Source organism: Panulirus ornatus, chromosome 58 (assembly GCF_036320965.1).
Source record: "Panulirus ornatus isolate Po-2019 chromosome 58, ASM3632096v1, whole genome shotgun sequence".
Lineage (NCBI taxonomy): Eukaryota > Metazoa > Arthropoda > Malacostraca > Decapoda > Palinuridae > Panulirus > Panulirus ornatus.
In genome coordinates this window covers 37107210-37169709 of record NC_092281.1, presented here as the reverse complement: position 1 = coordinate 37169709, position 62500 = coordinate 37107210, and the positions used below count along the sequence as shown (strand labels likewise).

The following is a 62500-nucleotide window of genomic DNA, read 5'->3' as shown; positions in this document are numbered from 1 at the left end:
GCAAGGCAGCAGGTTTGGATGGTATTGCAGTGGAATTTATTAAAAAAGGGGGTGACTGTATTGTTGACTGGTTGGTAAGGTTATTTAATGTATGTATGACTCATGGTGAGGTGCCTGAGGATTGGCGGAATGCGTGCATAGTGCCATTGTACAAAGGCAAAGGGGATAAGAGTGAGTGCTCAAATTACAGAGGTATAAGTTTGTTGAGTATTCCTGGTAAATTATATGGGAGGGTATTGATTGAGAGGGTGAAGGCATGTACAGAGCATCAGATTGGGGAAGAGCAGTGCGGTTTCAGAAGTGGTAGAGGATGTGTGGATCAGGTGTTTGCTTTGAAGAATGTATGTGAGAAATACTTAGAAAAGCAAATGGATTTGTATGTAGCATTTATGGATCTGGAGAAGGCATATGATAGAGTTGATAGAGATGATCTGTGGAAGGTATTAAGAATATATGGTGTGGGAGGCAAGTTGTCAGAAGCAGTGAAAAGTTTTTATCGAGGATGTAAGGCATGTGTACGTGTAGGAAGAGAGGAAAGTGATTGGTTCTCAGTGAATGTAGGTTTGCGGCAGGGGTGTGTGATGTCTCAATGGTTGTTTAATTTGTTTATGGATGGGGTTGTTAGGGAGGTAAATGCAAGAGTCCTGGAAAGAGGGGCAAGTATGAAGTCTGTTGGGGATGAGAGAGCTTGGGAAGTGAGTCAGTTGTTGTTCGCTGATGATACAGCGCTGGTGGCTGATTCATGTGAGAAACTGCAGAAGCTGGTGACTGAGTTTTGTAAAGTGTGTGGAAGAAGAAAGTTAAGAGTAAATGTGAATAAGAGCAAGGTTATTAGGTACAGTAGGGTTGAGGGTCAAGTCAATTGGGAGGTGAGTTTGAATGGAGAAAAACTGGAGGAAGTGAAGTGTTTTAGATATCTGGGAGTGGATCTGTCAGCGGATGGAAACATGGAAGCGGAAGTGGATCATAGGGTGGGGGAGGGGGCGAAAATTTTGGGAGCCTTGAAAAATATGTGGAAGTCGAGAACATTATCTCGGAAAGCAAAAATGGGTATGTTTGAAGGAATAGTGGTTCCAACAATGTTGTATGGTTGCGAGGCGTGGGCTATGGATAGAGTTGTGCGCAGGAGGATGGACGTGCTGGAAATGAGATGTTTGAGGAAAATGTGTGGTGTGAGGTGGTTTGATCGAGTAAGTAACGTAAGGGTAAGAGAGATGTGTGGAAATAAAAAGAGCGTGGTTGAGAGAGCAGAAGAGGGTGTTTTGAAATGGTTTGGGCACATGGAGAGAATGAGTGAGGAAAGATTGACCAAGAGGATATATGTGTCGGAGGTGGAGGGAACGAGGAGAAGAGGGAGACCAAATTGGAGGTGGAAAGATGGAGTGAAAAAGATTTTGTGTGATCGGGGCCTGAACATGCAGGAGGGTGAAAGGAGGGCAAGGAATAGAGTGAATTGGAGCGATGTGGTATACAGGGGTTGACGTGCTGTCAGTGGATTGAATCAAGGCATGTGAAGCGTCTGGGGTAAACCATGGAAAGCTGTGTAGGTATGTATATTTGCGTGTGTGGACGTGTGTATGTACATGTGTATGGGGGGGGGGGTTGGGCCATTTCTTTCGTCTGTTTCCTTGCGCTACCTCGCAAACGCGGGAGACAGCGACAAAGTATAAAAAAAAATATATATATATATATATATATATATATATATATATATATATATATATATATATATATATATATATATATATATATATATATATATATATATATGTATAATCCCTGGGGATAGGGGAGAAAGAATACTTCCCAAGTATTCCCTGCGTATTGTAGAAGGCGACTAAAAGGGAAGGGAGTGGGGGGGCTGGAAATCCTTCCCTCTCGTTTTTTCTTTTTTTTTTTTTTTTTAATTTTCTAAAGAGAAGGAACAGAGAGGATATTCCCGCAAAGGCTTAGTCCTCTGTTCTTAACGCTACCTCACTAACGCGGGAAATGGCGAATAGTATGAAAGAAAAAAAAAGATATATATAAAGTATGAATAAATGTGGCGGGGTGGCAACGAGAATGAATAAAAGCAGTAAGTATGAAGTATGTACATGTGTATATATGTATATGTATGTGTATGTATGAATATGTATAGGTTGAAATGCATAGGTATGTATATGGGCGTTTCTGCACGTGTATGTGTATACATGTGTATGTGGGAGGGTTGGCCCATTCTTTCGTGTGATTCCTTTCGCTGCCTCGCTAACGCGGGATACAACGAGAAATTATAAGTAAATAAAGTATACAAGTAATGGGAGTGTGTGTTTGTGGTAGTAGTGCGTGGGTGTGTTAAGCCTGGAAAGGAAGGCCAGTTAAAGTCCTTTTTTGTAGACTGGAGGTTTGAATAAGGGGTATAACGGGCCTATGTATAGTGAAATACGTGCTTGCCATTGGTTGGCAATGATCTACCAATGAGAGGACTGCATTTGATATACTTTGATAAGTTGTAAGGGTGAAATTCCTATGTATTGTTTGGATTAAGTATCAGTAATTTAGTAATGTCGTCTTCGGTGGCGCGAGCGCGTTTTATGCACTAGCAGACACAAACTCCCTCCCTATTGGCTGAAGAAAAGCCATAAGCTCCGCCCAGACTGCCTCACTTGTTCCAGATGAAGGTTGAAAGGCAATTTTATACAATTATCTCTATGTATATATGGAAAAAAGTTAAATATAATGGTGTCATAAGATAGAGCTTGCTCTGTTGTCTATGTTCCATGATATGCATCAAAGAAAAAATGCACATTTCACAAAAGCACACGATGATAGGCACAGAAGGTACAACTGCTACTTTTACGTCCATCTGACCCGGTATATATAAGAATGTTCCTACGTATACATCATCTTTTCTAGCCATTCGAGAAGGTTCTTGCTGCTCCTGTCTCGGCCACGTGTTAACCACGTGGTTGATGGAGGATTAACTGCCAGATCCCACGAAGAGAGAAGAAAGAAGACAGAAGACAGAAGACAGAAGACAGAAGAGAGAAGACCGAAGAAAGAAGTGGATTGTAACGTTGCCTCCCGCGTTGGTCCTTCCCGCGGGAGACCGTTACGGTGACGACGCCGGCAGGCTGTTCCCTCACCACCCTCGCTGCTCCCCACACCCACGCGTTGCCTCCAGTCCATCTTCACATCCCTTTTTTATTTTTTATCTTTTATCATCCATCATCCATCTCTCGACCGTTTGCTTGAGCAATCTCTACCCCAGCTTCCCCACCCCATTCTGGAAAACTCATTTTCCTGAGGAGTGGAGGCTGGAGTGGACCTGTTCTCACCTGACGGGGTGGAGACCCTCACACTATCTCTTACCTCTCCCCTACCTTGGACCGTCGAGCCTCCCTCACTCACGTTTTCTCGCACTAGGACACTGATGCCACCAACATGCCGCCCGACATACGTCTAAAATCCCTCATAACTGATTGTCTCCCTCCTTCTACGTTCGAACTCCTGTCCATCGTCTTTAAGACCACTGAGATCCATCCTACTAGGGTCATTCAATTCCCTTCGAACAAATACCAGTTTAAGATCTGCTTGGGCAAAGATAGTGATTTAGATAGAATCCTATCTAAGCCTCTCCTTGATGAACTAGCTAAAAAAACTACCAAATCGTTCAGGACCGCTGCCCCCTTCAAGCTAGATGTACTATTATTGCCTACAATGTTGATGAATCTATCTTGTCCCTCAGCCCTTCGGAGATTGTTGAAGTCATCAATGGCGAAAACAATGACGTTAATGTCATCAACGTCTATAAACCGAATAACTCCAGATCAATAAAGATACAATGTTCAAACCCGACCGAGGCCGATCGCCTGCTCTCCCAGGGAGTCCTGTTCCCCATGATCTCTGTGCCTGCAAAATCCCTGAAGAAAGATGAATATCTCGACGTACAACAATGTCTCAAATGTCTGAAATACGGACATGAGACTAAGAACTGTAAAGAATCCCACCAAACCTGTAGTCAATGTGCGGAAACTGGTCATGGTTTTCGTGAGTGTAAGGTTCAGGCAGCGAAGTGTGTCAACTGTAAAGGTGAACACGTTGCTGTATCTGGGCTGTGCCCACGTAAGAAGGAGCAACTCCGCGTAGTGCGTCAGGCACAAAAAACCAACTCACCTCCTTCCACAAACCCTCACCTCTACGCAACAGTTGCTGCTGCTGCTCCTCCCCCTGCCTCCCAAGCTTCTCCTATCCCAACTACTAATTCTTCAGACCTCCTCACCCTACAAGGTAGGATGCATGCGTGCTACCTAAAAGCGTTGTTCCTGAGCAGGGAAGATAAGTCGGAATTCATCAGAATTTTCGATTTGCTGCTTGTTCATAACAACCTACCCAATGTACGAACTCCACCTGAACTCCTCAGCTCCCGCGCCACCAACCATCCCTCACCGACCCCTGTCTCGTCCGCCACCCTGACCCCTAACGAAAACGTATCCCAGGAGACCCCCAGTAACACTTCCAACTCTCCCCCAACTACTCAACCTGTCACCCTCCCAACTTCCAATACCCCCTCCGCACCCCTTAACACAACTCCATCCACAACCCCCCAACCCAACACCAACAATCCTACTGTATCTCCAAATACCGATTCCTCTCCCACCCCCACCGTCCCAACTTCCACCACCACGACAGTTCCCCCTGAACCTCCACTCACCAATCCCCCCTCCCCCCTCCCCCTCCCCCTCCCCCTCCCCCTCCCCCTCCCCCTCCCCCTCCCTCCGTCCCGCGCCTAACCCTCCCAGAGGAGCCCCAGCACCTGACCTGCCGACACCCCAGACAACCCACCAACGGTCAACCTCGACCTTCAAATTGTCGACAATGACCCTCTCCCCTCCCCTCTCCCCTCTCCTGACCCCTCACCAGATAGATCCCGACCCAAGACTAGAAACATGATACACGTGAAACACTCAAACGGTGCGTCAACGGCCTTCATCGCCAACAGACACAGAAGGCCAATAAACTTCCATAAGTCGTAAAATGCTAAAAATCTTACAGATTAACGTGCGCAGCTATCACAATGGCTGTCATCTGATTGCCACTCTCCTTGAAGAGAAAAAACCCGATGTTGTGATACTTAACATCACATGTATCACCAACGGATACAAAATTAGACATTACGGGTATACATCACGACAGTCTCCAGACAGTAGACACGAGGGAGTCGCCATTCTCATACGCAACACCATCGAACACGAATACCTCGCCATCTCATGGCAATACGAACACTTTCTAGCAGTTAAGATAAATACAATACATGGCTTCATTATCTTCTCCACTACATGCTCTCGACCCAACACTACGATTCCACTCCATGATCTCTAAACAGTATTCAATCAAACACATATCCCAGTCTACCTTCTAGCTGACCTCAACGCCCAACACAGAACCTTCCACCACAACAGAAACAATTCTCATGGTGATGACTTATTCGCTTTATACTCTTACAAACATTTTAACTTCCTCGGACCTTACTTCCACACTGTCTTCACTGGCCAAGGAGGAAAAGGCAGACCTGACCTTGTCTTCTCCAACAGAGCCAGTAATTATCTTCAGAATTTGCCATCTCCAGGACCACTGTGTGGTTCCGACCACATCCCTATCTTTCTTCATCTCTCGTCTAACCCCATCCTCGTCCCATCACCCTCACACTACCACTACAAAAGAGCAGACTGGAAGAGCTTCAAAGACACTCTCTCCAACTGCACTTGCACCACAAACTACGAAAATCACCCAATAATACTAATAGACACAGAAATAGAACATATAAACGAAACAATCATACAGGCAACTGACATTTCTATCCCCAGATCTTCATTTACTTCAAGATACTCCTTTTTCCCTTCTTCCAAAACAACAAGACTCATCTCGTGCTACCGTCGACGCTTTGAGCAAAACAGACATCGGTTGAGCCTAGTACAGTGGGACCTCACATCACTACGAAACCACACACTCAACAGCCTTCTAGAAGACCACAATAGACACTGGAACTCTCTCATCAGTACAACAGAACAACACCGAATCACAACTCCTCAAGAGTTTTTGAGCAGAATCTGGAAACTCAAAGGAATACCAAAAACAGACTTTAATGGGCTAAATGACGACAACACTCTACACCATAACCCACAAGACATTGCCAACATTTTTCGAAAACACTGGGAAGGTATCTTTCACCCTCACCCCCCCTCACCCTCTGGTGTACGAAAACACTCAAATTGTCACACAACACATACAAAACAGACCCAGTCACTTCTACCCAGAACAGATCATACACCTCCAATCGCTTTCACACGACCACCTTCTCACAACTCCCATAAGATCGAGCGAGGTCAAATTCCACCTCCTCAGATCGCCCAAAGTAGCACCATGTAACTCAGGCACTGGTTACCAGCTACTTACACATCTCCCTGACACCACTATTAGAGCCATCACCTTCCTCTTCAACGCAGCACTAGCCTCTGGCTATTTTACCGCGGCCTTCAAAACTGCAACAACCACAATAATACATAAACCCAACAAGTCCAACAGAGACCCAATGAACTACAGACCCATCATTGTACTTGAGTCCATTGGGAAGACATTTGAAAGAATCTTAAACAACAGACTTAGACAACACCTTACAAACAACAACCTACTCTCACACAAACAGTTTGGCTTTCATCAACATCGCTCCACACAAGATGAATTCAACATCATAACGAACTACAAAAGAAACAACACGCGGACACACAAAATGACCGCACTCATCACAAAAGATGTTGAAAAAGCCTTTGACACCGTGTGGCACGATGGATTGAGGTATAAACTAAGCACCCAATTCCAACTCCCACGACCCACCATTAAACTTCTCTCTAACCATCTTAGCAACAGAAAAACCCGAATCAAATACAGAAACAATTATACAAACTACTTCTTCCTCAATGCCGGTATCCCTCAAGGCTCCGTGCTGGCCCTCACTCTTTATACACTCTACACAAATGATCTTCCCAATCCTATACACCTAGACTCCATCACTCTCCAATACGCAGATGATGTAACACAGCTAATCAGAGCCGCAACCCTCACACACTTAATCTGCAAAACACAACAGAAAATTGACCACGTTTCGCTTTGGGAGTTAGAATGGAGGATTAAATCAAATCCTGCCAAATCCAACATATCTTACTTTAATGTACGTCAGAGATACAACATAAGTAATGTCTACCTACACTCCCGTATACACCGTCATTTACCCATTCCCATCTCAAACACCAACACTGTGCTGGGCCTAAATTATGATGTACACCTGAGAATGAACCGACATATTCAGTCTAGATCGGCTATTGCGAGAGCGGAGCTCGCGAAATTGTATAGATTTAGAGAGGCGCAATTCAAAACCAAATTGCACCTCTACAAAGCATTAATACAACCACTTATCACTTGTGCCCCTTCAGCTCTTGAACTCGGAGCCAAATCCAACATCCGTGCACTCCAAATCATTCAGAACAAAGCTCTACGTTGGGTTTTTAACATCAAAGGGAACGAGTTCATCAGGAACACAGAACTTCACGAGAGAGCACGAATCCCTCCGCTAAACATCTATTGCAGTAAATTGTTTGAAAGACTAGTAGAGCGATTTCAAATACATCATACTCACTGGATTGATTACTTCAACAATCTCCGGGGAATAGATCACCCAGGTAACATGTTTAATATACAACCTGGACAACATCCAGTGTCAATATATCTAAAACTAAAAACCATTATAGATCTTGCTGTTAAGTCCGTGCGGGGAACGCCTTGGCAAAATCAGTGTCCATCGGCCAGAGATACGATCCATCTCTTATATCCCTTAAAAAAATAGAAATAAAATAAAAACGAAAATAGATAAAAAAAATACAAAAAATAAAATAAAATAAATTGATAAAGAAATGAATATTAAAAAAGATAACTAAAATAAAACCTTGCCCTCCACTCATCATCTCCGCCCTGCTTATCCTATTTTTCCTATGCAAGCTGGGTTAAGCCCTGGCTCTTTTCCTCCCTCTAAAGCTCACTTCCTCTAACAATTCTTGCTCTTTCCCCCCCTCTCTTCTCCCGCCTTTCCTTGGAAGGGACTTTTCATCATCATCATCATCAGATGGGAGGCAGGTTTGGGACGTGACTCAGGCCGAAGAGGAGAGAAAAGCTTGGGACAAGAGTCAAGCAGGAGGGGGGAGAGAGAGGCTTGGGACGAGAGTCAGGCAGGACAGGAGAGAGAGGCTTGGGACGAGAGTCAGGCAGGACAGGAGAGAGAGGCTTGGGACGAGAGTCAGGCAGGACAGGAGAGAGAGGCTTGGGACGAGAGTCAGGCAGGACAGGAGAGAGAGGCTTGGGACGAGAGTCAGGCTGGACAGGAGAGAGAGGCTTGGGACGAGAGTCAGGCTGGACAGGAGAGAGAGAGGCTTGGGACGAGAGTCAGGCTGGACAGGAGAGAGAGGCTTGGGACGAGAGTCAGGCAGGACAGGAGAGAGAGGCTTGGGACGAGAGTCAGGCAGGACAGGAGAGAGAGGCTTGGGACGAGAGTCAGGCTGGACAGGAGAGAGAGAGGCTTGGGACGAGAGTCAGGCTGGACAGGAGAGAGAGGCTTGGGACGAGAGTCAGGCAGGACAGGAGAGAGAGAGAGAGGCTTGGGACGAGAGTCAGGCTGGACAGGAGAGAGAGGCTTGGGACGTGAGTCAGGCAGGACAGGAGAGAGAGAGAGAGAGAGGCTTGGGACGGGAGTCAGGCTGGACAGGGGCTACTGTTAATCAGGATGTTTGAACACGTAAGAGCTGATCTGTTATTTGAACACGTTGTTGAATGGGTGTTGACGGACTCCCATACAACCCCTGCCAGTGTGACCTGAGGGGACACACTGGCCAGCATCGTCACACTGTTCACTAGAGTGTGTCGTAATGTGTCATAAGACTATACCCCAGAGTACTACAGATGGACGTACACGTTTTGTTGTAATAAATCTACAAAGGCCGCCTGATCTTCATTAAGTACCACAGACGAAGAAGGCCTGATTTCCTTCCTATCAACCCACGTGACCACAGACGACCGTCACATCTACTTCATATTTCTACGTCTGGTGTTGCCAGCAGTCATACAAGCCTACCTGACACAGTCTTGGCGCTCGCTCTAGTGGACGTTAAGGGCGGAAACTACGGCCAGCTACGTTCTCCATCACCCGTACCTCAATGCAGTGAAGATACGTCTTTATTGCATTGCTGACACTCTCCCGCTTGCAAGGACATCAAGACAGCGCCACCACCGTGCAGTGTTGTCATCACATCCAGACGTGTCAAGCAAGGTCAGCCATCCTGCCAACACCAACGTGGAGGTCATCTTGTCAACCGCTCCAGAGACGCGTCATCATCAGCCGTGGCGACATCCCAGACGTCAGCATCGCGTGGTCCAGCCCTTGTCGCTCACTCAACTTTCCTGCTAGCGAGTCGCTACTCTGCACACATCTTCACCTCGCTACACCCAGCGAGTCGCTACTCTGCACACATCTTCACCTCGCTACACCCAGCGAGTCGCTACTCTGCACACGTCTTCACCTCGCTACACCCAGCGAGTCGCTACTCTGCACACATCTTCACCTCGCTACACCCAGCGAGTCGCTACTCTGCACACGTCTTCACCTCGCTACACCCAGCGAGTCGCTACTCTGCACACATCTTCACCTCGCTACACCCAGCGAGTCGCTACTCTGCACACGTCTTCACCTCGCTACACCCAGCGAGTCGCTACTCTGCACACATCTTCACCTCGCTACACCCAGCGAGCCGCTAGTCTGCACACGTCTCCACCTCGCTAAGCTACACCCAAGACGTCTTCGTGAGCGAATCTCCCATTCAGATAAGAACTATGTCAAAATGGTTCAGTCTTTGAGATATGCTCCTTGTGTGTGTTACTAGTTCCTAATCTATAAATATAGACATATATATACTTTTGGGTAATATGAATATTCATCTTTGTAGTTTAGCAGATCAATCTAAGTTTTCAGTTATTCTTGCATATATTCTTTCTTATGTATTCATACATTGGTACTATTGTTTTTAGTGATGACTACTTTCACGTACAGAATCTTGTATTGATATGTTATATTGTTATGCCAGACTTTTCATTGCCTTTATTTCATTACAATATTTTCAAATGATATTCACGTTATGTATTTTGGATTAGGACAATAGTGTTAATTATATTTTGATTTTTTCGAAGGGATTATTACTTAAACACTTTAAGTCAGATTGTATTACATGTCCGAAGATATTCCATGCGGTAATCGTAAAGGTTCATATGTACTTAGGAATTTACCTAGAATCTCTTATTATAAACGGAACCAACCTTCTAAAATGGTGACGTCACACAAAGTTGTTTTGACAGATTCTGGTGACACAGATGACCCACAGAAACCTCCTTACACGTTACCACACCAACACCCACCTCCCCCTCCACATCACAAAAACTCAGGACAATCAATTCCTTCACAAAAACTGTTTTTACACTAAAACAAGCTAGGGAACCACACGAGTTATTTGATGGTAAACTGTCAAATTCTGATCGGTGGATTAGAAATGCAGAGGACATTGTTGAAGATAATGGTGATTCAGGAGACAGAGCGCTTATATCGGCTGCTAAAAATCTCATTGATTTCAACAAGCCTAACAATTAAGCTAGGGTTGTCTATGACTCAGATGACATTGGAAACTGTACATCTTGGGAGGAATTTAAAACGTTGTTTAAATTAGGTTGTGAGGAATCATTCTCAGATAGTTCACTTCACATCCTTTAACGTGCTCTCAACACAACATACTTGGATGATACGTCAGTCCCTGATCACTGGAGTACCTTACATGGAAGAATGAGATTAGTTAGGCGGCTTATGAATCCTCATCATGCATATCGGCCATCATGAATCCTGAAACTCATGTGCAAACACTCATGTGTTTATTACACATAACCTTCATTCTCAAGGACCTGACCTCCAGACGTAAGACGACGGTTACTTAATGAGAACATCGACCCATCATTGTGGGTCAGTAACAAAAGTGTTGAATTACACTCAAAAGAAAGGTGGATATTCCAACACCAAGACACTAGGGAGGGTGTCGGCTTCCCAAAGTGTGAGGAAACATTCTAGTGGTCAACACAATCATTCTTCTCACGGTCAAATACAGCGATTCAGTGATGACAAACACTCACATAAAGTGACGTGCTTCCGGTGTGGCCAACCAGGACATAAAGCGAATGTGTGTCCTTACACATGGGACTCATTCTCACGTGAGCCTCGACCAGAACAACAAACGCAGTCAACAACCCATGTCATCACAGCCTCGGTCGTCACAATTCTGCCGACCTAGTCATGATTTCCTCCAGTCAGACCTTCACCCGCTCGCGCCCAACACCACCAAGCAGGTGTTCATATCATAGGAACGCTAGACACACTTCAGCGGAATGCCGAGCATTAGCTAGGCAGACGTCACCTAACACAGGTTCATCATGTCATTATCAACAATGACAATCTCTCGCTCATGACAAGACTCCATCACATAAGGAACTCTTAAGACATTTTCGTTCTTCGCCATTTTCTCACAAGTTTCGATTTAGTGGGTTCTTTCCAGGATAAGACAATCACAATCTTTCTAGACAGCGGCGCGGAAGCAGATGTCATTCATTGTGATTTTATTCAACCATTAATGTGGCGCACTCAACTTGTTAAATACTCGGACTTTTACCCATCCCTTCAAAGTATCTCAAATGAAAATCTCGACGTAAGGGGCACTATTAAAATGAACATTCACATAGGCGACTCGGTCATTACCGTAACCCCTTTACATTGTTCGTGGAGTAACGTTTCCTGCTAACTTGTTACTAGGACGCCACTCTATGGCACAACATAAGATCTGTCCTATTTATCATGTTGTTTGTGTTGATAATACGTTCCTGCCGTTGTCAGAGAAGAGTTCTCACTCAGTCAGAGTCATTAATACATCTGCTCCCACGTCTTGCTTCACGGTAGACAATACGCGTCCTTTTTACTTTTCTACTCATCATTGCCCTGGTAAACTGAGAACCAACATGACTCTGCATAGTAACACATTAACGAAGGTTCCTCTCTCACTTTCTCGAACATAGATGAATGATCATGGACTCAGACATAGTCAGGGTGATCTCGCACTAAGAGTAGTTGCTGAACCTTCATCACTAACTGTCAAAGGACTATCGATGGATGCCTCTATTCATGAGACCGCAGATGGAGAGGTCACCATATACATTGCCAATACGGGACCCCACTCCTGTCCGTCTCCGCAGAGGGGCCAAGCTTGTGGAATTCTCCGTTTTGAAGTCCGGAATTCAAGACGAGGAATTGCATGAGTTTAACATCTGTCTAGTCTCACATTCCATTAACCCACCACCACCTACTCCTCCTACCCCTGACTCAGCAGTGCACGGCTCGAGTCAGCTCCCCACCATCACCCCTGACATGATATCCAAGGTAGGATTAACCAAACATGTTGACCAGTTAACAGACTTACTTAACCAGTATAGGTCTACTATTGCCTTATCAGGAGAACCACTCGGTAGAACTCATTTGGATGTTCACATTATTAACTTAGAGAAAAACACACACACGTCCCATTGACGTCCCAGCCTATCGATTGCCACACGCGCACAGAGACATAGCAAACAAACTTGTTCAGGACATGTTGAAAGATAAGGTTATAGAGGAATCACGATCACCATGGAATTTACCACTTCTGATCGTTCCGAAAAAGGACGGAACTTTTAGACCAGTCATAGATTTTAGAAAACTCAACAACAAGGTCACTTTGAAAGATGGTTTCCCATTACCAGTGGTATCAGAGCTTCTTCATAGCCTCGGTAACAATAAGGTATTTTCAACTTTGGATTTATTGAGCGGATTTTGGCAGATTCCCTTGTCAGAGGAAAGCCGTCCCCTGACTGTGTTCAGTACGCCAGATGGTCATTGGCAGTTCATATGCATCATGCACTTCGGTCTTCATTCCTCACCGGTGATCACCTTCTCAAGGTTAATGACTAACATTTGTCGTCACATGTTGGGCAAAGAAGTATTGGTTTATCTTGATGATATAATTGTCATGTCTCCAGATATTGCTGCTCATGTCAAAAGTCTTGAGAGAGTATTTCTACGACTTAAGGATGCAAACCTAAAATTCAAGTTATCCAAATGTTCCTTTTTACAAACAAGAATTAATTACTTAGGTCACACCGTTGATGAAAACGGTATTCAACCTAATGCAGATAAAGTAAACACAATTGTAGAACGGCCAGTCCCTTCCACAACAGACAAGGTCAAATCCTTCCTTGGTTTAGCAGGATATTATTGAAGATTTATGGCAATTTTCGCGTAGATCGCAAACCCACTAACTTCACTTTTGAAACAGGGAGTTACATTCCAGTGATCTACAGCACAAGACAATGCGTTTAACTTATACTCAGTAACTGAGTTAGAAGGCCTTGCAGCAGTTTGGGCACTCAACAGTTCAAAGAGTATATATATGGTTACCCTACCACAGTGTATACAGATCACAGAGCATTGTTAAGCATTTTTCAACAAGATCCTACAGGAAAGTTTCAGAAAAGGTTTTTAAGTATGCAAACATTTGACCCAGATTCTCGTTTTGCTTCGGGCTCATCCAATGCAGTTGCAGACGCGCTTTCCCGCAGAGTGGGTGCAGTCACTGTAGATAATAGCTTGGTAGATTTTGATGTAGAGAGGTTGAGACAGCATCAACGGGATGACCCAGTCTGGGGTCCTGTCATAGAATTCCTAGAGGGTATAAGATCTTCCTTGGATGCTAGAACAGTTGTCCCAGTCAGAGAATTGTATCTAGCACAGTGAGGGAGTCTTGTGCAGGGATGCGAAATTAGGAGTGCTCGCCCGTGTTGTTAAACAGACAATCATTCCAACAGCATTAGTACGGGATTTCTTGAAGTTAGCACATGATTCAACCCAGGCCGCACACCCAGGCGCAGATAGATGCTACAAGCAAACTCGTTTGAGGTATTTTTGGCCAAGATACATAAAAACATTACACATCATATTTGGAGGTGCCAAACCTGTAAGACACACAAGGGAAGTCCCACTACCCCGCAAACTGTGTTGAAATATCCTTTACCTTCATACCCATGGGAAAGAGTTCATATGGACATATTAGGAGGTTTCTTAGGTCCATGGCAGGCTACAGATACATTTTAGTAATTACTGATGCCTTCACGAGATATTGTGAATTAGTTCCAGTTCAAAATAAAGACGCAGCCACGGTCGCTGAGGCGTTCAAAAAACATATCTTAGACAGATATAATGCGCCGAAGATTTTAGTCACAGATAATGGTGGGGAATTTAATAACTCATTATTAGAAGAATTCTGTAAATTGTATAACATAAGTAAATGTAATATAATGGCACATCACCCAGCCTCGAATGGCCTGGTAGAAAGGTTGAACCGTAAGATCCTCCAATGTCTTCCCACCAACATTAATTTTGATCATGATGAATGGGATGAATACCTGTCTGATGTCTAATGTTCATTAAATGTAGCATATCATAAGTCAATTGGAGACTTACCCTTCCACGCCTTACATGGTTTTGATAAAGTGCTGCCGTATGACATAATAGCGTCCCCTCCTTCATGTCCAGCGGTCCAGAAATCAGTTGTAGCGGAAAAATATCGCACGACTCAATTGATTCATCAAAGGATCAAGGAAAATCTAGGTGAAGCCACTACAACCTTCACGAACCAGGTTGATAAATCGGCGAAACCATCAAAGGTACGTAGCTCCCGGACTCTTGGTAATGGTGCAAGAATTTAACTCCAGAAGTGAAGTTCCTAAACCTTACCCCAAATTTTCTGGTCCTTATAGAGTCTTAGCTCATTTAAAGGGACATAAGTTTACAGGTGGCATTCGTGAAGAACATGAGGACCACTTGAAAGTTGTATAGTATTCTGAACATGATCATCCCGGTCCCACACCAGTCAGTACTTCCCAACCCACGAACAATGTCAACCAACCAACTTCTACCACTGTTCAGTCTGTCCCCACACCAGGACCGACTACCCTCACATCACCACCACACAAACATCATTAAGACCTCGCCTTTAAAAAGCTGCTAAGTTTATCATTTTACAGGTTCTTCCTTCTCATGTCATTATGGTGTCTTCCTATATATGACACCATGGCAGTACCAGGCGCCCTTCTTACAACTCCCCGCCGGGTCCGCCTCGTGAGGGACACAGTTAAGTTGGGCCTGGAGGGTCTACCCTACACTTACCGTAATTTAGTAAAACTAATGGAGGCCGTACCTCGCTTACGGTCTACCTTACTCAAGTTTTACACAAGTGCGTCCATCAGAAACTCTAGTGTTGCTCCTCCTCCGACTTTGTTAAACCAGTGGACCTGGAAACTGAATAGTACCTGTGTGATTCTGTATGACATAATACAAGACACTGAATCTCCAGTAAATACTAATGCCAGGATGAACATGAAAAAGCAAAGGAGAAGCAAGAGAGGTCTGCTTAATTTTGTAGGTTCCCTCCAATCATATTTGTTTGGTATTGCTACTCAGGAAGAACTTAATTCAGTTAGGAATCAGGTTAGATCCTTACAATTTCAACAACTTCTTAACTACAGGTATATTGAGGCTAAAGCTAAGATCTTAAAACAACATTCTAAATATTTGAATGACAATGTTAACTGTTAATAACTTGACACAAAAGGTAGAATTACTGTCAAAATCTGTTAATACTATATATGCTATGGTGACTATTTCTACATATGGTGATAGTTAATATATCCAAATCACTTATTATGCGCATTATTTCACTGGCTTATTGGAGGATGTTAATAATCTGGTAAACCAAGTTGTCACAACATCATTTTTTCCCTTCTCGGAACTCACACGTATCATTAAACAAGCAATGACGAAATTCGGTTGCACCCCAGCTCTCCCTCTGCATCACGTGGCCAGTTATTACTCCTTACTAACGGTTGACGTGATCCTCGAAGCGGTCATTATCCACATACCATTCACTGACTCCAATACTTACAGCCTTGTGAACGTAATACCATTCCCTTTTAATTATACAGAAGAGTTGCAAAAGACTATCGTCCTTGCTGATAACATAAACTTTCTATTATAAAATATTTATTCCTCATTGATTGCACATCTCTCCATGGATGATTTAGCATTGTGCCATAAACCATTGCTTGAGAACTTGATTTGCACCTCCTCCCATCCCCCCCTCCTCACCCCATACCTTGGTTTTCCATAATTTACAAACAAATTCATGTGAGTGCCAACTACTTTTTGGGCGTCAACAAAATGTTCTTCGTTCTTGTTCCTTTAAGGAAATTGTTGTTAATGAACCTTGGATTGAAAGTATAGACCAGTATCACGTACTGTTTTTCCCAGACCCACAAAATGTTCTTATTCATTGCCCACCTAATCATCCCAAATCCTATTTATTTCTGGGTCACATTCAGTTAGGACAACAATATACTCTTATCAGTTCCAGTTTCAAATTATTCGGCACTCATGATCATTATTTGGGACGAATTGATAGAACTATCCCGAGTTTAGGACGAATCCCCCAAAACATCAACTTACCAATCATCGATGAAGTAAAGATCCAACATCTTCCATCTATGGTTCAGAACGATCTAGATTCTACAATAGATGTTCTGGCTTTTGAGTCCACGGGGAAAATGAAACACGAAATGTTCCCAAGTGCACTTCCGTGTAATAATCACATCATCAGGGGAGACACAAGAGAGAAATATAACAGTCAGTTGGTATATATCTAAGAGACGAAGCTAGGACGCCATTTGGTTCCATCTATAAAGTGCCTTGTGGAAACTGTGATAAATTTTATGCTGGTCAGACTGGTAAGGATTTTTCTGTTAGACTTAAGCAATACAAATATAGTATAAGAACGGGACAAGAATCAAATGCCTTGTTTAATCATGTTAAAAACTATGATCATTGTATTGACTGGAGTAACGCTATCTCAGTTATTAACTCTAACTCTGTTACCAAGAAAAATATCATTGAATCTTTTATAATCAAATACACAAAGAATTATAATCTTAATATTAGTGATGGTCTATACAAATTAGATAAGTTTATTGTTGATAAGTTTTGTAAAATGATAAGTTTATGAGCGCTCGTTGTATGTTTTGGACAATCACATGTTTACCAAATGGCGTCCTAGCTTCGTCTCTTCGATGTATATCAACTGACTGTTATATTTCTCTATTGTGTCTCCCCTGATATTGTGATTATTACACGAAAGTGCACTTAAGAACTTTTCATGTTTCATTTTCCCCGTGAACTCATAGGAATATATATATATATATATATATATATATATATATATATATATATATATATATATATATATATATATATATATATATATATATATATATATATATATATATATATGATAGAGTGGCAGATATAGGGTGTCTTGGTCGAGGTGGTGTGCAAAGTGAGAGGGTTAGGGAAAATGATTTGGTAAACAGAGAAGAGGTAGTAAAAGCTTTGCGGAAGATGAAAGCCGGCAAGGCAGCAGGTTTGGATGATTTTGCAGTGGAATTTATTAAAAAAAGGGGTGACTGTATTGTTGACTAGTTGCTAAGGTTATTTAATGTATATATGACTCATGGTGAGGTGCCTGAGGATTGGCGGAATGCGTGCATAGTGCCATTGTACAAAGGCAAAGGGGATAAGAGTGAGTGCTCTAATTACAGAGGTATAAGTTTGTTGAGTATTCCTGGTAAATTATATGGGAGGGTATTGATTGAGAGGGTGAAGGCATGTACAGAGCATCAGACTGGGGAAGAGCAGTGTGGTTTCAGAAGTGGTAGAAGATGTGTGGATCAGGTGTTTGCTTTGAAGAATGTATGTGAGAAATACTTAGAAAAGTAAATGGATTTGTATGTAGGATTTATGGATCTGGAGAAGGCATATGATAGAGTTGATAGAGATGCTCCGTGGAAGGTATCAAGAATATATGGTGTGGGAAGCAAGTTCTTAGAAGCAGTGAAAAGTTTTTATCGAGGATGTAAGGCATGTGTACGTGTCGGAAGAGAGGAAAGTGATTGGATCTCAGTGAATGTAGGTTTGCGGCAGGGGTGTGTGATGTCTCCATGGTTGTTTAATTTGTTTATGGATGGGGTTGTTAGGGAGGTGAATGCATGAGTTTTGGAAAGAGGGGCAAGTATGAAGTCTGTTGTGGATGAGAGAGCTTGGGAAGTGAGTCAGTTGTTGTTCGCTGATGATACAGCGCTGGTGGCTGATTCATGTGAGAAACTGCAGAAGCTGGTGACTGAGTTTGGTAAAGTGTGTGAAAGAAGAAAGTTAAGAGTAAATGTGAATAAGAGCAAGGTTATTAGGTACAGTAGAGTTGAGGGTCAAGTCAATTGGGAGGTAAGTTTGAATGGAGAAAAACTGGAGGAAGTAAAGTGTTTTAGATATCTGGGAGTGGATCTGGCAGCGGATGGAACCATGGAAGCGGAAGTGAATCATAGGGTGGGGGAGGGGGCGAAAATCCTGGGAGTATTGAAGAATGTGTGGAAGTCGAGAACATTATCTCGGAAGGCAAAGGTAGGTATGAACAGATTTATTATACAACTATATATAATTCATATTATATACATTACCACATTTCCTGCACTTTCCATCACAAATTTGCCGAGGTCATAACCTTGTAGTTACCATTACCTTACAACCTTAAAGATGGTGGTCTACAACACCTCTAGATTGATGGAGAAAACGAAAAGTTTAGTTTTACTATTAAGACCACAGAAATGCGGTAATTCCACTTCACTACCACTAACTACTAGTTATTTTACTTATTGATTTTTACGGCTAAGATTTTCATCCTCTGAGCGAAGCCATACAATAATCATCCTTATCTACTCTGAGCATTGGATAGCCTCCTGATGATCAAGATTGCTGTTTTGGTTGTCCGTTTCCCTTGTTACTGCTGCGCCTCACTGCACACCTTACATGAGTGCCTTCCACAATATTAGGGACAGCTGCTGGGCCTCACTGTAGCTACTTCTGGGACGGTTGCCAATCTTCCTCGTATTCTCTCATGACCACAGCGCCAAACCGACTCCCGCCATCAGGCCGAGACGCACAAACATTTCTGACAAAATTGAGACAAACGCTTTCGCGTCAGTTTTGACACCAAGTGAATTTATACGACAATTACGTTCAAGATGCTTGGTTTTTCGTTCATGGATTGAACAGAAGCAACCAACGATGGTTGCTACTGCCCAATCCATGAAGTCCCCCCCACCACGGAAAGGTAACCAAGCTTCGGGGGGGATGGGTGTTTACCCTGACGCCAACGGAGAAACTCAATTTTAGTGCAGAGATCTTTTCCTCGGTAAAGAAAGTGTAGCCGGACTCCGCCCTCATGAGGTTACTGCACGACAGCAAAGATCACCCTTTGGTAGGCTGTGCTATAGGCAGCACAGCTCCGTCAAAGATCTCACTCCATAAGTGAACTTATATAGATTCTTTTTTTAACATTTTGTCTTGTCCATAAGGAACTCATCAGTTCTTCTCCAGTGAAAGCAAAAAATCATCGAGAAATTCATTTGTCTTCTCAATATCAGGATCTTGTGGCTTTGTGTGGGGGCCGGGGCTGGTGGGCTGTGTGTCTGGCTGTGTCTGGAGAGCGGGGCTGGTGGTCTCTGTGACTGGTTGTGTCTGGGGACCGGGGCTTGTGGTCTCTGTGACTTGCTGTGTCTGGGAAGCGGGGCTGGTGGTCTCTGTGACTTGCTGTGTCTGGGAAGCGGGGCTGGTGGTCTCTGTGACTGGCTGTGTCTGGAGATCAGGGGAAGTCTTGGGTATAAATTTCAATATACTGTGAGCGATATCGTCTCTCAACCGATCCCTCTCGATCTTCTCTTGCACGGCCTTCATGATACGTTTGGGCGGCTTTCTCCATTTTCTTTGCATTTCAACCGGTGATCCTGCGCCATCGAGCCACATGATACCAGAATAGTATCGTTCCTGTTTCCCAACGGGTCCAATCTTGGTGTCACACATGATGCCGAGGGAACCCAAATGGCGGCCGATGTTTACGTTGGAAGCCACGGGCTCGTTATGTATCTTGCAGTAACTTTCATACCGTTGCTGCAGCTCTTTCCTGCTGATAAGGTACCGCTTCATAGTAATAGTCTTTCCCTTCATTTGAACGAAGGTATTCATGAAACTAACAAAGGAAGCCTTTCCTTTGTAATCCCGTTTGTAGTAACAGAAAGCCATTGAAGACGTGGATTGGGTCAGGCGAAGTTACACAGACTAACAAGATAGTCCCTTAATCAATGTTCCTGTATCAGCACTGAACTCGAAATACGTCAGAGCGACAATTTCAACCCAGGGCTGGAGGCCCATTTGATGATATTCTCACGTCTTGCTCAACCAAGTAACCTCGGTTAGACCTTGTTTATATTTAAATATAGTAAAGCTAATATAGTGAAGTTAGATGATTCTATTTAATGTATTTTGCAATGTAGTTTATATATTAATATATATACATAAAGGCAAGAAATGTCCAAAGTAAGATATTCATGAGGATGTAGTGAAGATGGCCTTGACCAAGATAAAGGCCACTGATATTGAAAACGAGATGACTGTGAGGATATAGTGAAGATAGATTTTCCTGAAGATAAAGTTCAGTGCTGTTGAAAGTGACTTTCTAAAATGATGTAGTGAAGATGACCTTTGGCCAAAAAATACGCTAGTGATATTGAAAGTATGATGATTATGGGGATGTAGTGAAGATGACTTTTTATCAAGATAGAGGCCAGTGATATTGATAATTAGATAAGTATAAGGATGTAGTGAAGATAGTCTTTGACCAAGATAAACGACATCGATGATGAAAACAAGATGACTGTGAAGATATATTGAAAATAACCTTAAACCACAGAAAATCCATTGATATTCAAAATGATTGTGATGATGTAGTGGAGATGGCGTTTAACTTTGACAAACTCCAGTGATGTTGAAAATAACATCTTAAGCAAAAATAAACTACAAACAATCAAATCAAATAATGAAATCTAAAGCTAGGGTAACCATCTAGAAACATATATATATATATATATATATATATATATATATATATATATATATATATATATATATATATATATATATATATATATATATATATATATATATATATATATATATATATATGTATATATATGTATATATATATATATATATATATATATATATATATATATATATATATATATATATATTTTCTTTTCTTTCAAACTATTCGCCATTTCCCGCATTAGCGAGGTAGCGTTAAGAACAGAGGACTGGGCCTTTGAGGGAATACCCTCACCTGGCCCAATTCTCTGTTCCTTCTTTTGGAAAAAAAAAAAAAAAAAGATAGGGGATAGGGGATTAAGAATACTTCCCACGTATTCCCTGCGTGTCGTAGAAGGCGACTAAAAGGGGAGGGAGCGGGGGGCTGGAAATATATATATATATATATATATATATATATATATATATATATGAATATATATATATATATATATATATATATATATATATATATATATATATATATATATATATATATATATATATATATATATATATATATATATATATATATATATATATATACATATATATATGTGTGTATGTGTGTGTGCCCAAATGTTCGTATGTATGTGTATGGTGTTTATTTGTGTATGGTGTACCTTTGTGTAGGGTGTTGTTGCTAACGGCTCGGACCTCACTTCCCTGACCGAGTTATTTGATCTGTTTTGAAGCAGATGTTGACCAGTCCTCCAGCATCCGAACCCTTATCAACGGCGTCAGGTCAAGACGTGGGGGCCAGCTGCGGGGTATGTCATCCCTTACGTTCGTTGCTGTCGTAGACAAAGGAACAAAGGAGTTTGAATTCACGCCATATGTGGGCCGGACCTTAGGCCTCCTTCAGCCAATCACGTCAAGATGAGGGAGTGACAATCAGTCTTTTGACATATCAAGGGCAATTGTGTCATTCTGACCTATCGTAGCCATAGGTGGCGGATCAAGGCGTGGCTAGCTGTTCCTGCCTTGCTGGTCCTTCAGATAAAAGGCTCAGACGATCGTCTGGGAGTCGATTCCTTCAACAGTCCCGAGCCCAGCAAGGTAATGTAGGCTCTCCCTGTCTCGAACCCCGCAGCCACCGCTGTCTTAGTTTGTAAGATGTTTACTGTGTCACGTCAGGTTTAGCTAAGTGTAACGATGATGTTTACTGTGTTACGTCAGGTTTAGCTAAGTTTAACGATGATGTTTACTGTGTCACGTCAGGTCTAAGTGTAATGATATTGAACAAATTGTCATAAAGGAAAGAGATCTCCTGGCTTGAAATCTTATCTGGAAAGTTAACTTATGTTCAATGTTAAACTCATGTTCAGTGTTAACGTAAATGATTCATGCCTGATTTATGTGTTCACCTTGTACATTTGAATTCTTTTATTATAAGTAATTCTAACTTTGATGTTTGTTTTAATCCCATAACGTTAAGATAGCGTTATCCTGAGTTGTGTAACATAACAAATCTAACGTCCTTGCAAAGACAAGGATCAGTATAGTATTTGTAACATATGCATGTTACTGGCGACCTTGCTCGAATAAGTATTGAGTTCGTAACATAGATTGGCGACCTCGCCGGGATATTTCTTGCCTTAACGGAATCTCCTTCCTTGATTCGTTAATCATGTCGTTGACCAGTGCTGACGCTGATCAGTGTAATGATTGAGGTCGTGAAACAGGCAGTGCTGAATGTGTAGACCTGGTCAGATTTATGTCAAGTATTTTTGCAAAAAGGGCGATTTATGCACGTAGTGGCTACGCTCCAAACTTGGTACGGAGAGACGTTCGAAGGGTTCAGATGGCAAAGGAAAGTCCGGTAATAATGTAATCCCACCTGAATCTGCTACCTTGCCAGTAACTCATAAAAGTCAAGGGAAATATTCCCAGAAAGTTAAAGTTTGCTTCCACTGTGGCAAGGCTGGGCACCAGGTGAGGGAGTGCTGGGCTCGGGTGAAGGAATCCAGAGACTCTACTTTTTGAATTTATATGTAGGCCCGTGAGTCTCTTCTCAACTTTAGGGCCACTTAGTAAAGTAGGTGAGGCTGTCCCTGCTCCTAGGAAAGTGAGGGATTGCGAAAGTGTTGATCAATCTGTAGTTAAAGATCCGTTCTGTGGGAACTGCAATGCGTTCTTGTCTGAGGGCTATGTGGTGTACGACGAAAAGTGACCGTATTACGGAATTCTGGTGCGCTGCAGTCCCTGATGTTGGATGGCTTGGTGCCGCGAGAAGAGTTTGGGGACCGAGTCTTACTAGATGGACTGTCCGGTCCCAAGGAAGCTCGACTAGTCGATGTGAGGGTAGAAACAGATCTCTTCACGGGTCATGCTTTTGTAGGGGTTGTAGATAAGTTGCCTGTCTTAGACGTGGACTTTGTGTTAGGCAGCGACCTAGCGAGTGGGAAGATGAACCCAGTGCCGGTGTTGCCTACGGGCCCGGTGAAGTCCACGGAGGCAGTGTAGCTTGATGAAGAGGTACCAGAGATAGTCCCCGACCACGATGATGCCAGGTCCATGACAGCTGGCACGGCAGGCCGTGTGCCTGAGGACATAGCCGTTGAAACGCAGAAAGTGAAAACTACAGTCACTGCCCGAGAGTGAGCCGAGTGAGGTGGAGCTCTCTGTTAATGAGGAGGTGGTGTCCAGCGTCATGTAATGGGGAAGACGAGGAGTGGCAGGCAGTTCACCAGGTGGTAGTGCCGCGTCCCTACAGGAGGGAGATTTTGAAGCTTCCGCATAAATCAAGCTTCGCCGGTCATTTAGAGGTGAGGAGATGGTCTATTGGCAGATTGGATTGACAGGTTTCGCATCTTGCTGGAAAGTTTGGGTTTATATATGGTTATAGATGGGTGTTGTGTGTGATGTATGGTTGTAGGTGGGAGTTGTGCGTGTTATATGGTTGTAGGTGGGTGTTGTGTGTGATGTATGGCTGTAGGTGAGTATTGTGTGTGAAAAATGGTTGTAGGTGGGTACTGCGTGTAATGTATGGTTGTAGGTGGGTGCTGTGTGTGATATATGGTTGTAGGTGAGAGTTGTGTGTGATGTATGGTTGTAGGTGAGTGTTGTGTACGATGTATGGTTGTAGGTGAGTGTTGTGTGTGATGTATAGTTGTAGGTGGGTGTTGTGTGTGATGTATGGTTGTAGGTGAGTGTTGTGTGTGATGTATGGTTGTAGGTGGGTGTTGTGTGTGATGTATGGTTGCAGGTGGGTGTTGTGTGTGATGTATGGTTGTAGGTGGGTGTTGTGTTTGATGTATGGATGTAGGTGGGTGTTATGTGTGATGTATGGTTGTAGGTGGGTGTTGTAGGTATAGTTGATGTAGACGGGTCAGAACGACTTCCTCTCTTCTGTTCTTCGTGCATCACCAGGTCGTCCAGTCTGCTACTTGTGGTTTATATTTGCTGGGTATTGTCAGGCTGGTCCACTGACTTTGCCACACAATAAATATTGAATTCTTTCCTAAGATAAGGCGGGAGCCCAGTTCCCGAGGGATCGGAACCATCTCGTCGAGTTCTGATGTTGACTTAGCCAACCGGTCTGCCTGCTCATTGCCGTATATATTGCAATGACCAGCCAGGCACCCAGATCAAGATGATATCTTTATTACATGTATCAACTTTAGTAATATCATTGCCATGAATTTCATTTGACTCTGTGTGGCCAGAGTTAATTGCCTTAAGGGCTGAAAGTGAATCAGAAAAGATCATTGCTTTGTCATGATTTGAATTGATTATGTAATCTATGGCTCGATCAATAGCAAATAATTCCGCGCCCAAAATAGATGTTTGGTCTGGCACACTCCACCGACCATACACTTGCACCCAGGCATTCGTTCATCTTGGAGCCGTCAGTGTAGAAGTGATAATATGACACATGTTTGACGATGATCTCACGAAAACGCTGGTGTACCTCGCACTCTGGCAAGTCAGCCTTATTGGCTGGAAGCTAACTTGTCATAATTTTGGTTCTTTTAACCTGCCATGGAGGTAATTTCCTCTTGATCAGCGAGTCCACTTCACTCACTTTGATGCCCGAGTTCTCACCGACGAGGTGTATTCTGACGGCCAGGGGCCTGACGCCTCTCTCGACAAGCTGTGAACATTCCTTTATGAGGCGACAGGTGGGAGTATTGTTTCTTCTGGCCATCAGAATATCACTTTTCCAGGCTAAAATGTCGCGTCTTAGCTGGAGAGGAGGAGGCACATTTGCTTCAACTTCCATTCGTGGAACTCCTGTGCATGATTGAGCTCCAAGACACATTCGTAAACATTTATTCTGTAACATATCCAGCCTCCTCAGGGTATACTCGCCTGCCGAAACATACACCTGAGAGCCAGAGTCTAATTTAGATGTAACCAAGGACTTATATGCCATTAATATAGATTTTCTGTCAGCTCCCCAGAAGGAACCCGAGAGATATTTGAGGATATTTAACCTTTTATTACAGTTTACCACTAAGTAGTCAATATGACTTTTCCGATTCAATCTTTTATCAAAATACAGTCCAAGAAATTTAGCATTATTGCGAAAAGGGATCGCGTTGGTATGTAATGTTAACTGCAAATTCAGGATAATATTTTACCGGAAAAAACAACCGCAATACTTTTGTTGAGTGAGAAGCTAGATCCCCGTTGTAGCGGCCAACGATGAACGGATCAAGCGTAGCTTGAACCCGCTCAGCCGAAAATTGTGCATTAGGCGAGGAATGCCACAATGCAATAATCATCAGCATAAATTGAGTATTTAAGATTTCACGGGACGGAAGCTGGAGTCAGAATATCATTAATCATTATTGGGCATCAGAGGAGGTTTGAACTTTAGGTTCTGTTCGAGGAGAAGGTGAGAGTTTTTCGGTGGCGATGGTCTTTGTGACGGAAGGAGTCTGCGTGGCAACTGTACACATAACAGGCTTGTGTTTCAATGCCGAAGCATAGGATTCATTGGGGTTGGGAGTCTCACAAGACTCCTTAACCCTCTTCCTAGCCTCGCCATACGAAATGTTTTTACGTGTCTTCACCTCACACACTTCCTTCTCGAACTTGAACCGTGGACATTCCCGGTCCCAGCTTGGATGGTTGCCTGAAGCAACGCAAACGGTTCGGGATGTAAGGTCTTACTTGGCAACGTAAGTAACCAACGAAGATCTCATCCGGGAGATTTGATTATCCAAATGTCAAATTTATCAACTGGGCCACATCAACGTCTGCCAGTTCCTTCACAATTTCGTCCTCCGACATGTCCATGAGTTCCAGACAGTAGATAATTCCCCTGCACGAGTTCATGGATACTGGAATTGTGACCACGACCTTGTAAATATGGAACTGGGTCACCTTGAGCAAATCGGCTACCTGATCGCCGACTTGACCTTGACCAGATCACCACTTGCCAGTTTCCTGACCATGTCAACGGGACCTGACCAGCCATCAATGACCTTCCTGATCAAGAAGGGATTGAGGGAGGCCAGGGGCGTTGAACCGGTCTCATGTATGTTAACAAATTTAACGTTTCTAGCTTTGATGTTGGGTCGTTCATTACCACTTCCCAGTACGGGGGCAGTGGATGGTTTCCCGTTATCCATCCTAACAGGGACCTCGTCCCAAACTAGGTGGTGAGCCACCCCAGACAGTGGGGAAAAAAGAACTACCTTACCCCCACAAAAAAGATGAGGCAGTTGGTCGAGCAGTAAGGTTTTCAGAGTTGGGCCGGACACACAAAGGCCAGGCTGAGTTCTCCTGCGGTCAGTGAAAGTTTAATCCTGCACAACCAACCTTATGAATACAAGTTGGACGCAACAGATATCAAGCCTTATAAACCAAGCCAGGGTAAGCACTGGCACGGGAGGAAGAGCTACAACCTGGCTACAAGACGCAGCAGCGGTCACCACCGTGGCAGCAACGTGACTGTGATGATGATTGTCAAGTTCTTATCCTGATATTATATATATAGCATTACTGATGACCTTGAGACTCCTCTTACATGTTCAATATATATTCATACAGTTACATTATCATTCTTTTAGTATCATTTTGTGTTTAGAAAATATCTATAAGTCATTATAACTGTGTTATTTCAAATGTTCAGCAACATAATAAAGTTATGTTTACATTAGAAAGACAGACAACAGAAGGCCTGATTGGCCCACGACTGGGTTGTGTGAAAAACAAAAATAATAGCTTGACAAGAAAAATTTGATTCTGCACATTAGCCTTCTAGTGTCCCCGTTATCGCTGTCGTTTATTCGTTAATTTCTGGCGTTTTTCTCAAAGTATACCTGACTTTATAAGATAATTTTCTAAACGACTTTTGAAAGTATTTATGGTTTTAGCATTCACTACGTCTGACGGTAACTTATTCCAGTGATAAACCACACCTATAGGAAAAGAAACTTTATCCCACGTCCGTACTACATCATTTAGCTTTGAGTTTTATTCCATTTGTCCTGGTAACCACATTTTCTTGTATTTCGAAAAGATGCTCGACGTTCACTTTATCGAACTTATTCAGAATTTTGAACACTTGGATTAAGTCGCTGCGAAGTCAACGTGTCTTAAAGGAGAAGAGATCCAATCATTATAGCCTCTCTTCGTATACCAGATTTCTAAAGGATGAATTCCAGATAACTTCAACTTGCCTGTCGGCTGAGAGAGAGAGAGAGAGAGAGAGAGAGAGAGAGAGAGAGAGAGAGAGAGAGAGAGAGAGAGAGAGAGAGAGAGAGAAAAAAAACATATCTACGAGTATTTACGATCACAAAAAAATACTGAAAACAAAGGCCCCGCCGGGAATCGAACCCGGACCAACTGTTTATGAGGCAGATGTGCTAACCACCACACCACGGAGCCACTTGTCAGTGGCGGAAAAATCTCTTATATATTAACAAACGTGACTGAGGACTTAAAGAATCTGGTACAAACATAATGGTTATTGTGATAAATGATTTGTTTATGATAGATATGTATTATGTTGTATTATAATGGTTGTTCATAGCCAAGATCTTTAAACATGAATCCTTGAGATTATATAAGAAATAATAAAAACGTGTTAGAAACATCAAAACTTGTGTTTATAAAGAACAGAATGCATTATCATGCGTGTATCTAAGTGAAAATGTAATACAAGGAGCTAGTTTAAGGCAGGAGTGTTTCATCTTTTAACAAAATGTTTACATCTACGTCCCTATTCTTTCATCATCATTTCTTATGTTTACTATCAAGAAATGCCTCTTATCTTACATGAAAATTCTGTATAGGTATTTGATCAATATTCTCCAACGACTCGTGGTATAACTCTTCGTTAGTGAAGTTTATTTTGTGTAATGGATCATACATTACAAAGTTGTGTCTATCCACACAAGTGTTACACGTCCCAGGTAAAGATATATTCTAGAGATAGTGTATATCTAACATATATATGTGTTTTATAGATATTTATAAAAAGTTTTCCTGAGGGACAATACCTAAGACTTTCGTATTAAAGTTGATCAGTTGTAAGTGATCAAGCATTACAAAGGTGTGTCCATTGCCACAGGTGCTACTGATCCCGGGTCAAGGTATTTCACCATCTTTGTATCTTTAACCTTTCTATAGTTATAGATGTTTCATCCCGGATTCCATCCTCACAATCGATGACCAATCAACTACCGCGGAGGCGTAGCACAGAAATCATTGGGCCGCAGAGGACCAATCATAAATCGCAAGCAGCAGCGGTCCACCAATTTGAAGTCGACACACAGTAGCGCTGCCCAAGTGGCTACCGGGGACACAATATGGAGGAGTGGCCACGCCCGGACACTGGCTCATCTGGGTCTATTCCTTGCTCTTCATAATCCTAAACACAATATCTTTTCATCGTAGGGAATTAACGGAGTTACGATCTGCCTTTATTTCCGATCGTTTGAAGATAGTAAGAGGGTCGAGAGTGTGATGAGTAGGGACACAAAAATAGTCCTTCTTAGGAGGAGGGTAACAGGTCCTGAGTCTCAGCCCAGGTGATGGTGTGAACAGTATTATCATTATTACCACACATCACCAGCACACCTTTGATGACACTCCTACACCTTCGTATTATTATTACCACACATCACCAGCACACCTTTGATGACGCTCCTACACCTTCGTATTATTATTACCACACATCACCAGCACACCTTTGATGGCACTCCTACACCTTCGTATTATTATTACCACACATCACCAGCACACCTTTGATGGCACTCCTACACCTTCGTATTATTATTACCACACATCACCAGCACACCTTTGATGGCGCTCCTACACCTTCGTATTATTATTACCACACATCACCAGCACACCTTTGATGGTGCTCCTACACCTTCGTATTATCATTACCACACATCACCAGCACACCTTTGATGGCGCTCCTACACCTTGGTGGCTGCTGCACTCCACACAGGAGCAGGGGATGGTGGCACATATCTATGAAGCAAAAAGGTTTTCGATGAGACTGTGCTATTTCTTCCCTTCCCTGGTCGATGATACAGCCTTTCCCCAAGGTTACTTGTCATTCCTGGTGTAACGACGTACGGGTTGAGCCCGGTAACACCTTCTGAATGTGACAGAGTGGAGTGACCAGGAAGAAAAGCGTGTTCTGCACCTCAACTGACTGATTATATGATAAGAATAAAGAGAATTACACACATAAATGTCACTTGCAACGATCAAGCCAGAGATGAAGCATTGATAACTAGAAGGGTTAAGGAAACAAAAATTGTAAAATACCTTTACCCGGGATCAGTAGCACCTGTGGCAATGGACACACCTTTGTAATGCTTGATCACTTACAACTGATCAACTTTAATACGAAAGTCTTAGGTATTGTCCCTCAGGAAAACTTTTTATAAATATCTATAAAACACATATGTATGTTAGATATACACTATCTCTAGAATATATCTTTACCTGGGACGTGTAACACTTGTGTGGATAGACACAACTTTGTAATGCATGATCCATTGCACTAAATTATATCTTCACTATACCCTCTTCTTCACCACACAGTTACTTCTACTATACCATCATCATTGTACTCTCTAATGTTCACTAAAAATAATTTTTATCTTCACTACATAATCATTTCATATAAACTTTACTCTTTTATAACCCTTATCTCTACTACATTCGTATCTTCACTACATTCGTATCTTCACTACAACCTATCTTGACAATATCCTTATCATCACTATACTCTTCTTCACTACACTCTCATCTTAACATCATCCTTCTGTTTACCGAACTTAGTTCAAAGTCTGACTTGAACGTAGCTTTGGAAAGTTTGTGTTCCTCATTGTGTTACTCCCTTATCATCATTGTAAAGGCAATTGTCACTACTCCCTAACTAAACCCTCATCTTCACTACAGTCTCATCATTATCATTTCTTCTTGATGTTCAATACAAAATCTCAACTTATATATTTATCTTCACTACAGAATAATTTTCATTGCACCTTAATCTTCATTACTCCTTGTTTCAGCTACATCCATATCTTCCATTCATTCTTATATCTTATATTAATTACATCTTTACAATATCTTTATGTCTTCTCTGTTCCGTCTTTAGAAAAATTGAAAATGAGAGTAAAGGATTTCCGGCCTTTTGCTCCCTACCCTTTTAGTCGCCTTGTACGACACGCAGGGAATACGTGGCAAGTATTCTTTCTTCCCTATCCCCAGGGATAACAGCATCTGGTGTTCCCAGACGGTCAACCCATCCAAGTACTAACCACACCCAACGTTGCTTAACTTGACTGATCGAACGATATATATATATATATATATATATATATATATATATATATATATTATCCCTGGGGATAGGGGAGAAAGAATACTTCCCACGTATTCCCTGCGTGTCGTAGAAGGCGATTAAAAGGGGAGGGAGCGTGGGGCTGGAAATCCTCCCCTCTCGTTTTTTTTTTTTTTTTTTTTTTTTTTTTTTAATTTTCCAAAAGAAGGAACAGAGAATTGGGCCAGGTGAGGGTATTCCCTCAAAGGCCCACTCCTCTGTTCTTAACGCTACCTCGCTAATGCGGGAAATGGCGAATAGTTTGAAAGAAAAAAGAAAGAATATATATATATATATATATATATATATATATATATATATATATATATATATATATATACACACACACAAGATTGAAAACAATGAATTTCCCAAATAAAAAATGGAGGCGCCGGGGTTTGAACCCGGGTCCTCTCGCATGCCAAGCGAGTGCTCTACCACTGAGCTACGCCCCCAAGAACATATTTTGTGACATAGTATTATATGAAGTACTGAGATTACCACGGCAAAATACTGTTTGACCGACCGTTGCCGACTTGCCGGCAAAATAACCACAGGGTAAATCTCCATGTTGCTGTCGTGTTTTCCTCTCAATTTTCCACAAAGAAATGAGTTTTACTTTTTTATTTCGTGCAATAGACTGGAACTAAGCAATAGACTGGAACTAAGCAATAGACTGGAACTAAGCAATAGACTGGAACTAAGCTGACCTGGTATGAGGTCAGAGCCCTCATTATCATCCCTGCTAACTACCGGAAGCAGATTAAGTCGTTCCACAACCGATGTCCGGCCCATGTTAACTCTGATGTGCCCAGCAGTTGGAGGAGGATCGCCAGAAGCTTCTGGAAGATTTCAAGGACGTCTTGGTGGACCTGACCCTTTCAGATAAGGTCGAAAACCTCAATTCATTGTGAAGATCTTCACTATAACGTTGGACGAACATACTGAATGTTGCACACATGTGATGCGGACAAAATGAAAAAAGATAAAGACAAAAATTATGTCTGGTGTGGGTCTCGAACCCACGACCTTGAGTGTGTGAGACTCACGCTCTACCACTGAGCTAACCAGACAATAGAAAAATACGTCTGTTTCTTCAATTTGAATTAATGAAAATCTTTGCGAGGCAGCGTTAAGAAAAGAGAGATGTCTTTGACGAAATTTACTTGTTTAGCTCCTTCTTTTGTTCTTCAGTATCGAAAGTAAACATACTGAAGGATATATATATATATATATATATATATATATATATATATATATATATATATATATATATATATATATATATATATATATATATATATATATATATATATGTATATGTATATATATATATATATATATATATATATATATATATATATATATATATATATATATATATATATATATATCTTTTCTTTCTTTTATACTTTGTCGCTGTCTCCCGCGTTTGCGAGGTAGCGCAAGGAAACAGACGAAAGAAATGGCCCAACCCCCCCCCATACACATGTATATACATACGTCCACACACGCAAATATACATACCTACACAGCTTTCCATGGTTTACCCCAGACGCTTCACATGTCTTGATTCAATCCACTGACAGCACGTCAACCCCGGTATACCACATTGCTCCAATTCACTCTATTCCTTGCCCTCCTTTCACCCTCCTGCAAGTTCAGGCCCCGATCACACAAAATCTTTTTCACTCCATCTTTCCACCTCCAATTTGGTCTCCCTCTTCTCCTCGTTCCCTCCACCTCCGACACATATATCCTCTTGGTCAACCTTTCCTCACTCATTCTCTCCATGTGCCCAAACCATTTCAAAACACCCTCTTCTGCTCTCTCAACCACGCTCTTTTTATTTCCACACATCTCTCTCACCCTTACGTTACTTACTCGATCAAACCACCTCACACCACACATTGTCCTCAGACATCTCATTTCCAGCACATCCATCCTCCTGCGCACAACTCTATCCATAGCCCACGCCTCGCAACCATACAACATTGTTGGAACCACTATTCCTTCAAACATACCCATTTTTGCTTTCCGAGATAATGTTCTCGACTTCCACACATTCTTCAAGGCTCCCAGAATTTTCGCTCCCTCCCCCACCCTATGGTCCACTTCTGCTTCCATGGTTCCATCCGCTGCCAGATCCACTCCCAGATATCTAAAACACTTCACTTCCTCCAGTTTTTCTCCATTCAAACTCACCTCCCAATTTACTTGACCCTCAACCCTACTGTACCTAATAACCTTGCTCTTATTTACATTTACTCTTAACTTTCTTCTTCCACACACTTTATCAAACTCCGTCACCAGCTTCTGCAGTTTCTCACATGAATCAGCCACCAGCGCTGTATCATCAGCGAACAACAACTGACTCACTTCCCAAGCTCTCTCATCCCCAACAGACTTCATACTTGCCCCTCTTTCCAAAACTCTTGCCTTTACCTCCCTAACAACCCCATCCATAAACAAATTAAACAACCATGGAGACATCACACACCCCTGCCGCAAACCTACATTCACTGAGAACCAATCACTTTCCTCTCTTCCTACACGTACACATGCCTTACATCCTCGATAAAAACTTTTCACTGCTTCTAACAACTTGCCTCCCACACCATATATTCTTAATACCTTCCACAGAGCATCTCTATCAACTCTATCATATGCCTTCTCCAGATCCATAAATGCTACATACAAATCCATTTGCTTTTCTAAGTATTTCTCACATACATTCTTCAAAGCAAACACCTGATCCACACATCCTCTACCACTTCTGAAACCACACTGCTCTTCCCCAATCTGATGCTCTGTACATGCCTTCACCCTCTCAATCAATACCCTCCCATACAATTTACCAGGAATACTCAACAAACTTATACCTCTGTAATTTGAGCACTCACTCTTATCCCCTTTTCCTTTGTACAATGGCACTATGCACGCATTCCTCCAATCCTCAGGCACCTCACCATGAGTCATACATACATTAAATAACCTTACCAACCAGTCAACAATACAGTCACCCCCTTTTTTAATAAATTCCACTGCAATACCATCCAAACCTGCTGCCTTGCCGGCTTTCATCTTCCGCAAAGCTTTCACTACCTCTTCTCTGTTTACCAAATCGTTTTCCCTAACCCTCTCACTTTGCACACCACCTCGACCAAAACACCCTATATCTGCCACTCTATCATCAGACACATTCAACAAACCTTCAAAATACTCACTCCATCTCCTTCTCACATCACCACTACTTGTTATCACCTCCCCATTTGCGCCCTTCACTAAAGTTCCCATTTGCTCCCTTGTCTTACGCACTTATATATATATATATACATATATATATATATATATATATATATATATATATATTGAAAGGGATCGCAATTTTGCACGTGATCAAGTATATTCTTATGAGTTCACAGGGAAAATAAACACGATAAGTTCCCAAGTGCACTTTCGTGTAAAACTCACATCATCAGGGGAGACACAAGAGAGAAATATAACAGTCAGTTGATATACAACGAAGAAACGTAGCTAGGACGCCATATGGTAAACATGTGATTGTCCAAGACAGACAACAAGCGTATCATAAACTTATTATGTGGACAAGAAGGTGAATTGTTTACAAATTTTATCAACATTAAAGTTATCCAATTTGTATAGACCACCACTAATATTAAGATTATAATTCTTTGTGTATTCAGTAATAGAAGATTCAATTATATTTTTCGTGGTACTTGAGTTAGAGTTAAAAACTGAGATGGCATTATTAACTCTAATTCCAATATCACGAGAAATATCATTGAATCTTCTATCATTAAATACACAAAGAATTATAAACCTTAAAGCAACATGGCGGTCAAAAATAAGCTTTAGGAATGAAGTTTATGAATGGAATATCAGTGAGACGATCCAAATGACGAATGAATGAGAGCGTAGTCAACATACAATATAAAAGGACATATTATGAATGGCAGCCAGGCAAGTAACGGCCCAACTGAATGGAAGGATTTAAAAGTTCGCGTTATATGACGAATTTTGATAGATTATTCAAATTTCCATTCCAGTTATGAAACGTAATGGTTGTGTTCAGTTCTAGAGACAAAGTTTAAAGATTTGTGTTTCAAAGATGAACCACAAAGGATATCGTTAAATTAACTGACATTAAAATTTGTCAATTAAGTAAATCATTTTGTACAATAGCTGTAATTTGACGGAGTTAAAAGTTCGCAGTTTCATTACAATTCTAATTCAAAAGTTTGAGATTCAATGATGGTTTGCACAAGTTTAACGTACATTCAAGTTTTGTGTTTATATGACGTATCTTAAAGGACTCTGGTAAAATAACGCAGCTGGAAGGTTTACGTTCAAATGATGGTGTTTAAATGTTGATTGATGAATGGTAGATTTAAATGGATAGATTTTAAGTTCGCGTTTTCATGAGCGACCTTAAACCTTGTGGTTGAATGTCACAGTTTAAAGGTTGGTATGTACAATGTTGACCAGATGGCGGTAGTGTGTAGACACAGCCATACCAGGTCGTATTTATCATCATTAAAGTCACCTTCCTTACTTACTTATGGCGGCGATGAAATTCACTGGTTCTTGATTCTGCACCAATTAACCTATCAGATAATGGTACAATGTTTGCCTGGTGTTGCATATATCACGTCTGTTGTTGAAACACAAGAATGCCAGGTGACTTTGGGAGTGGATGATAATGTAAAGATCAATATAAATGTGGGAAATCTTGAACCGCCATCACCAGACACAACACATGTTTGGATCTGGCGGGGGGAGGGACTTGCCTGTGACGTCACGATGCCCCGCCTCCAGCCTGGCGCCGCTCTGTGTGTGTGTGTGTGTGTGTGTGTGTGTGTGTGTGTGAGCTCATCTTTTGTGACTGTTATGTGTGTTGCCCGTTTTTTTAACCTTGTGTGTATGTATCGTGTTTTTTAGTTACTTGTACACACACACACACACACACACAGAGGCAAGCCAGGAAACTTAAAGACAAGATGGAACTCAGTGGGATATTCATCCACTGTGATAAATCCAGGTAAGAGAAGGAGAGAAGTTGTGTATACAAGTACAATGTAAGTAAGATCATCATCAGTAAACATAGCTGGTGTTGTAAACCTCTATCATATCGCTCATTACAAGTGTTGTTATCTTCATCATAAGGGAGGCTTGCTATCATATCGCTCATTACAAGTGTTGTTATCTTCATCATAACGGAGGCTTGCTATCATATCGCTCATTACAAGTGTTGTTATCTTCATCATAACGGAGGCTTGCTATCATATCGCTCATTACAAGTGTTGTTATCTTCATCATAACGGAGGCTTGCTATCATATCGCTCATTACAAGTGTTGTTATCTTCATCATAACGGAGGCTTGCTATCATATCGCTCATTACAAGTGTTGTTATCTTCATCATAAGGGAGGCTTGCTATCATATCGCTCATTACAAGTGTTGTTATCTTCATCATAACGGAGGCTTGCTATCAATATTGTCATCTTCGCTCAATAATATCGGAGGAAGGTTTTGTACACTCTAATACAGTGATCAATATTGTAGGTCATAATGTAAGTGGTGTGTGACTAACTATAGCTGTAATATTACCTGTTCATTCCTGCTACTAACACATGACACCAAGTTGTCTGTTAGTCTTATTACGTACATTAATACACTGTTGTCTTGACTTTACATCTCTACTAATGATGACACCTAAATCCTTCTCCTGCCTTGATAGTTTTATTTCCACATCTTAAGATGATACTGTAGTTTGCCCGCTATGTGTACACAGTGTAAACATATGTCTACGGTGAATATCACTGGCCATTGTACACTGACGTTGTTCAGCAATGTAGACCCAGGAGAGAACCTTAGACAGCATTACGGTATTTTGTGATGGACGAAAACTTGACTCAATACAAGAAAAATAATTACACCTTTACTGAGTCTGAGAACCTATCATTGATTGTCATAGACACCAGATGTAAAATGTATATTGCTACCGGATTTCTATAGAAAATACGTGGGACATTGTATTTAAGCAAATTATCTAATACGATAATGAATAAAATCCCATAACTTTTCTGGAGCACAGGGTACAGAAATGTATGTAACGTGAAACCGGTAAAATTAACATATCTAACATAAAGATTTCTATTTTGCAGATAACATAAATGTTTTACATGTAGAAATCAGTAATATCTTCAACAACCAAAAATAATACCATCAAATTTTATATTACAAGGTTTTCATCCGGCTTTTACTCATTAAAACGATATTGCCTACAGAAAAGTAATATAGTTATTATCAGCACAAGGTTTACAGAAGTTATGAGTTTATATTCTTCAAAACTTTACTACGATCCTTTATGTATACTTTGAAAAATAGACCTGTTTATTTAACTGTGATGAACACTAATGAAAAAATTATCCGCGTGTTACTTAGAAATAATATTTATGAATTAATCTAAAGTATTTTTCAGAGAAAATGTTTACTGATATAAAAAAACAAACAATCAAGTTTGATAAACTAGAGTTCATTAAATGACAAATAAAGAATATGATATGTGAATTTCAACAATTTTATTAACATCACAAAACCAAATACATAACCCAAACAATATAAATCATCAAAAGTTATAAAAAAGAAGCCCTCTCATGACGTAAGCACTTACAGTATCGGCGGAATCCGGAAACACCTCTTGAATATCATGTGGAAGACAGAGTAGAGTGGCTAGGCTCAGAAGCATGTTCTCCACTTCAACTGACTAATGATATGTTAACGATAAAGACAAAATAAACCACATACATCGATTGTGAGGATGGAATCAGGGATGAAACATATATAACTAGAAAGGTTAAAGATACAAAGATGGTGAAATACCTTGACCCGGGATCAGTAGCACCTGTGGCAATGGACACACCTTTGTAATGCTTGATCACTTACAACTGATCAACTTTAATACGAAAGTCTTAGGTATTGTCCCTCAGGAAAACTTTTTATAAATATCTATAAAACACATATATATGTTAGATATACACTCTCTCTAGAATATATCTTTACCTGGGACGTGTAACACTTGTGTGGATAGACACATTTTGTAATGCATGATCCATTACACGAAATGAACTTCACTAACGAAGAGTTATACAACGCGTCGTTGGGAACATTAATCAAATACCTATACAGAATTCTTATGTCAGATAAAAGACATTTCATGATAGTAAACATAAGAAATGATGATGAAAGATCAGGGACGTAGATGTAGATATTTTGTTCAAAGATAAAATACTCCTGCCTTAAACTAACTCCTTGTATTGCATTTTCACTTAGATACCCACATGATAATGCGTTCTGTTCTTTAAAATCAAATTCTTATGTTTCTAAAATGTTTTTATTATATCTTATATAATCTTAAGGATTCAGGCTTAAAGATCTTGGTTCTGAACAACCATTATAATGCAACACAATACATATTTATCATAAACTAATAATCTATCACAATAACCATTATGTTTGTACCAGATTCTTTAAGTCCTCAGTTACGTTTGTTAATATATATGAGATTTTTCCGCCACTGACAAGTGGCTCCGTGGTGTAGTGGTTAGCACATCTGCCTCATAAACAGTTGGTCCGGGTTCGATTCCCGGCGGGGCCTTTGTTTTCAGTATTTTTTTGTGATCGTAAATACTCGTAGGTAGGTTCTCTCTCTCTCTCTCTCTCTCTCTCTCTCTCTCTCTCTCTCTCTCTCTCTCTCTCTCTCTCTCTCTCTCTCTCTCTCTCTCTCTCTCAGCCGACAGGCAAGTTGAAGAAATCTGGAATTCATCCTTTAGAAATCTGGTATACGAAGAGAGGCTATAATGATTGGATCTCTTCTCCCTTAAGACACGTTGACTTCGCAGCGACTTAATCCAAGTGTTCAAAATTCTGAATAAGTTCAATAAAGTTAACCTCGAGCATCTTTTCGAAATACAAGAAAATGCGGTTACCAGGACAAATGGAATAAAACTCAAAGCTAAATGATGTAGTACGGACGTGGGATAAAGTTTCTTTTCCTATAGGTGTGGTTTAACACTGGAATAAGTTACCGTCAGACGTAGTGAATGCTAAAACCATAAATACTTTCAAAAGTCGTTTAGAAAAATATCTTATAAAGTCAGGTATACTTTGAGGAAAATGCCAAAAATAAACGGATAAACGACAGCGATAACGGGGTTAATAGAAGGCTAATGTGCAGAATAAAGTTATCTGATTTGTATAGACCATCACTAATGATAGAATTATAATTCTTTCTGTCTTTAATGATAGAACATCCAATGATATTTCTAGTGGTAATAGAACTGGAGTAATCTTCTATTATTAAGTACACAAAGAATTATAATCTCAATATCAGTGATGGTCTGTACAAATTAGATAACTTTAGTGTTGATAAAATTTGTAAAATGATAAGTTTATGATACGCTCGTTCTCTGTCTTGGTCAATCGCATGTTTACCAAATGGCGTCCTAGCTACGTCTCTTCGTTGTATATCAACTGACTCTTATATTTCTCTCTTGTGTCTCCCCTGATGGTGTGAGTTTTATACGAAAGTGCACTCGGGAACTTAACGTGTTTCATTTTCCCCGTGGACTTATAGGAATATCTTGATCACGCGCAAAATTGTGATCCTTTCCAATATATATATATATATATATATATATATATATATATATATATATATATATATATATATATATATATATATATATATATATATATATATATATATATATATATATATATATTCCTACGAGTCCACGGGGAAAATGAAACATGAAAAGTTCCCAAGTGCACTTTCGTGTAATAATCACATCATCAGGGGAGACACAAGAGAGGAATATAACAGTCAGTTGATATACATAGAAGAGACGAAGCTAGGACGCCATTTGGTAAACATATAAATAAATATATATATATATATATATATATATATATATATATATATTTATTTTTTTCATTATACTTTGTCGCTGTCTCCCGCGTTTGCGAGGTAGCGCAAGGAAACAGACGAAAGAAATGGCCCAACCCCCCCCCATACACATGTATATACATACGTCCACACACGCAAATATACATACCTACACAGCTTTCCATGGTTTACCCCAGACGCTTCACATGCCTTGCTTCAATCCACTGACAGCACGTCAACCCCGGTATACCACATCGCTCCAATTCACTCTATTCCTTGCCCTCCTTTCACCCTCCTGCATGTTCAGGCCCCGATCACACAAAATCTTTTTCACTCCATCTTTCCACCTCCAATTTGGTCTCCCTCTTCTCCTTGTTCCCTCCACCTCCGACACATATATCCTCTTGGTCAATCTTTCCTCACTCATCCTCTCCATGTGCCCAAACCACTTCAAAACACCCTCTTCTGCTCTCTCAACCACTCTCTTTTTATTTCCACACATCTCTCTTACCCTTACGTTACTCACTCGATCAAACCACCTCACACCACACATTGTCCTCAAACATCTCATTTCCAGCACATCCATCCTCCTGCGCACCACTCTATCCATAGCCCACGCCTCGCAACCATACAACATTGTTGGAACCACTATTCCTTCAAACATACCCATTTTTGCTTTCCGAGATAATGTTCTCGACTTCCACACATTCTTCAAGGCCCCCAGGATTTTCGCCCCCTCCCCCACCCTATGATCCACTTCCGCTTCCATGGTTCCATCCGCTGCCAGATCCACTACCAGATATCTAAAACACTTCACTTCCTCCAGTTTTTCTCCATTCAAACTCACCTCCCAATTGACTTGACCCTCAACCCTACTGTACCTAATAACCTTGCTCTTATTCACATTTACTCTTAACTTTCTTCTTCCACACACTTTTCCAAACTCAGTCACCAGCTTCTGCAGTTTCTCACATGAATCAGCCACCAGCGCTGTATCATCAGCGAACAACAACTGACTCACTTCCCAAGCTCTCTCATCCCCAACAGACTTCATCCTTGCCCCTCTTTCCAAAACCCTTGCATTTACCTCCCTAACAACCCCATCCATAAACAAATTAAACAACCATGGAGACATCACACACCCCTGCCGCAAACCTACATTCACTGAGAACCAATCACTTTCCTCTCTTCCTACACGTACACATGCCTTACATCCTCGATAAAAACTTTTCACTGCTTCTAACAACTTTCCTCCCACACCATATATTCTTAATACCTTCCACAGAGCATCTCTATCAACTCTATCATATGCCTTCTCCAGATCCATAAATGCTACATACAAATCCATTTGCTTTTCTAAGTATTTCTCACATACATTCTTCAAAGCAAACACCTGATCCACACATCCTCTACCACTTCTGAAACCACACTGCTCTTCCCCAATCTGATGCTCTGTACATGCCTTCACCCTCTCAATCAATACCCTCCCATATAATTTACCAGGAATACTCAACAAACTTATACCTCTGTAATTTGAGCACTCACTCTTATCCCCTTTGCCTTTGTACAATGGCACTATGCACGCATTCCGCCAATCCTCAGGCACCTCACCATGAGTCATACATACATTAAATAACCTTACCAACCAGTCAACAATACAGTCACCCCCTTTTTTAATAAATTCCACTGCAATACCATCCAAACCTGCTGCCTTGCCGGCTTTCATCTTCCGCAAAGCTTTCACTACCTCTTCTCTGTTTACCAAATCATTTTCCCTAACCCTCTCACTTTGCACACCACCTCGACCAAAACACCCTATATCTGCCACTCTATCATCAAACACATTCAACAAACCTTCAAAATACTCACTCCATCTCCTTCTCACATCACCACTACTTGTTATCACCTCCCCATTTGCGTCCTTCACTGAAGTTCCCATTTGCTCCCTTGTCTTACGCACTTTATTTACCTCCTTCCAGAACATCTTTTTATTCTCCCTAAGATTTAATGATACTCTCTCACCCCAACTCTCATTTGCCCTTTTTTCACCTCTTGCACCTTTATCTTGACCTCCTGTCTCTTTCTTTTATACATCTCCCACTCAATTGCATTTTTTCCCTGCAAAAATCGTCCAAATGCCTCTCTCTTCTCTTTCACTAATACTCTTACTTCTTCATCCCACCACTCACTACCCTTTCTAATCAACCCACCTCCCACTCTTCTCATGCCACAAGCATCTTTTGCGCAATCCATCACTGATTCCCTAAATACATCCCATTCCTCCCCCACTCCCCTTACTTCCATTGTTCTCACCTTTTTCCATTCTGTACTCAGTCTCTCCTGGTACTTCCTCACACAGGTCTCCTTCTCAAGCTCACTTACTCTCACCACCCTCTTCACCCCAACATTCACTCTTCTTTTCTGAAAACCCATACAAATCTTCACCTTAGCCTCCACAAGATAATGATCAGACATCCCTCCAGTAGCACCTCTCAGCACATTAACATCCAAAAGTCTCTCTTTCGCACGCCTGTCAATTAACACGTAATCCAATAACGCTCTCTGGCCATCTCTCCTACTTACATAAGTATACTTATGTATATCTCGCTTTTTAAACCAGGTATTCCCAATCATCAGTCCTTTTTCAGCACATAAATCTACAAGCTCTTCACCATTTCCATTTACAACACTGAACACTCCATGTATACCAATTATTCCCTCAACTGCCACATTACTCACCTTTGCATTCAAATCACCCATCACTATGACCCGGTCTCGTGCATCAAAACCACTAACACACTCATTCAGCTGCTCCCAAAACACTTGCCTCTCTTGATCTTTCTTCTCATGCCCAGGTGCATATGCACCAATAATCACCCACCTCTCTCCATCAACTTTCAGTTTTACCCATATTAATCGAGAATTTACTTTCTTACACTCTATCACATACTCCCACAACTCCTGTTTCAGGAGTATTGCTACTCCTTCCCTTGCTCTTGTCCTCTCACTAACCCCTGACTTTACTCCCCAGACATTCCCAAACCACTCTTCCCCTTTACCCTTGAGCTTCGTTTCACTCAGAGCCAAAACATCCAGGTTCCTTTCCTGTAACATACTACCTATCTCTCCTCTTTTCACATCTTGGTTACATCCACACACATTTAGGCACCCCACTCTGATCCTTCGAGGAGGATGAGCACTCCCCGCGTGACTCCTTCTTCTGTTTCCCATTTTAGAAAGTTAATACAAGGAGGGGAGGATTTCTGGCCCCCCGTTCCCGTCCCCTTTAGGCGCTTTCTACACGACTATATATATATAAATATATATATATATATATATATATATATATATATATATATATATATATATATATATATATATATATATATATATATATATATATATATATATATATATATATATATATATATATATATATATATATATATATACATATATATATATATATATATATATATATATATATTTTTTTTTTTTTTTATACTTTGTCGCTGTCTCCCGCGTTTGCGAGGTAGCGCAAGGAAACAGACGAAAGAAATGGCCAAACCCCCCCCATACACATGTATATACATACGTCCACACAAGCAAATATACATACCTACACAGCTTTCTATGGTTTACCCCAGACGCTTCACATGCCCTGCTTCAATCCACTGACAGCACGTCAACCCCGGTACACCACATCGCTCCAATTCACTCTATTCCTTGCCCTCCTTTCACCCTCCTGCATGTTCACGCCCCGATCACACAAAATCTTTTTCACTCCATCTTTCCACCTCCAATTTGGTCTCCCTCTTCTCCTTGTTCCCTCCACCTCCGACACATATATCCTCTTGGTCAATCTTTCCTCACTCATCCTCTCCATGTGTCCAAACCACTTCAAAACACCCTCTTCTGCTCTCTCAACCATGCTCTTTTTATTTCCACACATCTCTCTTACCCTTACGTTACTCACTCGATCAAACCACCTCACACCACACATTGTCCTCAAACATCTCATTTCCAGCACATCCATCCTCCTGCGCACCACTCTATCCATAGCCCACGCCTCGCAACCATACAACATTGTTGGAACCACTATTCCTTCAAACATACCCATTTTTGCTTTCCGAGATAATGTTCTCGACTTCCACACATTCTTCAAGGCTCCCAGGATTTTCGCCCCCTCCCCCACCCTATGATCCACTTCCGCTTCCATGGTTCCATCCGCTGCCAGATCCACTCCCAGATATCTAAAACACTTCACTTCCTCCAGTTTTTCTCCATTCAAACTCACCTCCCAATTGACTTGACCCTCAACCCTACTGTACCTAATAACCTTGCTCTTATTCACATTTACTCTTAACTTTCTTCTTCCACACACTTTTCCAAACTCAGTCACCAGCTTCTGCAGTTTCTAACATGAATCAGCCACCAGCGCTGTATCATCAGCGAACAACAACTGACTCACTTCCCAAGCTCTCTCATCCCCAACAGACTTCATACTTGCCCCTCTTTCCAAAACTCTTGCATTCACCTCCCTAACAACCCCATCCATAAACAAATTAAACAACCATGGAGACATCACACACCCCTGCCGCAAACCTACATTCACTGAGAACCAATCACTTTCCTCTCTTCCTACACGTACACATGCCTTACATCCTCGATAAAAACTTTTCACTGCTTCTAACAACTTTCCTCCCACACCATATATTCTTAATACCTTCCACAGAGCATCTCTATCAACTCTATCGTATGCCTTCTCCAGATCCATAAATGCTACATACAAATCCATTTGCTTTTCTAAGTATTTCTCACATACATTCTTCAAAGCAAACACCTGATCCACACATCCTCTACCACTTCTGAAACCACACTGCTCTTCCCCAATCTGATGCTCTGTACATGCCTTCACCCTCTCAATCAATACTCTCCCATATAATTTACCAGGAATACTCAACAAACTTATACCTCTGTAATTTGAGCACTCACTCTTATCCCTTTGCCTTTGTACAATGGCACTATGCACGCATTCCGCCAATCCTCAGGCACCTCACCATGAGTCATACATACATTAAATAACCTAAATATATATATATATATATATATATATATATATATATATATATATATATATATATATATATATATATATATATATATATATATATAAATATATATATATATATATATATATATATATATATATATATATATATATATATATATATATATATATATATATATATATATATATATATATATATATACATATATAAAAACATATATATATATATATATATTGAAATGATGATAATTTAACTGTCATGTTGAGATGAGTAATAATGGATATATGAGCAGACATTGGTAAGTTTTCTGTATATGCTAAACTTAAACTTGTTTACTTGCCTATGGATCATGCAATCTAAAAATGGTAACATACCATTATTTTCATTTTCTACAGTAGATTTGATGGAAGGTACTAAATTGTTAAGTAAGGGGAGAAATATTTGTAAATTTTCATTTGTTGGCCAAACACAAAGATCATGATCTACAAACCTAAACGAAATTGCATTAGAAGGTAAAATATCCTTTAGTAATTTTGTTTCAAAAAATTCCATATAAAGATTACTTAGTGCAGGTGAAAGAGGGTTACCCATTGCCATACCAAATTTTTGTGCAAAATAATCTCTTTTGAATTGAAATACACAATCTTTTATACATATTTTTATCAGATCAATGAAAACAATCTTTGAAACAGGTTAGTGAATATCATCCAAGGCATCAAATAAGTATTCTAAAAGGTCATCAACTGGAACTTTTGTGAAAAGTGAGGAAACATCGAAGCTGACTAGTTTGAAATCAAAATTAGCATTGATATTGTTTAGCTTGTTGACTAAATGTATATTGTTCATGATATTAGAATTTGACACCTTACCTACTAAATGGTTTGATAAAGAAACTAACCATTTTGATAATCTATATGTGATGGAGGCTACTGAACTCACTATAGGTCTTGCTGGAAAATTCTGTTTATGTGTTTTGATAAGTCCATACATATATGGGCATGAAGGGGACAAAGATGACAAACTTTGATAAGAAAACCATTAACTTTCAACAGCACCTTCATTTCTTTATTGAAATGGGAATTAACTGCTTCTAAGGGATTTTTACTGACTTTAGAATATGTTGTGTCATCATTTAAAAGAAAATTCAATTTAGATAAAAAGTTACTTTGCCTAAATTCACAACAGTGTTAGCCTTATCTACTTTAGTAATATTTATATCCTTGTCTTCTTTTAAGGTGTTAATAGCTCTTATAAATCTTTTAGGGCAACTAGATTCCACTGGTTTTGACAAACTGGCATACACTAAATCTTACAGATATTAATCTCATCACTATTTGAATTACTGTATTTCTCTGAATTACAAAGAGACTATGTGACATCTGCATAGATGGCTTCCCTGTTAGAGCACGCAAAACTTAATCCAGAGCCTAATTCACACAAGGAATCTTTGTCTAGTTGTTTATCAGACAGGTTTATCACAAAAGAAGGGTTTGTGTTCTTACTCCAGTCGCTGTTATTAATAAGATGGTCCAACTTACAATTTAGTGTCATTTTGTAGCCTATTGCTTTCATTCCTTAATCTATCATAGCAATAGTCCAACATCCGGTTCTTCCAACATGTCGGTATTGCCATTTGAAAGGCAAGTTTCTTCTCTCTTGTAATGCGAAAAGTCGCCTCCATTGCAGGTTTCTTTACTTCAATGTGTTTCTTTAAAATGACGTTTTGGAATTGGTGAAATGGTCGACCAGACAGCTGCAACAATCGTTGAGGTAGGACACATCTTGGCATCACTTATTCATCAAGGCATTTCCTTTCCAATATATATATATATATATATATATATATATATATATATATATATATATATATATATATATATATATATATATATATATACATATATTCTTTCATACTATTTCCCATTTCCCGTGTTAGTGGTTGGTGATGAATGTTTAGTGAAGATAAGGATATAGTGAAGATAGTGGTTAGTGAAGGTGAATGTTTTGTCAAGATAAGGATATAGTGAAGATAGTAATACAATGAAGACTGCATGGAAGGAGCTACAAGCTATTTATGTGTATTCATCCGAGACATGATAACCCCTTTGGATTTCCCAAGTAGGATGGTAAAAGATATCTGAAATAGTAGTGTTGGGTAATTCTATCTTTTACATTGTTTCATCCAAGAAACGTGTAGGTATAAAATAAATAAATATATTTTCTCTGATGCATTTCGTTATTCAGCAAGGTTTATCATACATAAATGCAGTCAACAACTACACTTGGTAGAACTTGTCGGTACAGTGGGAAGTGTGAGGTAAGTCTGGGGTACAGTGGTAAGTGTGAGGGAAGTCTTGGGTACAGTGGGAAGTGTGAGGGAAGTCTTGGGTACGGTGGGAAGTGTGAGGGAAGTCTTGGGTACGGTGGGAAGTGTGAGGGAAGTCTTGGGTACAGTGGGAAGTGTGAGGGAAGTCTTGGGTACAGTGGGAAGTGTGAGGGAAGTCTTGGGTACGGTCGGAAGTGTGAGGGAAGTCTTGGGTACAGGGGGAAGTGTGAGGGAAGTCTTATATTATGATATTGAGGGAAATCATGAGTAATGCAAGAGCTAATTAGGTACTCAAGATAGTATTTTCTATATTTTATGATATTTATAATCCTTTAGTACAAGTCTTGGGTACAGTGGGAAGTGTGAGGGAAGTCTTATATTATGATATTGAGGGAAATCATGAGTAATGCAAGAGATAATGAGGTACTCAAGATAGTATATTTTATATTATTCTTTGTATTTTATGATATTTATAATCCTTTAGTACAAGAAAATGATAATTAAGGCTATGATATTTACAATGTTTACTGTTAGGGAGGTGCTCACTCTTGGGTAGGAGTGGCTCTCAAATGAGGTGGGGAAGGTCTGTCTCTCCCACTGTTCATATACAGTTGTGCGATGAAGTCCAGTTGGTTGATGATGTCCTGGAGTGATGGGCGGGCCAGAGGGTCGTGCTGCATTGCCTGGATCTGAAGGTCCAGCAGATGATCCTGGAGGTCGACATCTTTAGCGGCTGTGGTCAGGACCATTCCGATGAGAAAGCCCAGGGAGTAGACGTCGCTGGCCGGGGTGAGGGGCTGCCAGGCCTGCATCTCAGGGGAATACCAAGTCTCTTTGTGGTCGCCGCTGCCAATCCTCAGCACTTGGCCCACTCTCCTACTCAGGCCGAAGTCGATGATGTGGATGTCGGCTTCTGGAGCGATCCCCGTCGTTATGTTATCGACCTTGAGGTCGTTGTGGAGGATGCCCTTATCATGGATTTCTTGGAGTTTCTGGGCGATAATGGAGAGGGTCTGGACGAGCTGGAGGTCGGTGCAGGTGCGGATATATTGGTGGTACGTGCTGCCAGTGAAGGTCATCACCAACTGGGCCCTGTCGAGGCTCAGCCCGCGCACTTCGGGGGCACCTCCGGCTCCGGCGAGCTCCCGCTGGACCCGCATCTCGTGGACCAGGTCGCAGATGTTTTCCAAGCAGAAGGTCTTCATGACCATCTGTTCTCCATTGAAGATGACCTCTCCCACCAGCCCGTTGGCGCCCTTGCCCAGTATCCTGATGCGTTGGATGGAGTCTTTCCCGGGTTGTATGATGAGGGCGCGCTCCTCCTCCACGAGGCAGTGTGTAAATATATATTGCACTGGGTCCGAACAGCAGGAGCAGCCGTTATCTTGACTGCTATGATGACTGGGGTTGGTGTACAGAGTGGAGCACACCTGCCCCTGTTCGTGCACGGCCTGACCCTCGATGAATTCTGAATGGCTTGTCATTTTGCATAGTGTTGGGTAGGAGATAGAGTCATCACAGTTGCTTAATGTTGGGTCGGAGCTACTATCTACGCTGCTTAATGTTGGGTAGGAGCTACTATCTAAGCTGCTTAATGTTGGGTCGGAGCTATTATCTAAGCTGCTTAATGTTGGGTAGGAGCTACTATCTAAGCTGCTTAATGTTGGGTAGGAGCTACTATCTAAGCTGCTTAATGTTGGGTAGGAGCTACTATCTAAGCTGCTTAATGTTGGGTAGGAGCTACTATCTAAGGTGCTTAATGTTGGGGAGGAGCTACTATCTAATGTGCCTAATGTTGGGTAGGAGCTACTATCTAAGCTGCTCAATGTTGGGTAGGAGCTACTATCTAAGCTGCTTAATGTTGGGTAGGAGCTACTATCTAAGGTGCTTAATGTTGGGGAGGAGCTACTATCTAAAGTACCTAATGTTGGGTAGGAGGTCCTGTCGTCTAAAGTGCTTAATGTTGGGTAGGAGGTACTGTATTCTATAGTGCTTACTCTTGGGTAGGAGTGATCGTCGAGTAGTTCCCTGAATACCGTAGAAGGACCATTGTTATTGTGTGATTCATCCTCCGGAGGAAGATTGACTCTATCCCAATAATGGTAAGGGACAAGCATTCTGCTCTCATTTCCTTGGTTTCTTCTCTGTCTTGCTGCCCTCCTTGCAGCAAAGCGGCTTGCAGCCCATTGGTTGGCATCAACTCTTTCTCTTTCAGCTGCCGCCTTGCGTACCTATGCCACGCGATTTTCTCTTCTCACTTCTTGTTGGTGCACAGGTACCACCACACTAGGAGCTCTCCTACCCCTCCCGCGCTCACGTCGCATCTATCGCCACACTCTTGCGTTTTCTCGTTCTTCCCTTTTTGCTCTTTCACGCACCTCAACTAATCGTCTAACTCTTTGTTGAGGGTCCATTGATTATCTTTTGAATTACTCTTGCACGATGTTATACAGCTGCAGAATGTTATACTAGATGGCAATTAAAGTGAAGATTGAACAGTATCCTTGATGGTTTCCACTTGTAGTGAATATAAAGACTGAGTAGTATCATTGATTTCAATCTGAAGTAAAGGTATAACGAGCTTGTATCACTGATAACCCGATACAGTAAGTGTAAAATTTGACCAGTAGAGATGATTGTTACTGTATTGATAACGCTGTATGTGTGTGTGTGTGTGTGTGTGTGTGTGTGTGTGTGTGTGTGTGTGTGTGTGTGTGTGTTGTGTGTGTGTGTGTGTGTGTGTGTGTGTGTGTGTGTGTGTGTTTGTGTCTGTGGAAAGAGATCTATGAACCTCACCCCTAATGATAAGGCCAAAGGTCAGTGTAACTGAGGGTGAAGTGATGAGGGCCTTAATTACGATGATGAAGGTCTTGTTAGGGTATAGTTGATGATGGCCTTTCCAGGTAGAATAAGGGCAATGGTATTGTCAGCATGATGGTGTAGTGAAGAATATAGTGAACACAAAACAATCCAATCTCATTGAAAATGATATTTTGTAGCTTTGGGTGTAGTGAAGATAAGGATATATTGAAGATAGTGGTTAGTGATGAATGTTTATTGAAGATAAGGATATAGTGAAGATAGTGGTTAGTGAAGGTGAAGGTTTAGTGAAGATAAGGAGATAGTGAAGACAGTGGTTAGTGATGAATGTTTAGTGTAGATAAGGATATAGTGAAGATAGTGGTTAGTGAAGGTGAAATGTTTATTGAAGATAAGGATATAGTGAAGATAGTGGTTAGTGAAGGTGAATGTATAGTGAAGATAAGGAGATAGTGAAGATAGTGGTTGGTGATGAATGTTTAGTGAAGATAAGGATATAGTGAAGATAGTGGTTAGTGAAGGTGAATGTTTTGTCAAGATAAGGATATAGTGAAGATAGTAATACAATGAAGACTGCATGGAAGGAGCTACAAGCGTAATATACAGTATTGATGAAACTTATCTATCTATGTACCTATATAAATATCGCTCTATCATTCTATCAATCTAACTATGTATCTATCTATCTATCTTTATCTGAAAGTCAACAATAATGAAATCATTGATATATGTAGTATAACAATGTCCTCTCAATGGCAATTATCTCACCAGAATCTTCTAGAACCTTCCAGAAAACTATGAACTCTGCAGGCAAGGAGGGAAGAATGGTCTCTGGCTATTGATAAAACCATATTTTTTTTTTTTTTTTTTTTTTTTTTCAAAAGAAGGAACAGAGAATTGGGCCAGGTGAGGGTATTCCCTCAAAGGCCCAGTCCTCTGTTCTTAACGTTACCTCGCTAATGCGGGAAATGGCGAATAGTTTGAAAGAAAAAGAAGAAATATGTTTACATATACATTTTTATGTATATATATGAATGTATATATAACGTACAGAATAATGCGGCCATCATCAGTATCGAAGAAAACTGAAAAGATGAGGTCCCACCGAGATTGCTGGATTTAGAGTCCAGAGTGCTAACCCTTACATCATGGGACCTGATAAGAACAGATGTGATTTCATCTAAAGTTTTACATATAATCAACCAGAGGCCATTCCTCCCTCCCTGCCTGCAGGGTTCAAGGTTTTCTAGAAGGTTCTCGAAGATTCTGGTAAGATCATTACCTTTGAGAGGTCGTCGTTAGGTAACAGTCAGGTTCACTCTATGGTTGGTGTTTGTAGTTGGTTGTCCGAGGATGTTGTTATACTTGATCAATTTTGTAATTGTTGACTTTCAGGTAGGAAGGACTCATTTACGATGCATCCTTGTACTCACAACAACCTTATGAGTCACTTCAAGATTTATCTTCACTACAACTTTATCTTCACTACACTATTAAGGTTGAAGTCAATGGTCACATTCACTACAATCTCAACACGACTGGTCTTATACCTAACCCATATTATCACTACATCCATGTACATGTATTTCTTGCAGAATATCGCAGATATCAATGATTTCTGTGAAAGTTGACATATACAGCCTTACGTATCTATCGATCTGTCTAATATCTGTTTTTTACCTATCTATCTATCTACTATCTATCTATCTATCTATCTAAATCAGAAAGTCAACAACAATATCATTAATGATACGTATAACAACGTCCTCTCAATGGCAGTTCCTACCCACAATCTTCGAGAACCTTCTAGAAAACCTTGAACCCTGCAGGCAGGGAGGGAGGAATGGCCTCTGGTTGATTATATGTAAAACATTTAGATGAAATCACATCTGTTCTTATCAGGTCCCATGGTGTAAGGGTTAGCACTCTGGACTCTGGATCCAGCAATCCGAGTTCGAATCTCGGTGGGACCTCATCTTTTCAGTTTTCTTCGATACTGATGATGGCCGCATTATCCTGTACGTTATATATACATTCATATATATACATAATATGTATATATAAACATATATATGGAATAATATGGTTTTATCAATAGCCAGAGACCATTCCTCCCTCCTTGCCTGCAGAGTTCATAGTTTTCTGGAAGGTTCTAGAAGATTCTGGTGAGATAATTGCCATTGAGAGGACATTGTTATACTTCATATATCATTGATTCTATTATTGTTGACTTTCAGATAAAGATAGATATATAGATAGATAGATAGTTAGATTGATAGATTGATAGAACGATATTTAGATAGATATATAGATAGATAAGTTTCATCAATACTGTATCTTACGCTAACTCCTGTTGCTGGACATATGTTATACCAACATTGGGAAAACCTCCAGTAGACCTTAATGTAAAGCAAGATAATAACAAAACCTGCAATAAAAGAATACGATCAACTCCCCAGTGCAGAAATATTGTGACCAGAAAGTCTTCTAGCAAGATGTCAGACACTTCCACGGCAATCACGAACATAGCATGAAATATTTCAACATCAACAAAAACAAAACTAAAGATGATAATGAAACTATAACAACAAAAATGATAAACATATGGAAAATAGTGCTCTAGATTATGCTTCTAGAAAACAAACTTTAACGAAAAGAAATACCCAACTGGCTGATACGACACAGTAAAAGAACCATCCCACAACCAACTCTAAACTGAACCTGACTGTACCCTAACAACGTCCTCTCAATGGTATTTATCTTACCAGAATCTCGTAGAACTTTCCAGAAAATCAAGAACTCTGCAGGCAAGGAGGGAGGAATGGCCTCTGGCTGCTGATGATAACCACATTATTCTATATATATACTTTTACCTACAACCGAAGGTTGACCGGCCAGCCCAAGTGGCTACAGAGGTTGTATCCATGAAAGAAACGGACCCACCAGCAGACCAATTCGGTTGGCAGGTTGTATCGAAGAAGAGGAAAAAGAAGGTTGCCCAACCAGCCCAACCAGAAGGGTGTAGCAAAGAAACGAAAGAAGGCTGCCCAACCAACCTGGGTGGTAGTAAGGATGGCTGCTCCACAACCCCAGGTCGTTAGGCAGACTGTAGCCATGGAAGAAAGGAAGGCTGCTCGTCCACCAGCCCAGGTACCGAGTGAGCGTGTAGCTATGCTGGCTGACCCACCAGCCCGGGTAGATAGCTACACCCAGATGGCTATGTCGGGTGCAGCAAAGAAGCAAACCCCACAACTACTCCACGAGGTTTGCAAGCCTGCACCCAAAAAGATGAAGACGAAGGTTGCCACACTACCCAATGCACCACCACATGTCTAGAAAGGGAAAAGGTAGACAGAATGGCTGGAGGTCTCACTCCAACAACAAAATCACCTTAGGAGCCAAGTTCCATCCATTATTGAATATATATATATATATATGTATATATATATATATATATATATATATATATATATATATATATATATATATATATATATATATATATATATATATATATATATATATATATATATATATTTTTCTTTTCTTTCTTTCAAACTATTCGCCATTTCCCGCATTAGCGAGGTAGCGTTAAGAACAGAGGACTGGGCCTTGAGGGAATACCCTCACCTGGCCCAATTCTCTGTTCCTTCTTTTGGAAAATTAAAAAAAAAAAAAAAAAACGAGAGGGGAGGATTTGCAGTCCCCCGCTCCCTCCCCTTTTAGTCGCCTTCTACGACACGCAGGGAATACGTGGGAAGTATTCTTTCTCACCTATCCCCAGGGATAATATATATATATATATATATATATATATATATATATATATATATATATATATATATATATATATATATATATATATATATATATATATTTTTTTTTTTTTTTTTTTTTTTCATACTTTGTCGCTGTCTCCCGCGTTTGCGAGGTAGCGCAAGGAAACAGACGAAAGAAATGGCCCAACCCCCTCCCCATACACATGTACATACACACGTCCACACACGCAAATATACATACCTACACAGCTTTCCATGGTTTACCCCAGACGCTTCACATGCCTTGATTCAATCCACTGACAGCACGTCAACCCCTGTATACCACATCGCTCCAATTCACTCTCTTCCTTGCCCTCCTTTCACCCTCCTGCATGTTCAGGCCCCGATCACACAAAATCTTTTTCACTCCATCTTTCCACCTCCAATTTGGTCTCCCTCTTCTCCTCGTTCCCTCCACCTCCGACACATATATCCTCTTGGTCAATCTTTCCTCACTCATTCTCTCCATGTGCCCAAACCATTTCAAAACACCCTCTTCTGCTCTCTCAACCACGCTCTTTTTATTTCCACACATCTCTCTTACCCTTACGTTACTTACTCGATCAAACCACCTCACACCACACATTGTCCTCAAACATCTCATTTCCAGCACATCCATCCTCCTGCGCACATTATCCATAGCCCACGCCTCGCAACCATACAACATTGTTGGAACCACTATTCCCTCAAACATACCCATTTTTGCTTTCCGAGATAATGTTCTCGACTTCCACACATTTTTCAAGGCTCCCAGAATTTTCGCCCCCTCCCCCACCCTATGATCCACTTCCGCTTCCATGGTTCCATCCGCTGACAGATCCACTCCCAGATATCTAAAACACTTCACTTCCTCCAGTTTTTCTCCATTCAAACTCACCTCCCAATTGACTTGACCCTCACCCCTACTGTACCTAATAACCTTGCTCTTATTCACATTTACTCTCAACTTTCTTCTTCCACACACTTTACCAAACTCAGTCACCAGCTTCTGCAGTTTCTCACATGAATCAGCCACCAGCGCTGTATCATCAGCGAACAACAACTGACTCACTTCCCAAGCTCTCTCATCCCCAACAGACTTCATACTTGCCCCTCTTTCCAAAACTCTTGCATTTACCTCCCTAACAACCCCATCCATAAACAAATTAAACAACCATGGAGACATCACACACCCCTGCCGCAAACCTACATTCACTGAGAACAAATCACTTTCCTCTCTTCCTACACGTACACATGCCTTACATCCTCGATAAAAACTTTTCACTGCTTCTAACAACTTGCCTCCCACACCATATATTCTTAATACCTTCCACAGAGCATCTCTATCAACTCTATCATATGCCTTCTCCAGATCCATAAATGCTACATACAAATCCATTTGCTTTTCTAAGTATTTCTCACATACATTCTTCAAAGCAAACACCTGATCCACACATATATATATATATACACAAACTACATTGCAACTTACATATGAATAGAATCATCAAGCTTCACTATATTAACTTTACTATATTTAGATATAAACAAGGTCTAACCGAGGTTACTTGGTTGAGCAAGACGGGAGAATATCATCAATTGGCCCTCCAGCCTTGGGTTGAAATTGTCGTTCTGACGCATTTCGAGTTCAGTGCTGATACAGGACCACTGATTAAAGGACTATCTTGTTAGTCTGTGTTACTTCGCCTGAACCAGTCCACGTCTTCAATGGCCTTCTGTTACTACAAACGGGATTACAAAGGAAAGGCTTCCTTTGTTAGTTTCATGAATACCTTCGTTCAAATGAAGGGAAAGACTATTACTATGAAGCGGTACCTTATCAGCAGGAAAGAGCTGCAGCAACGGTATGAAAGTTACTGCAAGATACATAACGAGCCCGTGGCTTCCAACGTAAACATCGGCCGCCATTTGGGTTCCCTCGGCATCATGTGTGACACCAAGATTGGACCCGTTGGGAAACAGGAACGATACTATTCTGGTATCATGTGGCTCGATGGCGCAGGATCACAGGTTGAAATGCAAAGAAAATGGAGAAAGCCGCCCAAACGTATCATGAAGGCCGTGCAAGAGAAGATCGAGAGGGATCGGTTGAGAGACGATATCGCTCACAGTATATTGAAATTTATACCCAAAACTTCCCCTGATCTCCAGACACAGCCAGTCACAGAGACCACCAGCCCCGCTTCCCAGACACAGCAAGTCACAGAGACCACCAGCCCCGCTTCCCAGACACAGCAAGTCACAGAGACCACAAGCCCCGGTCCCCAGACACAACCAGTCACAGAGACCACCAGCCCCGCTCTCCAGACACAGCCAGACACACAGCCCACCAGCCCCGGCCCCCACACAGAGCCACAAGATCCTGATATTGAGAAGACAAATGAATTTCTCGATGATTTTTTGCTTTCACTGGAGAAGAACTGATGAGTTCCTTATGGACAAGACAAAATGTTAAAAAAAACAATCTATATAAGTTCACTTATGGAGTGAGATCTTTGACGGAGCTGTGCTGCCTATAGCACAGCCTACCAAAGGGTGATCTTTGCTGTCGTGCAGTAACCTCATGAGGGCGGAGTCCGGCTACACTTTCTTTACCGAGGAAAAGATCTCTGCACTAATAGACAACTGTCCTAGCAACACTTATATGAGATGAATAGATGGATGCTCTAATGATCGAAAATATACAAGTGTTAGGAGGACTGACAACTATATACATTCGGTTAGCCCATCTTCATATGACTGGGGCTATTCTTCCCTCTGATTGATTCATTTTTCAAGATTAAGGAAAGTTATAATAAAAATATTGTATTGAGTTTCTCCGTTAGCGTCAGGGTAAACACCCATCCCCCCCGAAGCTTGGTTACCTTTCCGTGGTGGGGGGGACTTCATGGATTGGGCAGTAGCAACCATCGTTGGTTGCTTCTGTTCAATCCATGAACGAAAAACCAAGCATCTTGAGTGTAATTGTCGTATAAATTCACTTGGTGTCAAAACTGACGCGAAAGCGGTTGTCTCAATTTTGTCAGAAATGTTTGTGCTTTTCGGCCTGATGGCGGGAGTCGGTTTGGCGCGGTGGTCATGAGAGAATACGAGGAAGATTGGCAACCGTCCCAGAAGTAGCTACAGTGAGGCCCAGCAGCTGTCCCTAATACTGTGGAAGGCACTCATGTAAGGTGTGCAGTGAGGCGCAGCAGTAACAAGGGAAACGGACAACCAAAACAGCAATCTTGATCATCAGGAGGCTATCCAATGCTCAGAGTAGATAAGGACGATTATTGTATGGCTTCGCTCAGAGGATGAAAATCTTAGCCGTAAAAATCAATAAGTAAAATAACTAGTAGTTAGTGGTAGTGAAGTGGAATTGCCGCATTTCTGTGGTCTTAATAGTAAAACTAAACTTTTCTTTTTCTCCATCAATCTAGAGTTGTTGTAGACCACCATCTTTAAGGTTGTAAGGTAATGGTAACTACAAGGTTATGACCTCGGCAAATTTGTGATGGAAAGTGCAGGAAATGTGGTAATGTATATAATATGAATTATATATAGTTGTATAATAAATGTGTTCATACCTACCTTTGCCTTCCGAGATAATGTTCTCGACTTCCACACATTCTTCAATACTCCCAGGATTTTCGCCCCCTCCCCCACCCTATGATTCACTTCCGCTTCCATGGTTCCATCCGCTGCCAGATCCACTCCCAGATATCTAAAACACTTTACTTCCTCCAGTTTTTCTCCATTCAAACTTACCTCCCAATTGACTTGACCCTCAACTCTACTGTACCTAATAACCGTGATGTTATTCACATTTACTCTTAACTTTCTTCTTTCACACACTTTACCAAACTCAGTCACCAGCTTCTGCAGGTTCTCACATGAATCAGCCACCAGCGCTGTATCATCAGCGAACAACAACTGACTCACTTCCCAAGCTCTCTCATCCACAACAGACTTCATACTTGCCCCTCTTTCCAAAACTCATGCATTCACCTCCCTAACAACCCCATCCATAAACAAATTAAACAACCATGGAGACATCACACACCCCTGCCGCAAACCTACATTCACTGAGAACCAATCACTTTCCTCTCTTCCTACACGTACACATGCCTTACATCCTCGATAAAAACTTTTCACTGCTTCTAAGAACTTGCCTCCCACACCATATATTCTTGATACCTTCCACGGAGCATCTCTATCAACTCTATCATATGCCTTCTCCAGATCCATAAATGCTACATACAAATCCATTTGCTTTTCTAAGTATTTCTCACATACATTCTTCAAAGCAAACACCTGATCCACACATCTTCTACCACTTCTGAAACCACACTGCTCTTCCCCAGTCTGATGCTCTGTACATGCCTTCACCCTCTCAATCAATACCCTCCCATATAATTTACCAGGAATACTCAACAAACTTATACCTCTGTAATTAGAGCACTCACTCTTATCCCCTTTGCCTTTGTACAATGGCACTATGTGCGCATTCCGCCAATCCTCAGGCACCTCACCATGAGTCATACATACATTAGATAACCTTAGCAACTAGTCAACAATACAGTCACCCCTTTTTTCAATACATTCCACTGCAATACCATCCAAACCTGCTGCCTTGCCGGCTTTCATCTTCCGCAAAGCTTTTACTACCTCTTCTCTGTTTACCAAATCATTTTCCCTAACCCTCTCACTTTGTACACCACCTCGACCAAGACACCCTATATCTGCCACGCTATCATATATATATATATATATATATATATATATATATATATATATATATATATATATATATATATATATATATATATATATATATATATATATATATATATATATATATATATACATATATATATATATATATATATATATATATATATATATATATATATATATATATATATATATATATATATATATATATATATATATATATATATATGTATATATATATATATATATATATATATATATATATATATATATATATATATATATATATATATATATATATATATATATATTCCTATGAGTTCACGGGGAAAATGAAACATGAAAAGTTCCCAAGTGCACTTTCGTGTAATAATCACAATATCAGGGGAGACACAATAGAGAAATATAACAGTCAGTTGATATACATCGAAGAGACGAAGCTAGGACGCCATTTGGTAAACATGTGATTGTCCAAAACATACAACGAGCGCTCATAAACTTATCATTTTACAAAACTTATCAACAATAAACTTATTTAATTTGTATAGACCATCACTAATATTAAGATTATAATTCTTTGTGTATTTGATTATAAAAGATTCAATGATATTTTTCTTGGTAACAGAGTTAGAGTTAATAACTGAGATAGCGTTACTCCAGTCAATACAATGATCATAGTTTTTAACATGATTAAACAAGGCATTTGATTCTTGTCCCGTTCTTATACTATATTTGTATTGCTTAAGTCTAACAGAAAAATCCTTACCAGTCTGACCAGCATAAAATATATCACAGTTTCCACAAGGCACTTTATAGATGCAACCAAATGGCGTTCTAGCTTCGTCTCTTAGATATATATCAACTGACTGTTATATTTCTCTCTTGTGTCTCCCCTGATGATGTGATTATTACACGAAAGTGCACTTGGGAACATTTCGTGTTTCATTTTCCCCGTGGACTCAAAAGCCAGAACATCTATTGTAGAATCTAGATCGTTCTGAACCATAGATGGAAGATATTGGATCTTTACTTCATCGATGATTGGTAAGTTGATGTTTTGGGGAATTCGTCCTAAACTTGGGATAGTTCTATCAATTTGTCCCAAATAATGATCATGAGTGCCGAACAATTTGAAACTGGAACTGATAAGAATATATTGTTATCCTAACTAAATGTGTCCCAGAAATAAATAAGATTTGGGATGATTAGGTGGGCAATGAATGAGAACATTTTGTGGGTCTGGGAAAAACAGTACGTGATACTGGTCCATACTTTCAATCCAAGGTTCATTAACAACAATTTTCTTAAAGGAACAAGAACCAAGAACATTTTGTTGATGCCCAAAAAGTAGTTGGTACTTACATGAATTTGTTTGTAAATTATGGAAAACCAAGGTATTGGGGGGGGGGGGGGGATGGGAGGAGGTGCAAATCAAGTTGTCAAGCAATGGTTTATGGCACAATGCTAAATCATCCATGGAGAGATGTGCAATCAATGAGGAATAAATATTTAATAATAGAAAGTTTATGTTATCAGCAAGGACGATAGTCTTTTGCAACTCTTTTGTATAATTAAAAGGGAATGGTATTACGTTCACAAGGCTGTAAGTATTGGAGTCAGTGAATGGTATGTGGATAATGACCGCTTCGAGGATCACGTCAACCGTTAGTAAGGAGTAATAACTGGCCACGTGATGCAGAGGGAGAGCTGGGGTGCAACCGAATTTCGTCATTGCTTGTTTAATGATACGTGTGAGTTCCGAGAAGGGAAAAAATGATGTTGTGACAACTTGGTTTACCAGATTATCAACATCTTCCAATAAGCCAGTGAAATAATATGCATGATATGTGATCTGGGCATATAAACTATCAACATATGTGGAAATAGTCTCCATAGCATATATGGGATTAAGATACTTTGACAGTAGTGCTACATGTTGTGTCAAGTTATTAACAGTTAACATTATGTCATTCAAATATCTAGAATGTTATTTTAAGATCTTAGCTTTAGCCTTAATATACCTGTTGTTAAGAAGTTGTTGAAATTGTAAGGATCTAACCTGATTCCTAACTGAACTAAATTCTTTCTGAGTAGCAATACCAAACAAATATGATTGGAGGGACCCTACAAAGTTAAGCAGACCTCTCTTGCTTCTCCTTTGCTTTTTCATGTTGATCCTGGCATTAGCATTTACTGGAGATTCAATGTCTTGTATTATGTCAGACAGAATCACACAGGTACTATTCAATTTCCAGGTCCACTGGTTTAACAAAGTTGGAGGAGGAGCAACACTAGAGTTTCTGATAGACGCACTGGTGTAAAACTTGAGTGGGGTAGACCGTAAACGAGGTACGGCCTCCATTAGTTTTACTAAATCGTAATTGTAGGGTAGACCCTCCAGGCCCAACTTAACTGAGACTGTGTCCCTCACGAGGCGGACCCCGCGGGGAGTCGTGAGAAGTGCGCCTGGTACTGCTATGGTGTCATATACAGGAAGACACCATAAGGACATGAGAAGGAAGAACCTGGAAAATGATAAACTTAGGAACTTCTTAAAGGTGAGGTCTTAATGAATACTGATGTGTCTGTGGTGGTGTTGTGAGGGTGGTCGGTTCTGGTGTGGGGACAGTCTGAACAGTGGTAGAAGTTGGTTGGGTGACATTGTTTGGGGTTTGAGGAGTGTTGTCTGTTGTGGTACCGGGATGATCATGTTCACAATACTGTAAAACTTTCAAGTGGTCCTCATGTTCTTCACGAATGTCACCTGTATTTAGATGTCGAACTTATGTCCCTTTAAATGAGCTAAGACTCTATAGGGACCAGAAAATTTTGGGTCAAGTTTAGGAACCTTACTTCTAGTGTTAAATTCTTGCACCATTACCAAGAGTCCGGGAGCTACGTACCTTTGATGGTTTCGCGGATTTATCAGCCTGGTTCGTGAAGGTTGTAGTGGCTTCACCTAGATTTTCCTTGATCCTTTGATGAATCAATTGAGTCGTGCGATATTTTTCCGCTACAACTGATTTCTGGACCGCTGGACATGAATGGGGGGACGCTATTATGTCATACGGCAACACTTTATCAAAACTGTGTAAGGCGTGGAAGAGTGTGTCTCCAATTGACTTATGATAAGCTGAGTTTGATGAACATTGGACATCAGACAGGTATTCATCCCATTCATCATGATCAAAATTAATGTTGGTGGGAAGACACTGGAGGATCTTACGGTTCAACCTTTCTACCAGGCCATTCGAGGCTGGGTGATGTGCCATTATATTACATTTACTTATGTTATACAATTTACAGAATTCTTCTAATAATGAGTTATTAAATTCCCCACCATTATCTGTGACTAAAATCTTCGGCGCATTATGTCTGTCTAAGATATGTTTTATAAACGCCTTAGCGACCGTGGCTGCGTCTTTATTTTGAACTGGAACTAATTCACAATATTTCGTGAAGGCATCAGTAATTACGTATGTGTAGCCTGCCATGGACCTAGGAAAACCTCCTAATATGTCCATATGAACCCTTTCCCATGGGTATGAAGGTAAAGGATATTCCAACACAGTCTGCGTGGTAGTGGGACTTCCCTTGTGTGTGTTACAGGTTTGGTACCTCAAAATATGATCTCTAAAGTTTCTCTGCATCTTGGCCTAAAATACCTCAAACGATTCTGCTTATAGCATGTATCTGCACCTGTGCGACCTGGGCTCGCCTGGATGTGCAGCCTGGATGTGCGTCCTGGGGTCGCCTGTGTGT

General features: G+C 40.9%; 4 non-coding genes across 4 annotated transcripts; 2 read left to right on the top strand and 2 right to left on the bottom strand.

Annotated features, from left to right (window-relative positions):
- Positions 1–31399: 31399 nt before the first annotated feature.
- TRNAA-GGC (transfer RNA alanine (anticodon GGC)) lies at positions 31400–31471 on the bottom strand. The gene has a single exon. It is a non-coding gene; the product is annotated as a tRNA-Ala (tRNA).
- A 546-nt stretch (positions 31472–32017) lies between these two features.
- Positions 32018–32089, bottom strand: TRNAV-CAC (transfer RNA valine (anticodon CAC)). The gene has a single exon. It is a non-coding gene; the product is annotated as a tRNA-Val (tRNA).
- Positions 32090–38624: 6535 nt separating this feature from the next.
- TRNAM-CAU (transfer RNA methionine (anticodon CAU)) lies at positions 38625–38696 on the top strand. The gene has a single exon. It is a non-coding gene; the product is annotated as a tRNA-Met (tRNA).
- Positions 38697–52105: 13409 nt separating this feature from the next.
- On the top strand, positions 52106–52177 carry TRNAQ-CUG (transfer RNA glutamine (anticodon CUG)). Its single transcript has one exon. It is a non-coding gene; the product is annotated as a tRNA-Gln (tRNA).
- Positions 52178–62500: the final 10323 nt, after the last annotated feature.